The sequence below is a fragment of the Elaeis guineensis genome, unplaced genomic scaffold (genome assembly GCF_000442705.2).
Source record: "Elaeis guineensis isolate ETL-2024a unplaced genomic scaffold, EG11 Super_Scaffold_1000033, whole genome shotgun sequence".
NCBI classification, from domain to species: Eukaryota; Viridiplantae; Streptophyta; class Magnoliopsida; order Arecales; family Arecaceae; genus Elaeis; species Elaeis guineensis.
Window position 1 is genome coordinate 3,998,042 of NW_027332424.1, and position 72,089 is coordinate 4,070,130.

A 72,089-nucleotide genomic window follows, 5' to 3' on the forward strand; every position below is an offset into this window, starting at 1 on the left:
GTCGGAGTTGTGGGCAGAGTCCGGCTCCCATAGGAGTCCGGCGAGGTCCGCTTGCGGTCGGAGTTGTGGGCGGAGTCCGCTCCCGTAGGAGTCCGGGCGAGGTCTGCTTGCGGTCGGAGTTATGGGTGGAGTCCGGCTCCCGTAGGAGTCGGGCGAGGTCCGCTTGTGGTCGGAGTTGTGGGTGGAGTCCAGCTCCTGTAGGAGTCCAGGCGAGGTCTGCTTGCGGTCGGAGTTGTGGGCAGAGTCCGCTCCCGTAGGAGTCCGGGCGAGGTCTGTCTGCAGCCGGAGTCGGAGGAGACTCGCAAGGGTTAATCCCGTTGAGAACTTCGGCTGAGGGTATTTTATACCCAACACCATTTTTTCATGTGTCTTTGAATCATCTAAGAAGTTAACAAAATGATGACATATATTCTTAAGAGTTGAGAATTTGAGATATATGTCATTGATGGTTAATTTCTAAATTGCTCCTGACTAATGGATCATTACGAAAATGATAATTGATCCAATGAGATTAGTGCATAGATCACTTTTTTTAGGATAGATAAGTCTCAAGTATATAGTATGAGGATACTGAGCGAGAGTACAAATAGTTGTTAGAGAATAACGGTACTAAGCATGACCAAAATGAGAAGTCACTTGAATATCTACTCACTCGTTAGTGACTTTTCGATACTGTAGCTATATGAATAGTTCTTTGACCTATGGTATCTCGACTATTCACAGTGAGGTTGTTGTAGTTTAACTATATATTCACTTAGTCTCCTAGTCATGTGGATCTTTGTGGTGTATGTTGGCCATAGTAGGTTTGCTATAGGAATAGGATGTGCACCTAGATGGAATCTATCGATCTTAATAGTTAAGGAGTAATCCTATATGATTTATGAAGCTGAGTTCTTAAGACTGTGGCCATGACAATGTGATTAATGGAAGGAGTTTTCATGAGAAATTATGAGTTGAACTCGAGCTAATTAAATCTTATATATGACAGACGATGGGGTTTGACGAGTGTTCTATGACCTTCATCCTGTCGGAGCTGACGATAGAAGAACTAAATCACATGTTAACTATACCTAAAGGTTCAGACTCTTCCATTCTTCTAGATTGTCACTACATACTGCTAGGCGTCACTAGTGAATTGTGAGATCCACAAAAATTAATTGATGGTCAATATTTCTCATTGGATGAGTTAGAATTGTTTCAATCTATTGAAAAAAGTTTTAATGATATTCATGATGAAGATCATAATGTATCTCACTACCAAACATAATAGAACTTATGGGATCATACACAAAAAAAATTTTGACTTGATCAAATAATTAAATTATGAATTTGATTCATAGATGAACTTAATTATCAATTTGATTGATGATTGGATCAATTTGTAAAAGTTACAAAAGAGATTTGCAAAAGGATTAGTGAGTTAGAGGAAGAACATAAAGCATTTGTTGCTGCATTAATCATTAATTATTTGATTTGATCATTTAATTAATGATTGGGCTTTATACAAATTAAATTGAATTTAATTTGGTTCCATTTAGGGCTATTCCTAGTCAAAATAGGATTTGGCTGAACCTAATCTAAATTGGTTTAAAACCAATTCAAAAGGATTAGGAGAGGAGTTTCCAGCTAGACTGGGACTCTCTTTCCTTTTGCATGCCACAAAGGAAGGAGCACCAACCACATGGAAGCAAGGGCCGATGCCCCCCCATGGACATGTGTGTAATAAAAGAAGGGAGAGAGGGCACGGCCAAGGTGTTGACGTGCCCCCTCTAGGCTTCTCTCTCCTCCCTCTCTTTCTTATCTCCTTATCCAGATAGGATTCAAGATTTGAATTTGATTCAAATCCTTGAAATATGAATTTGATTTAGGTTGATCTCATGGAAGGATAAGGAATTGAGGTCTATAAACAGGATTCATTGGAGAGGATGCCCTAACTTTTGAAGAGATCCCTCTAGGCCCCTCTCTTTCTTGCCGCCCACCCTTCTCTTCTTCTTGGTGCAGCCCAACAAGAGGAGGGTGTTCTTCCACCTTTCCTTTCTTCTAGTTCATCATCCTCTTGATCAATATATGAAATAGGATATTAGAAGTATTAAATTTTGTGTTATTTAATTTATATTAGTTTGAATTTGATGCTTCTTAATCACTTTTGCAGGTAATTGGTAGATGGGTCCATTCAAGTTAATTCAAAGTGATTTTGACCCAAGTATGATGGCAAAAAGCAACCACATCAAGGGGAGGAAGATCATGTAAGGGTTTAGAAGCAACATCTCCAATCCAAGGGCTACAATTCATGATGTAATCCTCAAAAACAAGAAACCCTAGGCGCTATATCAAATCAAGGGCCAAGAATCAATCAATTGAAGATTAATGGCCACATTTCAATGTGCCCTAATTAATTGATTAGAAGAAGAATTTGAGCCATCATCCAATCCAATCAAAAGAAGAAGATTATCAATGCAAAAGAGGGAATGCTTTTTTTGGCTGAAGCATGGCGTGCCGCTTTGTGCACTAGCTGCTGTGCATGGGAGCTGACGAGGATGCATGTGCGATGCAAAAAGAAGGAAAAGATGTGCTGTCACCCACGAAGTGTTGCATGTGCAGCACAAAATGTGGACTCATAGGGTGGCTGTACACAAAAGACCAAAAAAAGAAAGAAAGAAGGGCATGCATGGCAATAAGGAAAATGAAGAAAATTTTTTAGGGAGAAGAAACATGGGCATGCGGAAAGGAAAATAAGTTACAGAAAGCTAAAGGATATACACAGGATTTTAGAAAAGAAATTGTTTCTTTTGGGAAATTTGTTTATAGAGGGAATGAGAGGCGTGGGTAGCTTTGTTTTGGGGAGATTTTTGGAGCTTTATTTAAAGGAGGCCGTGGCCTTAAAGAGAGGACATACATCTCCTTTTGGGGGATCATCTCCCAAGCCCCCACAAGCTACCGTCCCCCTCTTTTCCTCTCTCTTCTTCATGCCCAAAAAGTCTAGGGGAGGTCTTAATCCTAGCAACCCCTTCTCCTCTTCCTTGCCACCATCATACTCCTCCATAGATCCCTTCTCCACATCTTAAAAAGATTAGAGGAGGTACTAACCCTAGTATTCTTTTCACTAAATCTAGGAGAGGTCCTAATTCTAGTGCTGCTATCCTTCTTCTCTATTATCGTCATACTTTCATCTACCTTTCTTCTTTAGAGTTTACTAGATCAAGCTTTCTAGCCATCCTACCATTGTCTGCATGGAGGAAGATGAAGGATTCAAGGAAGCACACCTACCATTAGGTGCAGTTAGAAGATTCAACTTGGAGTTAATTATCTTGTATCATACTTTTATTTTTTCTTTTATATATGCTTTATTAGATTAATAAAAAAAATTTTATTACAATTTTTTTTATCTCGTTATTAGTTTCTCTCAATCTATTTTTTTTTTATTTTTGAAACAATCGAACTTAGATCTCTAAGGATACAATCCTGACTCATCCTATCTACATAGTAGTAAGTAAGATTAATTTTGGTGTACTATGATACGTATCAAATTTTGGCACTATTGTCAGAGATCTTGGTGCTACTGTTTTGAAAAAAAAAATAGAAAAAAAATTTTCTTCTTATTTACTACTTTATTTTATTGCATGGTTATCTTATATGCTTGACTGCTTTACTACTTTATATTTCTAGTTGATTATTTCTTTCTTTTGCACTCTTACTTTTCATACTTTATTTTATTGATTAGTAATTTATCTTTTATTATTATTTAATTTATTTTAATTGCTTAATCACCTTCTATTTACTCTTTTTAAAATTTTTACCTTATATTACTTTTTATATATGGTAAATTTACTACTTTCTAGCTAAATTACTTTATTTGCATGCATAAAAATTTTTTTTGCTTCCTATAGCCTAGTGAATTACTGCTTTTTATAGTTTAGAATAATTTACTACTCTTAAAGTAGATTTGATTCCTTGCTTTATTTGTAGGTTACCTAGTTATCTTTTAATCTTAGCATAATTTATATTTTATTTAGTTAGATCCTATAAATCTCCTCAAATCTAATTAACTTAATGAAAACTTACCTCTTATTCCTTCTTACTTAAAAATAACTAATATAAAAAAAAACAAAGACACCACATAACACTTAACTAAAATTGAAAAACTAATTAAACCTTAAAAGCTTCTTACTTGTATTGGACATCCTTTCTTTTTGCATTGTATATCTTTCATAAAATACTTTAAGAGCACTTAACCCAATTAAATAAAATAAGATGGAGATTTGATCACCCTTCCTTAGCCCAAAAATTACTATCCTTCATATTATATTAATCTAAATATTTAATTTAAAATAATTTAGATGTTGATCCCTAAGGATTTCGAGCTCAATAAGACAAGTGACCTTGAGAGTTGGACTAGGTTAGACTTGGTTAGCTAGCTGGTATCTAGGCAAGTGGTTTGTAGGACAATTGGGCCCAGAGGAAGGTGGTTTATAATTGGTTCCATTCATTGATCTGGCTAATTTAATTGGTGTCTAAAAAAAGCAACGGGGGGACTTCCACCAACCTTATACTTACCTAGCTAGTTGGTTGGTCAAGCTCCGACTTAGAGGGCTTGAAAGCTAACTTGGAACATTTAGGAGCTATCTAGAATTAGGCTAACCCTAGGATAGAGTTGAATTGATTGCATTATTTGTTTGGAAAAACAACAAAAATAGTTAAAAACAACCTTCTCATTTATCGTCTCTAGGACTAGGACTCTTTTAGGGTTCTCATATTTAGAACTTCTCTCTTTTTTCCTCTTCTCTTCTTTCCTCTCTCTTCCCATTCTTCAGAAAAAAATTAATAATCAAAAGAAGATTGTTCTGATCTAGACCCTTGACTGCATATCAGAACAATCCGATAAATTAGATCTATGCTGGGAATATGGATCTCTATAGTAGAGTGGATTAGCAATCCTATAAATTGGATTACCTACTAGATATCAGACACTCTCCCTCTCCATCTTTTCTTCCTGTATAACAAGTTGAATGCTCAGTCGTGTACCAATTTTCTGAGTTTATGTATGAGCAAGTTCATCAAGATCAAACTCAAATATTCTACAAATTAGGAAATAACCCATATTTTAATGCTTACTATCCAAGCTGGGGGGTTCAACCAAATTTTTCGTGAGAACCACAACCAGTGGTTATCCCAGTACTATAAAGATCTACGTTCATAGATGGGCCTTATTACGATATGCCCTATTCACAATATCAATTTTCTTCAACTATCTATAGCCCATCATTTGAAGAGAAGGTTCTACAAGCATTAGACAGGATAGAAAGTATCAATAATCAGATCCTTCACTCTTCTATACAATCCATAACCGAACTAGAGATTCACATTGATCAACCAGCAATCGTATTCAGTAGGAAGGAAAGAGAGCTGTCTAGTCAGTCTGAGAGTAATCCAGAGGGACAATGTCTGGCTAAAAGTTTTAATATCCCTGTAACTTTTTTTGAATAATTGATTATGACTCTGGAGAATGAAATAATCATAGAATAATCCTGCACAACCAAAAAAACTAACACAGATAATTTGACTAAGGCAGAAACATATAAAGAAGAATTAGAATGGTGGGATGAATCAATACCATCATCACCTTACCTTCCCCCATTCCCAAGTTCTCTAGAATCACCCATTCCTTTTAATAGGAAGAAAAAAAAATTGATGAAATGATGGAATTAATTGAAACTTCTCAAAGATGATAAATGAATAACACAATAGAGGAAGCTACACCCATAATTCTTCATCAGGATTCGTTAAATCTCTATTTGGCTCAATTTGGGGTGGAAGATTTTAGTGTAGATGGATATATCATAGAAATAAATGGCCTAGTAGATACGTCCTATCCCAAAACTACCTCACTTTGGATCGAAAAATATAAGCCATCACTTAGCCCCCTAATAGCTCTCTTGTTAGAATTACCACCTGCTTTAGAGCTGAAGCCACTTCCTAATGTACCTATTAACATTCTACCAGTGATCCCTAATTAGGAAACCTAACTTGTAGGTATTCTAAAAGCACATAAAAAAGCTGTCGGATGGGATATTGTTGATATGAGGGATAATGATTTTAAGATTTTTATGATTGATTTCTCTGTATTTGGCACTACTTTTGAGAACTGTCTCTAAAATCTATCTAAGTACTAAAATGATGTATGAAGATAGATTTAATGTTAATTTAAAAAAAATATCAGATATTAAATCAGAAAGGGATTATGCCGAGACATATCATACCTGAGACAGAGATTGGGATAGATCATGCTATAGTTGAAGTAATTTCTAAACCACCACCTTCGATCTCAGCCCAGCAAATACCATCCCTTCTTGACTTTAATATTTCTAGATTCTATTGCAATGTGCTTGCTCAATATACTCTATTGATCCGGGCTAATCGTTGTAGAACATTTTATGGATGTTTTACTGCTATGATGATAAGGTCTCCTGATTGATCTTATCCTTTTGAAACCTTGAGGGATATACCCAACTTAGTTCTAAGTGAGACTCCCTCATAGTGTCCAACTGAAGATGTTAAACTTAGCACTTGTTGGAAGGTAACTTATTTTTTTAGGAGTAGTCTTAATAAAAATTTGATCGAAGACTTAAAACTTAACACTCCTGGGAAGCAACCCAGATCCTTACATTTTATATTCTTTTTTTTTCAGTTTATTTAGGAACCTGACTCCAAGAAGGACTATCAGTTAAGTTAGGTGGGAGACTACATCTGCTATCCTCAAGGACCAGGTTGAGCCAGGAACAAATAAAGCTTAAGTGAACTCCTTCCTTTTCTTTTTTTTTTATCTATTACACTCTATTTCTCTCCTCCATTAAAGATAATGTCATTTAAGTTGGAGGGAGAATAATAAAAAAAATAAAAAGTCTTCGAATAAGTTAGTATTTAGACACTTAATTACGCTTAAGAATTAAGCTGAACCAAGTATTTTTTTTAAAAAAATAAATTGATATACAGATCAGAGAGTTTGTGAGATACTAAGGGATCAAGTATTAAGAAAATCCAATAAAAAGCTAATCTAGAATATAAATATTTTTTCTGTGAGTATTTTTAATTTTTTCTACCAGCATCAAAGAAGAGTTTACTTTTTATAAACTAACATAAGGTAACTATATATTTCTTCATAAAATAAAAATTATTTTTCAAATAAAATAATTTTTAAGTACTTCACATTAAGTAATCAGGCCTCTTTACCTAAGCAAGCATTGAGTTTTGCATCAAACTGTATGAAAGATAAAGAAGTTCTGTTGTAAAGCTAGTCTTAATTCATAGCCTGTTTGATTTGAGCTAGTAAACTCGAGGGATATTTTATATCTAGTGCCCTAAAGCTATCTGATTCGGAAGTCAATAGCTAAAAATTTGCTATATGGGTCAGATAGAAAGCTAAAGGGGTTAAGACACTCATTAACGGTACAATATTCAAAAAAAATCAATAAATGAAGGACAGAAGTAACACTACACTTATCCAAATAAAAGTTAGACGATTTAGAGATAAAGATAGGGGCAATTGAAGAAAGTCCGACTTTCGGGATATGCATGTAGAAATCAAATTGCAGCAAAAACTGAAGCTGACCTAGATTTAAAATTATTTTAAATTGAACATGCATAAAACATATAGATCTAATCTATATGTACTAGGATTGTTCACATGCTGAAATTAAGATGCTAAAAATAAAATCAAACTTAGAGTTAGACCTTTACCTTTGCATGAATCGATGATCTCCGCAGCTGATGATCGTCGAATACTCAAAGATTCCTCGAATAGCCACACATGCATCCAACCTCTACAGATATTCACATAAATTCTCAATCCGATAAGAGGCCTGCAGCTTCACCGGGGTGCTAGCTTCCTTATAGAAGACACCTCCTGATGGCTGATGTTACTGATCTCCATCATTACTCTCAAGCCTCTCTCAAAGAAGATGAAGTAGAGGAGGAAGAAGAGGATGAAGAATAAGGAGACTTTCTCCTTTTCTTCCTAGAACCCATGCATGAGATCTCTATGCTAGAGATTTATCATCCTAAGAAAGAACCCCTTCTTTCTTTCACGCCGAAGAGAAATCCTTTCTCTTCCTTTTTCATGCTTGAGAGAAACCCTTTCTCTCTTTCGAATTTTTAGGTTGAAAACCTCTCAAAGCCCCTTCCAAAACTCATGGCAAGAGAAACTATTCCTCTTTTTTTCTCACACCAAGAAAGAGCCTAACTTCTCAATTTTTGTCACGCTCAAACCTATTGTTTTCCCACGCCAAAAAACCCTTTTATAGGCATTGGATAGGGTTTAAAAAAGTGTTTGGGGGGCATCCAACTCTTGGATGCCTCCCTTCTTTTAGCATGGATGAGGGCGTGCAATACCTCATGAAAATAATCCTTGGGGCATGATTTATTTTATGCAAAAACAAGAGGGCATGGGAGTTATGGATAAGAGTCTTGGGGGCGTCCAACTCTTAGGTGCCTCCCTTATTGTTTCCTACTTTTATGGCATGAAGGAGGACTTTAGCGCATGGAGTTCTTTCATGCTAAAACCAGGAAATAGCATGGAATAATTGGCGCAAATCATAAGGGTGGTGTGGGGTTCCCATATGGCATTAGGAGAGGAAGAATCCCAATCCAATTGGGAAATCCGTTTGTACCTTGTTTAAACCAAATCAAATCCTAATCTAATTAGGAATTGATTGGACCCAAAGAGATTAAAATCCTAGTCCAACTAGGAACCCAATCTCTCTTGATTAGATCCTAATCTAATTAGTAATTAGATAGCACCCAAATCCTAATCTAATTAAGAATTGGACTCCCTTGCAGTTAGATTATCTCATAATCCAATTAGGCTTGATCTAATCAAATTCAAACCAATCTAAATTAAATCTAATTCAATTAAACTTGATTTTAGCCTCATTGTCTAATCAAATTGAGTCAATTAGTAATTCAATTGCTAATTAATCCTCATACAACTTACTAAATCTTAGTAAGTTAGACAATTACAACAATTGTATTGGATCAATCATCAATCTTATTGACAATTAGATCCCTCTGTGATTCATAATCATAGATCAACCATCTGATCGGACAAAGATCTCTTTTGTGTGTGACCCCATAGGTTCTATTCTGTCTAGTAGTGAGATATACTGTGATCTCTATCATAATTGTTGGATTTTCTATAGGTGCTAGTGCATTTAGATTTTAAAATTTTTCTAAATCCAAAATACAGCGAAAAAATTAGATTAAAATATTTTTAATCTAAACATATATTCATCATATGAAAGCATGTATAGATCTGGTTCATATACTGAAATTAACATAAATTGATTTTAAAAATGAATAAATGAAAGCTTGTAATCAAATCACATATCTGAATCACTTTTTCTTTGCTTCAAACCTGTAACTAGGGTTGAATCTAATTCAATCTCTGGATCTAGGGTTGATCAAGCTCTGAATCAGTAGCACAAATATCTTGCCTCTATGGGTATCCATAGGATCGATTTCAATTATTTTCTATTGGATCCTGCTTGCCTGAACCAAAAGCCTGAATAGGCTTGAACCAAGCCTGGATAGGCTTGAAATAGTGAACCCTTTTGATCTTTTTTTCTTAATTCTTGAAGAAACCAAGAACTATTTTTGATCTCTCAACTAATCAAGAAGAACAACAACCAAGAAGTGGTTGTAACCAACTCCCAACAATTTGAGAGGAAGAGGATGAAACTACCTAGAACTTGGCTACAACCAATTGACACCAAGTAGAAGGATGCCACCCACTTCTCCCTAGCTTGTTGGAACACCTGGAGAGAGAGAGGGCATGGGCTAGAGAGAAAAAAAAAAAAGAGGCAGCGTGGGCACAATAAGGGTGGCGACAAAGATGGGAGGAAGTGAGATGATCAGAGAAGTAAGGCTAGGGTCCTTTATATAGACAACATAAAGGTGTCCTAATCAAATTAGGATCCCTCCTCCTAATCATATTAGAAGTCCTAGCATAAATATACTTGGACTAAATAAATGGGGTGCCACCCAAAACTCACCCATACTCATACCCAATGCTAGACGTCTCATCATATGGGACCCAATAAAAAATCTCAAATCAGCCCACATGATTTCATAAATTCACTTCAAGGGTTCTTAATGAATAAAATCAAGAAACTCTTTCTTGATTTAATCTAAGACACAAATTAAGCATCCAATCATTGGAGGCCATTGAATTATATTCAATTAGGTTCAAATCAAGTATAGAAATTGGTTAATGCTTATGATATAAGCAAACCAACTATAAGATAAATTGGATTCACCTAGGTGCTAGCAAGATTAACACGAACCCAATAGGATTTCTCTAAATCTATATTAATTGATACTTCATAAGCCCAATTATAATTAATTAAGGTCTTCTCTCTTTATGTGTGATACCATAGGTTCAATTCTATCTGGTAGTAAGACATATCATGATCTCTATTATAGGCATTACTGAAATTTTTTTCAGTGGGTCGGAATAGTTTCACTCTAACTCGACAAAGATCGTTAATCCAAAATGATCCTATTGAGCTCTTACAATCTATCAGCGATATCTAACAATATATAGTGACAACCCAGCAAAATCAAAATAGAACCTCTAGGTGTAGTTAATGTATGATACAATCTAACCGACTAGATGGCAAGTCATGGATAAATCATCAAACCTCATCACCAGTCATATGATAGATCCAATCAGCTCAAGTCCAATAGTGATTTCAAATGAAAATTCTTTTTCATCAATCACACTGCTATGGCTATAGACTTGTAGACTTAGCTTCTCAAATCTCATAGGACTACTCTTCTCTATCAAGATCGATAGATCCCATATAGATGCACATGTTGCTCGCACAGCTTAACCAACTGAAGCCAACATCCACTATAAAAATTTTTGATCGAGTTAATATTTATGTGTAATCAAACTATAGCAGCCTTACTGTGAGCAACTGTGACACCGTAGGTCAAAAGATCAATCACACAAATATAGCATCAAGATAATCATTGAGGATCAAATAGAAATCCATATGATCTCTTATATGGTCACGCTCAGTACAAATTATTCTCTAATAATTATCCACACTTTCGCTCGATGTCTCTATACTGTAGATTAAAGACTTATCTATTTTGAAGGAAGCGAACCATGTGTCGGTTTATTTGGATGAATCATCATCTCCATAACTATTCTATGATCGAGAACAATTTACGAATCGATAATACATACCTCTAATTCTCAATACTTGAGAATATATATCGTAACATCAATTCTAAGGACTATTTAAAGATACATAATACTTGAATGGAAAATAAAAACTTACCCTTTATTGATTAAATAAATAGTTTAAGTATAAATATGTGTCATAGAATAAAAAATATATCCGTCAACAATTAGCTTCTAGGACATACATTTAGCAATCTCTCACTTGAACTAAAGTCAATTGGCCATTAATGTAAGCCCCATCTTCTCAAGGTGGGCTTCTATTTTGGACTGGCTCAACTACTTTGTTAGTGGGTCTGCCATGTTATCCATGGAGTTTATTCTTCGTACCTCGACATATTTCTTCTCAAGATGGTCGCATATGATATGGAACCACCATTCAATGTGTTTTGATTTTTGATAAAATTAGGACTCTTTAGCAAGTGCTATGGCTCCATTGTTATCACAGTACAATGGTATGGCATTCGATGTCATTACACCAAGTTTCACAATAAATTTTTTGAACCAGAAGCCTTCTTTTGTAGCATCTGAAGCGGTGACATACTCAGCCTCTGTGGTCGAATCTGTGATGATGCTCTGTTTGAAATACTTCTAGTTGACTGCACCATCATTGTATACGAACACATATCCCGATGTAGACTTTCTATCATCAGGATCTGACATGAAGTCCGAATCTATATAACTCTCAATCCGCAATTCAGATGCTCCTCCAAAGTTCAAGAACAAATCTTTAATTTTTTATAAGTACTTAAGAATATTTTTCACAGCTATCTAGTGCTCCTCGTCTGGATTCGACTGATACCTACTCATGACACTCACAGTAAGAACAATATCAGATCGAGTATATAGCATGGTGTACATGAGGCTCTCAATCATCGAAGCATAAGGGATCCTACTCATGCACTCGATCTCCTCAGAAGTGTTAAAACACATCATCTTAGAGAGTCAAATACCATGCCTAAGGGGTAGCAAATCTCTTTTAGAGTTTTTCATGCTAAACCGCTTCAACACCTTTTCTAATACAACTTTTGTGACAGACCAAATATCCTTCTAGATCTATCTCTATAAACCTTTATTCCAAATATATAGGATGCTTCTCCAAGGTCTTTCATGGAGAATTTCTTAGACAACCAAGCCTTGACCTAAGTCAGCATGGGAATATCATTCCTAATAAGGAGGATGTCATCGACGTACGGTACGAGGAAGATAAGTATGCTCCCACTGACCCTTTTATAAACACAAGATTCTTCTTTATTTTTGATAAAATCAAACAATTGATCGCATCATCAAAATAAAGATTCTAGCTCCAAGAAGCTTGCTTTAGTCCATAAATAGACCTTTGCAGCTTGCAGACTCAGTGATCACTATCACCAAACATAAAATCCAGAGGCTGCTTTATATAGATATCTTTCTCAAGATATTCATTTAGAAAAGTAGTTTTCACATCCATCTATCAAATTTCATAATCATAGTAAGCTGCAACAGCAAGAATGTGCGGATGAATTTCAGTATGGCTATGGTGAAAAAATATCATGATAGTTGTTGGGTATAAAATACCCACAGCCGAAGTCCTCAGCAGAATCAGCTCCAAGAGGGCTCCGCCCGGACTCCTACGGGAGTCGGACTCCACCCACGACTCCAACCTCAAGGGAGACTCCGCCCGGACTCCTACGGGAGCTGGGCTTCGTCGCCAACGTCAACCGTCGGTAAGATCCGTCCGGGCTCCTACGGGAGCCGGACTCCGCACCTGACTTTAATTGCAGGAGGACTCCGCCCGGACTCCTACGGGAATCGGGCTTCGATCGTAACATCAACTCCAGGAGGACTCCGACCGAACTCCTACGGGAGCCGGGCTCCGCCCACGACTCCAACCTCAAGGGGGACTCCGCCCGGACTCCTACGGGAGCCGGGCTTCATCGCCAACGTCAACCACCGGTAAGATCCGTCCGGGCTCCTACGGGAGCCGGACTCCGCACCTAACTTTAATTGCAGGAGGACTCCGCCCGGACTCCTACGAAAATCGGGCTCCGATCGCAACATCAACTCCAGGAGGGCTCCGCCCGGACTCCTACGGGAGCCGGGCTCCGCCCATGACTCCAACCCCAAGGGGGACCCCGCCCAGACTCCTACGGGAGCCGGGCTTCGTCGCCAACGTCAACCATCGGTAAGATCCGTCCGGGCTCCTACGGGAGCCGGACTTCGCACCTGACTTTAATTGCAGGAGGACTCTGCTCGGACTCCTACGGAAACCGGGCTCCGATCGCAACATCAACTCTAGGAGGGCTCCGCCCGGACTCCTACGGGAGCCGGGCTCCGCCCACGACTCCAACCCCAAGGGGGACCCCGCTCGGACTCCTACGGGAGCCGGGCTTCGTCGCCAACGTCAACCGCCGGTAAGATCCGTCTGGGCTCCTACGGGAACCGGACTCCGCACCTGACTTTAATTGCAGGAGGACTCCGCCCGGACTCCTACGGGAACCGGGCTCCGATCGCAACATCAACTCCAGGAGGACTCCGATCGGACTCCTACGGGAGCCGGACTCCACCCAAGACTCCAACCTCAAGGGGGACTCCGCCCGGACTCCTACGAGAGTCGGGCTTCGTCGCCAACATCAACCACCGGTAAGATCCGTCCGGGCTCCTACGGGAGCCAGACTCCGCACCTGACTTTAATTGCAGGAGGACTCCGCCCGGACTCCTACGGGAACCGGGCTCCGACCGCAACATCAACCCCAGGAGGGCTCCGCCCGGACTCCTACGGGAGCCGGACTCCATCGTCGGCTCCGACCGATGCCGAACTTCGGCCGACGGATCCGCATTCACAAGCGCGACGCCGCAACCGCCACGATCCCACTCCACTTCCTGCGGCAGATTCTGCGCAGCTCCATCACTCCCTGACAAGCCACAGTAACGATCACAACACTGCTCCACTTCCTGCGGTAGATTCCGCGCAGCTCCATCACTCCCTGGCAAGCCACGATAACGGCCACAACCCCGCTCCACTTCCTGAGATGGTTACCGCATGATTCTTCTATCCACTGACGAGTCACGACAACGAACGCCGCTCCACTTCCCACGGCAGGCCCCACGTGGCACACCCCGATGATAGCCACGGGTCCACCCCACTACTCTCTGCAACAAACTCCGCCTGACCCTGGGCAGCCCACTGCCAGACGGTTACAGATGTCGCTATCAGGCTACCGCCCCCTCTGCTTATAAAGGAAAAATCCCAGATACGTTATTCCATAAGCTCTCATCTTTCATCTAAAAACTCTGCTAAATTCTCCGTTCGAGCACTCCATTCTTGTTGAGGCAGAGAACTGACTTGAGCGTCGGAGGGTCTTGTCGGAGCAACCCCACCTCCGGTTTAGACTTTCTTTGCAGGTCCCGGTGGCGACCGCGACTTCCTCGACTCCAGCTTCTCCGGCGCAAGCGGATTTTTGCACCAACAGGATTGGCGCTAGAGGAAGGGGCCTGTGTCTTCGTAGTACCCTTGTTCTTGAAGGAGCGTTCGACGGAGCCACCCCCGATCGTCTCCTCTGACACCCACTCCTTGTTTCCCCCCACGGGATCCATACTTGATGCCTCCTCGCAAGGCGTCCACGCGACGGTCCACGACCTCCGTGGCCAGATCTCAGGCTCCGGCCTCCCCTCCTGTTTCTCAACCTCCTCCTCCTCCTCCGGCGACGGCGGTCGGTGCGGAGCAGTTTGACCTGCTGGCGCAGCAGGTCAGAGGCCTCACCGAGGCTGTGCAAGCTATGCAGCAGCAGCAGCCGCAGGCATCGGTACGCCCGAAAAGGGCATCCCCGGAACACCAGAATCCGGTGGCGGGGGCGGGCCACCTGGGCCAGCCGCCCCGTCCTTCCTGGGAAAATGATCCTGAGGGTAGAGAGCCCTCAATCGGACCACGACTCCACCCCTGGAAGATCCCTGCCCCCGTTCTGCCAGAGGACCCTCGAGACTCGAAGTCGAGAGGATTTCCTGGACCGGAGGCTCCAAGAGATGAACCGGCGGATCGAAGAACTCCGCCATGCACCCCCCGCTTATGGTGAGGATATTTGTATTGACCCTCCCTTCTCCCAAATGATCATGCAGGAATCGATCCCGCCAAACTTCAAGCTTCCCCAGTTCGAAAGCTACGACGGGACTTCGGACCCGATTGATCATCTGGAGGCCTTCCGGATGATGATGCTGCTTCATGGTGCTCCTGATGCCATTTTATGCCGGGCCTTCCCGTCCACCTTGAAGGGAGCGACGAGGAACTGGTACTCAACTTTGAAACCAGGTACCATCTTTTCCTTCGATCAAATGAGCCACCAATTTGTGGCCCATTTTATCATCAGCCGGCGCCCCCGGAAGGGTTCGGAGTCCCTCATCAACATCAAGCAAAGGGAAGGGGAGTCCATTCGGGCCTACATCAACCGCTTCAACATCACGGTGCTGGAGGTCCGGAACTTGGACCAATCAGTCGCAATGGCCGCCCTGAAGGGTGGCCTTCAGAAGAATGATCTTTTGTTCTCCCTGGAGAAGAAGTATCCTAGGGATTTTGCTGATTTGCTGGCCCGGGCCGAAGGATACGCCCGAGCGGAAGAAGCCTTCAAAATGAAGGATGAAGAGACGGCGAGGGAGCGGCAAGCGGGAGACTCGAGTAAGCCCGCAATTGAAAAAAGGCCAAAGGAAGCCCGGCTGCGTTCTCGATCCCCTCCTGGGCATAAGCGCGCCCATACTCCACCCCGGGCGTGCAGACAGAGAAGCCCGGATCGCGGGGTTCGGCGGGGTTCCCCACCAGGGAGATTCCACAACTACGCCCCCCTCAACGCCTCGAAGGCCCAGGTATTGATGGAGGTTAGGGAGCAGCTCCCTAGGCCGGAGAGGATGCGCACACATCCCGGGAAGCGCAACCCCAACAAGTTCTGCCTCTACCACCGCGACCACGGCCACGACACAGAGGAATGCATCCAGCTCCAGGACGAGATCGAGGAGCTCATTCGGCGAGGTCGACTCGACAGGTTCATCTGACGCAGGCCTGAGGGTAGAGGAGATCGGCCAAGGGCCCTTCCACAGCCTGAACCGCCAAGAAGGGAGGAGCAACCCGGGGACCGACCGCCCATCGGGACCATCGACTCCATCACCGGAGGGCCTCAAGGAGGAGCGGACCACCCGCGACCGTGGAACTCAAAAATCTGTAAATGTATCACTTACGATTTCACCTTGAATCTAAATTTTTTCTACTTGATGTACTCTTCCCATCCGGCATGGATTTATTACGACTGGATATGACCCCTCAAATGCTTGAAACAATGTTATGTTAGGAACGGGGGAGAACCCCATCCTAACATACCTAAAATGAAAGTCCGACTATCTCGAAATCAGATTGGGGGAGAGGCCTTACAACGCCCTAATGTGCCCCCACAGCCATGTCAGGAACAGGAGGAGAACCTCGTCCTGACATGAGCAAAGTCGAAGGCCCGGTTCTTTTAGACCGGATGGGGGGAGAGGCCTTATAGCGCCCTAATGTGCCCCCACAGCCATGTCAGGAACAGGAGGAGAACCTCGTCCTGACATGAGCAAAGTCAAAGGCCCGGTTCTTTTAGACCGGATGGGGGAGAGGCCTTACAGCGCCCTAATGTGCCCCCACAGTCATGTCAGGAACAGGAGGAGAACCTCATCCTGATATGAGCAAAGTCAAAGGTCCGGTTCTTTTAGACCGGATGGGGGGAGAGGCCTTACAGCGTCCTAATGTCCCCCACAGCCATGTCAGGAACAGGAGGAGAACCTCGTCCTGACATGAGCAAAGTCAAAGGCCCGGTTCTTTTAGATCGGATGGGGGGAGAGGCCTTACAGCACCCTAACGCGCCCCCACAGCCAAGCCAGGAACGGGAGGAGAACCTCGCCATGGCTCGAGCAAAGTGGAAGGCCCGGACTCCTACGGGAGCCGGACTCCATCCACGACGCTAAGGAAGACTCCACCCGGACTCCTACGGGAGCCGAGCTCCATCCACGACGCTAAGAAAGACTCCACCCGGACTCCTATGGGAGCCGGGCTCCGTACACGACGCCAAGGAAAACCCCACCCGGACTCCTACAGGAGCCGGGCTCCACCCGCGACTTCTGCAGCAAGGGCTGATGGTGGCGAAACCCGACCGCCCAACAAGATCGGATGAAAGGAAAAAGCCCCTCAGCGGTACCTCCTCGCTTCTATGCAACCCCGTGAAAAGCGGGGGGAGGGCCCTCACTCTGAGAAGAGGAGGAAAATTAAAAAGGAAGGATGACGAACTACACGGAACAGATGAAGGATGAACGCACCAAAAGACCTAAAGGACTTCGTCCCAACTGAAATGGGGAGTTCCTACCGAACACCCCCGGCCTCTAAAAAGACTTTCGACATCGGTTAGGAAGACAACGACATCTCGAAGTAATGCGGAGCCCGGACGGCCAAGCTCGGGCTTGCGGCCATGTACGACGAGAAAGGCGAGCTAACGCATCGACGACCGGGCACCCCCCAACGACGTCTACATCAGACAGGTCAAACGATAAGAAAAGTTCGGCGGACGGCAATTTAGTGCAACGCACGGACGAGGTAACACAGAACACCCTTTTCATTCCATTTTCGATATACATGCTACAAAGCCCGGAAGGCCAAGGAAAGAAAGGCAAAATGACAAAAAGGGAAGTAAATACATGAAAAGACAGAAAGACGAAAAGAGCTCTAAGGAGCCCTGCTCCCTCCGACCTAGAATTATCTACTCCATCCCTTAACCAGGACTGCCTTAGATTCTCAATTTCTTCTTCTAGCTCTTCCCTTTTCTGCAGCGCATCCTGGAGCACCCGACGAAGTCGCTGGCTCTCGACCTCCGCCTCTCGATGCCTCTTCCTCAAGACCTCGGATTCCGCCTCCGCATCTGCGACGGCCCGCTGCTCGTATGCCAGTTGGATCTTCAGTTGTTGGAGCTCAGCTGTCTTTTCCCGAGGGAGACAGAAATCCCCTCAATGGTGCCTCTTAGGGCTTGGAGCTCATCAGAATCTCGGGCGGAAGTAAGCTGTGCCCTACTAGCCAGCTGCCTCTGGAGACGGACGACTTCGTCGGCCGTCGCCCTGAATCTCCCTTTATATTCTTCCACCTGCCTGCGCCAGCTAGCCCGATGCACGTCGTGGCTCACCTCGGCATCCTGAAGCTGCTGCTGAAGGTCGGAGACCTTCTTCGACCACTCTGGTCACTGTCGACCCGGGCCAAGAGCCGGGATGAATTTCCTTCCAGCTGGCCGATCTTCCCCTTCGCAGCTGACAGTTCCACCTTGAGGGCGCTGATCCTGGCGGCCTGGGCCAAATTCGATCGCTGGCGCTCTTCTTGCATTCCTCGAGTTCCTTCGTGAAGTCCGCCTTCCTCCGGCTATACTCCATGATCCCCTTCACGTGGAGATTCCGAAAGTGGGTGGCCTCACGGTGGCTTCAGAATGACCTTCTCTCAATCTGCGGAGCTCGCCTTCCATCTTCTTTAACTTCTTTGTCAGGTGAAGGACTTCCTTCTTCAGCCGCTGGATCGTCGATTTCAGGGGACCCCAGGGGCAGGGGGAGTGCTTCTGCAGGACACTGCCATCGGAAGGCAAAAGCGTCAAAGCACGACTCATTGCAGGAAGAAGAACAGAGAGAAGGAGGGGGAAGGAGAAGCCGTCCGCAACAAGAAATTCAACTTTATTGATTGGATGATTTTTGAAGACAAACAGAAAAGAAAAATTACGATGAAATAAAGGTACAAGATCGGAGGTCTCAGACCTCGGGGGCGGGGGTTGGAGAACTCGACGTCCCCGGCAAGGGGGCTGCGACAGCAGTGGCGGCTGGCGAGGGACCGGTCTCGTCTTCAGACTCCTCGCCTAGGAAGCTGAGGTCGAGCTCTGGAAATTTTCTGGCCACCTTCTCTTGACAGAGCTCGAACCCCCTTATGAACGCTTCCTGGCCAAATTGGACCTTCAGGTCCCTCATCTCCGCGGAGGCCTTGAATTCCTCTACCGAAGGACTCTGGCCTCCGAGACCAGGACGAAATTTGCTCGGCCAGGTTGGCGACCTCGGCCTCCGCCTTTCTCGTCGATTCCTCCAAGGTCTGCCTCTCCTCCTCCCGGCTCGTTTCTCTCTTTTCAGGGCCTCCTGGAGGGCGACTACTTCGGCCGTCTTTGCTTGGAGGCGAGCAACCTCGGCCTGACAGCGTTCCTCCACCTGGAGGATGTCCCTCCTCGCACGGTTCACCGCCTCGATATAGGTGAGGAGCTGGTGCCCAATCTGCAAGGGCGGCTAGAGAATTAGAACAAAGGCCGAATAGCCATGTAAATGAAGATTCGCTTACCTCAAGGAAGGACCCCAAAGAGTCCCAGGCCCGCTGCTCAGGATCGGTGCGGTCGATCCTCTCAACGACGTCAGGCAGAATGCAACCGTCGATCAACCGCCTGATCAAGTCCCTATCATTGAAGGGATTCTCCGACCCCTCTTCGGAGCAGAGGGACTCGTCCGCAGCAGTTCGGCGGCTACTCGCCTGCGGGCCACCGATTTCCTTCTTTTCCTCTCGGCTATGGGCGCCTCCGTGGAGCGGACCCCCGAAATGGGGGCCCCAGTCGGCGGACTCCTCGAGGAGGCTCGGGGAGCCGTTGGCTCGGCATCCGAGGAATGTCGATGGTCGGGGCCACCTGGACGGGTGCAGCTAAGCTCGACTCCTCCGCCCTGGCCCTCTTCGTCGATCCGGAGGTCGCAGCACCCTTTCTCTTGTGGGCCCTAAGGCCCCTGACAAGCATCCGCGCTGCTTCGGCGTCCATTCCTAAAAAAAAAAAAAAAAAAAAAAAAGAGAAAAAAGAGAGAGAAAAGGAAAGAAGAAAAAGAAGCAAACCAATCAATCAAGAGTCAAAAAAAAAAAAAAGAAGAGAAGAAAGGGGAAGAAAGAAAGAAAGAAACAGAGGGAAAAAGAGAGAGAAGGAAGAAGAGGTAAAAAGAGAAAGGAAAAGGAGAAAGGCATGAAAAGAGAAGATAAGGTAAAAGATGAATACTCCTGGATCCTGGGGACTCAGGCTGATGTTGAAAAGAAATTGCTCCCTCAGAAGATTGGGAAGGGAAGGAGCGGAGTAAGCTAGAAGCTTCCGGGCAGCCTGGAGGTCATCCTCCCCAGGCTGGGGGCCCGACGGATAGAATCCCTCAGAGAGCCCCAAGGGGCAAGCCCAGTCTCAAGGTTGGGCAGTGGACGAAGAGATATTTCTCCTTCCAATTATGGATTGAAGAAGGGGCGCCTTTCAGCAACCCCTTCTTGCCGAACTGGGGGGAGAAGTACCACCAGTCCTTCGCCGAAGGATGGTGCTTGAAAGTATAGAAGTGCCTAAACAGGGAGAGGGATGGTTGGACCTCGACTACGTGGCAAAGGAGAGAAATCCTATCAAAAACCTAAAAGAATTTGGGGCCACGGAAGCCAAGGAGATGTCTAAGAAGCGGAAGAGGGCAACAACAAAGGAAGGAAGCGGAAGCCGGAGTCCGGCACGGAACGCTTCCTGGTACAGACAAAAATGACTAGATGGGGAGTGCTGGCCCGGTCAGAAGGGCCAGGCAGCTCCAGGTCGTACTCTGGAGGAACTCCATACTGAACCCTTATCAGAAGGAGTTCCTCCGAGGTCAGGGAACATGGAATGGCGCCCGGTGCAAAAATCGGGCGGAGCCCAGCCCCAGATGCAGGTTCGTCTATGGAGCAGGGGACCTGGGGGTTTGAGGCGGAAGAGCTCCCGAACTGCAGGGAGCGAAGAGCCGGACGACATTTCGGGTAGTTTCAAGGAGGGCTCTAAAGGTCCCTAAGAAGACGGACAGGATGGGGGACGAGAGGCCACAGGAAACTAACTCGGAGGGATGCAAAAAATAATGACAGAGAAGAAGTCCCTAGGCGGTGGGAAGAAGGTTGAAGGTGCTGGAACTAACCTATATCGCTCTGAGGGACCAGAGGGATGAAGACAGGGATGATTTGGAAGACACCTACGACTCGAGAAGATGCCCACTGAAACAGGGCTCTTGAAGAGAAGGCAGACACTGATAGAAACTCTGGAATGGAATAGGGCACCTAAAGGTGGGAGGACGGGTTTAAATAGACCCTGGGATCCGACGCCATAATGATCACGAATCCCCCCAAGCCAGTCCACACCCGGCACGTGTCCCACTCCCCCCGACGGGTGGCTAAAAGCGGCTGATGGATCAGCAGAGCCATTATGGCACCGTACCTGGGCCAGTGTACCGGCGAGAATTTCGAAGGGTCCCTTCGTATCGCCCCGATCCGAAAAGACTCCAGCACGCGCACATTTAATGCCAAAATATCTGGGGGCGGTAGTGCGCAGGATTCGAGGGGACGGTTTCGGCTGTGCCCATCTCTCTGTACTTCCTTCATTTGAAATTCAAACTCGAAAGTAGGGGGACTGGTGTTGGGTATAAAATACCCACAGCCGAAGTCCTCACAGAATCAGCTCCAGCAGGGCTCCGTCCGGACTCCTACGGGAACCGGGCTCCGCCCACGACTCCAACCTCAAGGGGGACTACGCCCGACTCCTACGGGAGCCGGGCTTCATCGCCAACGTCAACCGCCGGTAAGATCCGTCCGGGCTCCTACGGGAGCCGGACTCCGCACCTGACTTTAATTGCAGGAGGACTCCGCCCGGACTCCTACGGGAACCGGGCTCCGATCGCAACATCAACTCCAGGAGGACTCCGATCGGACTCTTACGGGAGTCGGACTCCGCCCATGACTCCAACCTCAAGGGGACTCCGCCCGGACTCCTACGGGAGCCGGGCTTCGTCGCCAACGTCAACCGCCGGTAAGATCCGTCCGGGCTCCTACGGGAGCCAGACTCCGCACCTGACTTTAATTGCAGGAGGACTCCGCTCGGACTCCTACGGGAACCGGGCTCCGATCGCAACATCAACTCTAGGAGGGCTCCGCCCGGACTCCTACGGGAGCCGGGCTCCGCCCATGACTCCAACCCCAAGGGGGACCCCGCCCAGACTCCTACGGGAGCCGGGCTTCGTCGCCAACATCAACCGCCGGTAAGATCCGTCCGGGCTCCTACGGGAGCCGGACTCCGCACCTGACTTTAATTGCAGGAGGACTCCGCCCGGACTCCTACGGGAATCGGGCTCCGATCGCAACATCAACTCCAGGAGGACTCCGACCGGACTCCTACAGGAGCCGGGCTCCGCCCACGACTCCAACCTCAAGGGGGACTCCGCCCGGACTCCTACGGGAGCCGGGCTTCATCTTCAACGTCAACTGCCGGTAAGATCTGTCTGGGCTCCTACGGGAGCCGGACTCCGCACCTGACTTTAATTGCAGGAGGACTCCGCCCGAACTCCTATGGGAATCGGGCTCCGACCGCAACATCAACCCCAGGAGGGCTCCGCCCGGACTCCTACAGGAGCCGGACTCCATCGTCGGCTCCGACTGGTGCCGAACTTCGGCCGACGGATCTGCATTCACAAGCGCGACGCCGCAACCGCCACGATCCCGCTCCACTTCCTGCGGCAGATTCTGCGTAGCTCCATCACTCCCTGACAAGCCGCAGTAACGATCATAGCACTGCTCCACTTCCTGCGGCAGATTTCGCGCAGCTCCATCACTCCCTGACAAGCCGTAGTAACGATCACAGCACTGCTCCACTTCCTGCGGCAGATTCCGCGCTGCTCCATCACTCCCTGGCAAGCCACGATAACGATCACAACCCCGCTCCACTTCCTGAGACGGTTACCGCGCGATTCTTCCATCCACTGGCGAGTCGCGACAACGGACGCCGCTCCACTTCCCGCGGCAGGCCCCACGTGGTACACCCCATGATAGCCACGGGTCCACCCCACTACTCTCTGCAACAAACTCCACCTGACCCTGGGCAGCCGCTGCAGACGGTTACAGATGTCGCTATCAGGCTACCGCCCCCTCCGCCTATAAAGGGAAAACCCCAGATACGTTATTCCATAAGCTCTCATCTTTCATCTAAAAACTCTGCTAAATTCTCCGTTCGAGCACTCCATTCTTGTTGAGGCAGAGAACTGACTTGAGCGTCGGAGGGTCTTGCCGGAGCAACCCCACCTCCGATTTAGACTTCCTTTGCAGGTCCCGGCGGCGACCGCGACTTCCTCGACTCCAGCTTCTCCGGCGCAAGCGGATTTTTGCACCAACAATAGTTAATGTCTTCGTGCTTACTATAACTCTTCGCCACCAGTCTTGCCTTATAGGTCTCTACCTTACCATCAGTATCTATTTTTCTTTTATAGATCCATTTACATCCAATAAAAATAATTTTCTCCAATGGTCCACTAAGAACCATACCTGATTGAGTGTATTGAGTCAATATCTGACTTCATTGCATCTAACTATTTCTCAAAATTGATGTCAGACATCATCTCGTCAAAAGTACTAGGATCATCATCATGACCCCCATCTCTCACAAGGAATGCTTTCTCTACATCCTCTTTCAATATACCCATGTATCTTTCAGGAGGATGGAAGATTCTACCTGTTATACAGATGGAAGTGGAATATTAACTACTAGCTCATCATTGATGAATTTCTGAGGATCTATAGCTCATCGCTCTTTAAAGATATTCTCATCAAGCTCAATTAACCTTCCACTACCACCATTCTAGATAAACTATTTTTTTAAGAATGTGGCATTAAGACTCACAATACGTTGTGGTCATATGGAAAGTAAAAATAGTATCCGATAGATTCTTTGGGATACCCTATAAATGAGCTACAACTGATCTATCCTCTAACTTGTCAGGTTCTATTTTTTAACATAGGCTGGAATTCTCAAGTCTTAAGGCAACTCAGACTCGGCTTCTTACCATACCATATCTTATATGGTGTAGTAGGAACAAACTTAGAAGGAACCCTATTTAAAATATGTATTGCGGTAAGGCATGTCCCTAAAGATATATGGATATTAGTGAAGCTCATCATGGATCGGACCATATTTAATAGAGTCCTATTTCTCTTTCGGATATCCCATTGAGTTGAGGCATACCGAAAGAAGTCTATTGAGAGACTATGCCATTCTTCTTAAGATATTTCAAAAATTCAGTACTTAGATATTTTTTTCCTCAATCAGATTGTAGGACTTTGATGAGTTTATCTATTTGCTTCTCTACCTCTTGCCTGAATTCTCTAAACCTTTTAAAGACTTCAGATTTGTGTTTCATAAGAAACACATACCCATACTGTGACAAATCATCAATAAAGATAATGAAGTAGCTATAACCACCCCTGACTTGCACATCAAATGACCACACACATCGGTGTGTACCAGGCTAGTAACTCAGTAGCCCTTTCTCCTTGTTCCACAAAGGGTAACCTAGCCATTTTTCCTCGAAGACATGATTACAAATCAAAATCGACTCAGATTTAACTAAATCAAGGATCCCATCCTTTTTCAGTTTGTTTATCATGTTCTCTCCAATATGGCTAAGCCTATGGTGCCACAAGTACTTATGGCTAAACTCATCTCTGGGTCTTTTTTGGCCTACGACACTCACTACTTATTCATTTAAGTTTATATTAGCATTAACATACAAGTGATAAAGACTATCAATCAAAAGATCAGATGCAACTAATATATTTATAAATAAATGAAACAAAAATCTTTATTGAATTGAAAAATAAATCCATCTTGTGCTAGTATAAAGACCGAAATCAAATTTCGGCTAGCTACAGGAACAAAATAATAGTCTTTTAAATCTAATCTAAAGTTTGATGATAATCGAAGAGGATAGGTTCTAACAACTTCTGTAGTAATTTTTGCTCCATTGTCGATCCAAAGGGTCATGTCATCTTCCCTCAACCTTTTACTTTCTATTAGATCCTGCATTGAAGTATATATATGAGCACTAGAATCAGAGTCTAAAATCTAACTAGAAGTAGAAGAAACCATTACGTTAGATTCTATTATGAGTATACCTTCAGAAGGTTGATCATCCTTTTTTATCTTCAAGCTCTCCAGGTAAGACGGACAATTTCTCCTCCAGTGGCCGTCGAGTTGCAGTGAAAATACTTTTTTTTCTCCATAGCTTTCTTCGGAGTATCCTTTTTAGAATTGCTCTCCTTCTTCTACTTCTTTGCAGGCTTATTCTTTTTCTTTCCTTGAGACTTTCTTTTGGAAGGTGCCCGTTCAACAGTAAGAATAGAGTCTCTTGAATTTTTAAGGTACCCTCAGCAGTGACCAGCATATTGACCAACTCGGATAAGTTATAGTCCAATTTGTTCATATGGTAGTTTACAGTAAACTGTTCAAACGAACTAATTAAGGATTGGAGGACCAAATCGACTTTTAATTCCCTCTGCATATTAAGCTCGAGCTTCTCAAGCTTTTCTAGATCCCTGATCATTATCATACAATGATCATGGATTGACTGCCTGTCGACATCTTCATATTGAACAATCGCTTGGATAATTTGAAATGCACGGTCCAACTCTGCTCACCGTACAATTCTTGTAGATGAGTGATCATGGTATGGACAGTGGGCATATGCTCATATTGGCTCTACAACTCATTTGACATGGAAGCCAGAACATAGCACTTCACTTTAAGGTCATCATTCGTCTACTTGTCTAGAGCAGCTCTTTGCTCTATCATAAGATAGGCTGGTAAGGTTGGGGCATCCTGGTTGAGTATAAAACTAATCTTTTCAGATGTCAGGACTATCCGAAGATTTCTAAGCCAGTTCTTATAATTTGTACCGATCAATCGGTTGGTTTCAAGGATGCGGGCTAGTGGATTAGAGGCTGACATTGTTTATCTGTGAGAGTAGAAATTTTAGTTAGATATTTATACTTAAAATTTATATTTGTTCTAAAAATTTTTAGATGCAAATGGACTCCCACTATTTTTTTTCAGATTCCAACACTCTCCAGATGGAAAGCAAAAATTTGACGTGATCAATGCAAGTTTCTAGTGGGTATTGTGGTCCCACCAATACTGTGCACTTCACCTAATATTATTGGTGATACGCGCACCGATGCATAGGTAACTCTTTGCCTAGATGCTTCTTTAAGCATATGCAGTGACTTGGTCTCTAAGTCAAAAAAGCTCAGATAACACATATTGCTCCACTCTTTAGTTAAGCCTGACCTACCGTTCATAAGTAGGTATGAAGTCATCATTGAGTCCCTCAGATAACACATATTAGGTCCAACCCCATCTTCACCTTGGAGCAACTCTTTGCTCGTAGAATGGTTGCATATCTTCAATGCAATTGAATCACTGTAACCAGTTGAGAACAGTCAACGCCAGTACCATGCCCGTACTTCTACAATGATGAAAGACCATAAGGCTTAATATTAATTAGAAAAGTTTAGGTTAGGCTCATCTAATCAGTCATCATATGACCGATGTAATTGATATGGGCTAAACCAAAATGCCTTAGCAACTAATGAACCCAATCATCTAATTGGTCAGATAAGTGAGACCGACGGGAGGATACGTCATTAACTTATCGTAGATAAAATTATCTAAGTAAGTAGCCTCTCAATTAAAAATCACTGATCGAGACTTGCCTTAGACACTAAATGACTTATTGATTTCAATTAGTCAGCTTAGGTGAATCGAATTCAAGCCATAAAATCGGATTAGGTCCTTAGGTTGGGGTTTAATCAATTCAATCTACAATACCTATAAAATTATAAGCCCAATTGATCTAATCCAAATCAATACTTGACTTAGTTTGATCAATAGCTACATCGATTTCAACCCAATATGATCCAATTTTAACTTAAGATGTAATTCATTGTCCTAATGCAAAGCTACCCATACCCAACAATTTATACACTCACTAATTTCAGATCATTGAAATAAATTTCAAATCTAAATTCATTGCATAAAAAGTAATTTTTTGATTCTCAAAATACTTTCAGAATATGCATGCAATCATATATCATGTATATAAAAAATTTTATATTTTCATAAATCAATTTTAGATCTAAACATACCATGTATATCATATATACAAAAAATTCAGATCACAAAGATTTAATTTCTAACCTATGTATGCTTTCATATATCATATATATAAATAAAATTTAAATCTAAAATACTTTTTAGAACTGAACATAAATATATACATCTCATATATAAATTAAAATCAAAATTTTAAAAATAATTTTTAAAATTTTCATGCTATTTTCATACAGATGAAATGTGGCTCTGATACAACTGTTTGATTTTCTACAGATGCTAGTGTATGTGGATTTCAAAATTTTTTTAAATTTAAAATATAGTAAAAAAATTTGATTGAAATATTTTTAATCTAAGCATGTATTCATCATATGAAAGTATCTATAGATCTAGTTCATATACTAAAATTAATATAAATTGATTTTAGGATAAATAAATGAAAGTCTATAATCAAATCACATACCTGAATCGCTTTTCCTTTACTTCAAACCTGTAACTGGGGTTGAATCCAATTCAATCTCTGGATCTTAGATTGATCAGGCTCTGAATCGGTAGCACAAGCATCCTGCCTCTATGAGTATTCACAGGGCTGACCTCAATTATTTTTTCTTGGATCCTGCTTGCCTGAACCAAAAGCCTGAATAGGCTTGAACCAAGCCTGAATAGGCTTGAAATTATGAACCTTTTTTATCTTTCTTTCTTGATTCTTGAAAAAATCAAGAACCTTTCTTGATCCCTCAATTAATCAAGAAGAATAACAACTAAGAAGTGGTTGTAACTAACTCTCAACAACTTGAGAGGAAGAGATGAAACTACCTAAAACTTGGCGCCAACCAATTTACACCAAGTAGAAGGATGCCGCCCACTTCTCCCTAGTTCCAACAAGGGGAGCTTGGGAGAGAGGGCATGGGCTAGAGAGAGAAAAAGAGGAGGGGGCGTGGGCACATAAGGGTGGTAGCAAAGATGGGAGGAAGTGAGATGATCAGAGAAGTAAAGTTAGGATCCTTTATATAGACAATATAAGGATGTCCTAATCAAATTAGGATCCCTCCTCCTAATCATATTAGAAGTCCTAGCTTCAATATACTGGGACCAAATAAATGGGGCACCACCCAAAACTCACCCATACTCACACCCAATGCTAGGTGTCCCATCATATGAGACCCAATAAAAAGTCTCTAATCAGTCCATATGATTTCATAAATTCACTTCAAGGATTCTTAATGAATAAAATCAAGAAACTCCTTCTTGATTTAATCCAAGCCATAAATTAAACATCCAACTATTGCAGGCCATTAAATCATATTCAATTAGGTTCAAATCAAGTGTAGGAATTAGTTAATCCTTATCATATAAGCAAATTAACTACAAGAAAATTGGGTTCATCTAGGTGCTAGTAAAGTTAACATGAACCCAATAGGATTTCTCTAAATCCATATTAATTGATGCTTCATAAGATCAATTATAATTAATTAAGATATTTTTTTTTATGTGGGATCCCATAGGTTTGATTCTATCTGGTAGTGAGATATACCATGATCTCTATCATAGGCATCACTGAAACTACTTTTAGTGGGTAGGAACACTCGACAAAAATTATTGATCCAAAACGATCCTATTGAGCTCTCACAATCCACTAGTGACATCTAGCAATATGTAGTGGCAATCCAGCAAAATCGAAATAGAATCTCTAGGTGTAGTTAATGTATGACATAGTCCCTCTATCATGAGTCCCAACTAGATGGCAGGTCATGGATAAATCGTCAAACCTCATCATCAGTCATATGATAGATCCGATCAGCTCAAGTCCAATAGTGATTTTAAATAAAAAATTTTTCTATCAATCACACTACTATGGTCATAGACTTGTGACTCAGCTTCTTAAATCTCATAGGCTACTCCTCTCCATCAAGGTCGATAGATCCCATATAGATGCACACGTTGCTCGCACAGCTTAACCAACTGAAGCCAACATTCACTATAAAAATTTATGATCGAGTTAATATTTATGTGTAGTCAAACTACAGCAGTCTTACTATGAGCAACTGTGACACCGTAGATCAAAAGATCAATCATACAACTACAGCATCGAGATAATCACTGAAAATTAAATAGAAATCTATATGATCTCTCATATGGTCACGCTCAGTACAAGTTATTTTCTAACAATTATCAATATTTTTCATTCAGTGTCTTTACATTATAGATTAGAGACTCATCCATCTCGAAGGAAGCGAATCATGTACTGATTTTTCTGAATGAATCATCGTCCCCATGACTATTCTATGACTGAGAGCAATTTACGAATTGATCATATATGCCTCTAATTCTTGATACTTAAGAATATGTATTGTAACATCAATTCTAAGGATATTTCAAGGACACATAATATTTGAATAGAAAATAAAAATTTGTCCTTTATTGATTGAATCAATAGTTTAAGTACCAAGATGTGTTATAGATCAAAAAATATGTCAGCCAATAATTGACTTTTAGGACATACATCTAACAATAATATCATCAAAACTCTTTTTGATGGATTGGAATGACTCTAATTCTGTCCATCAAGGATCATCAATCATCAAGATGATGCTCGACGAGTCTCACAATCCATCAATAACATCTAGCAATATATAGTGACAATCTAGCAGAATAAAATATTAAATATTTAAATATAGTTACCGTATGATTCGATCTTTCTATCATGAGTCCCGACAAGACGAAGGTCATGGATGACTCGTGAACCTCATCGCTTCTCATATATAATATTTAATCGACTCGAGTTCATATATGAAATCTTTTGCAAACTTTTTTCATCATTTACTCTACCATGATTATAGTCTTCTAAACTCAGTCATATAAATAATATAGAACTACTCATTTTCTATCAAGGTTGATAGATCCCATCTAGGTGCATACCCTACTCCTATAGTGAACCTACTGAAGCCAACATCCACTACAAGGACCCACATAGTTAGAAACTATATTTTTATATAGTCAAACTGCAGCAATTTCATTGTGAGCAGATGAGGCACCACAGATTTGAGAACTACTCACATCTCTACAGTATCAAGTATGTCATTGATGAGTGGATAGACATCCATATGACTACTTATATAGATCACACTTGGTACTATTATTCTCTAACAATCACCTACACTCTCATTCTAGTATCCCCACACTATAGATTCGAGACTCATCTATCCAGAGAAAAGTAATCCATGCACCAATCTAAGCAGATCAATCACCATCTTCATAATGATCCATCGATCAGAAGTATTTAAAAATTAATCACTAATAACACATGTCTCAAATTTTTAATTTTTGAGAATATGTATCATCATCCTATTAATTCTTTGGATGATTCATAGACATGACTCTACAAGAATAAAAATAATCTTATTTATTTTATTCAATTATAAAATTATGCCACTAGAAAGGTTACACATGTCTGCTAACTTGATTTCTAGGGCATACATCTAATAGCAATTTAGAAAAAAGTTTAGAAAAGATTTAGTGTTCTTGGCTTAACTTCTACATTGATTAGTACTAATACCCCAATGCAATATCTCACTCACGCTCTACTGAATATCAATGATCTTTTTAAAAATTATCTTATGAAATTCGAAACTCTAAGCTAAACAGTACTGAGCTCTAAATCCTTTCTTTACTCGAGGATGAGCAAAGTTCAAGTTGGAGGGTGTGATCAATACATGAAATAGGATATTAGAAGTATTAAATTTTATGTTATTTAATTTATATTAGTTTGAATTTGATGCTTCATAATCACTTTTGCAGGTAATTAGTAGATTGGGTCCATTCAAGTTAATTCAAAATGATTTTGACCCAAGCATGATGGCTAAAAGAAACCACATCAAGGGGAGGAAGATCATCTAAGAGTTTAGAAGCAACATCTCCAATCCAAGGGCTATAATTCATGATGTAATCCTCAAGAACAAGAAATCCTAGGTGCTACATCAAATCAAGGGCCAAGAATCAATCAATTGAAGATCCAATGGCCACATTTCAAGGCATCCTAATCAATTGATTAGAAGAAGAATTTGAGCCATCATCCAATCTAATAAAAAAAGGAACATTATCAAGGCAAAAAGGGAATGTTTTTTTTAGTTGAAGCATGGCGTGCGGGTTTGTGCCCTCGCTGCTATGCATGGAAGCTAACGAGGATGCATATGCGACGCAGAAAGAAGGAAAAGGCATGGTGTGGACCCACAAAGTGCTACATGTGTGGCACGAAATATGGACTCACAGGGTGGCTGTATGCAGAAGATCAAAAAGAAAGAAAGAAGGACGGGCATGGCAATAAGGAAAATGAAGAAAGTCTTTTAGGGAGAAGAAATGCGGGCGTGCGAAAAGGAAAAGAAGTCATGCTTGCTGGTTGCAGAAAGCTAAAGGATATACATGAGATTTAGTAAAAGAAATTATTTCTTTTGGAAAATTTGTTTATAGAGAGAATGAGAGGCATGGGTAGCTTGGTTTTGGGGGGATTTTTGGAGCTTTATTTAAAGGAGGCCATGGCCCTAAAGAGAGGACATACACCCCCTTTTGGGGGATCATCTCCTAAGCCCCCACAAGATGCCTTCCCCCTCTTTTTCTCTCTCTTCTTCATGCCCAAAAAATCTAGGAGAGGTCCTAACCTTAGCAACCCCTCCTCTTCTTCCTTGTCACCACCATACTCCTCCATAGATCCCTTCTTCACATTCCAAAAAAATTATGGGAGATACTAACCGTAACATTTTTTTCACCAAATCTAAGAGATGTCCTAATCCTAGTACTGCAATCCTTCTTCTCCATTATCTCCATACTTCATCTCTCTTTCTTCCTTGGAGTCCTTAGACCAAGCCTTCCAGCCATCTTGCCACTGTCTGCATGGAAGAAGATGAAGGATTCAAGGAAGCACACCTACCATCGGGCATAGTTAGAATATACAACTTGGAGTTAATTATCTTGTATCACACTTTTATCTTTTTTTTATATATGCTTTATTAGATTAATAAAAAAAAAATTTATTACAATTCCCTTATCTCGTTATTAGTTTCTCTCAATCTATTTTTTTCTTTTTCATTTTTGAAGCAATCAGACTTAGATCTCTGAGGATACAATCCTGACTCACCCTATTTACATAGTAGTAAGTAGGTTAATTTTGGTGCACTATGACATGTATCACTCTTCCTCTTTCTTGAGAAGAAAAGAAGAAGAAATTAGATTTGATTTGAATGGAGAAAGATCTACAAGAGAGCTAGCACCTTAGTGATCTTTAGAGTCTCCTGATCAAGATCAACCCTGTGTGGATACCTTTAGATGCCGAATGCTTGTGTGGCTCTAAGAAACCTCAAGAGATATCTAAAATTTTCAGATCATGATGAAGATCTACCCACGCAAAGATAAAATTTTAGATTTTAATTAAATAGATCTAAATCTTGTGTATGTAATGATTTCTAGATATGAGATATGATCTCTATGCATGCTAATTAGATTGGATCTAATTAGATTTAAATTATTTAATTAAATTTGAAATCATTTATTTCACTGTGCATATAAATAAAATTTTTAAATTCAGCATGCATACAAATCGCCATGAGATGGCATTCCCTTTAGAAACTTGATGACTTTTTCAAAGAGAGTGGAGTCATGATGATCTAAATTATAAAAATACATTTCTTTATCTACTACAGAGGACGAATATATTATAATTATAAAAATTTACAAAAAATTTTATGAATGAAATTTTTTTATAGGAGTTGAGCCTAGAACAAGAGAAGTATATACTTTATTGTTATAGTCAAAGCATTATCCATCTTTCAAAGAATACAATATTTTATTCAAGATCTAAGCATATTGATGTGAGATATCATTGAGTTCTGGATGCTTTGGAGATGAAGTTGTTTTATCTTGAAAAAATCCATACCGATGATAATGGATCAAATATGATAACTAAAATCTTGTTTATGAAAAAATTAATTACTTGTAAAGAAAAAATGGGCTTCGTGGAACCTCCCACATGAGTTGGAAGGGGGAAATTTTTGGGTGGTCCTTCCTCATGTGGAACTACACCTCTTTCAAATAAAAAAAGGGAGAGTCCAATTAGGACTCTATTCATTGGGCCTATTTAATTGGGGCAACGAAGTGGTTATGTAGTGCATGAAAGCTAGGAGAGATGCAGAAATCAGTGCGGAAGAAACTAGTGCAGCATGGAAAAGAAAGAGGCCGCGGCAATAGGGAAAGAAGAAAAATAAAGAAAAAAGAGTGTTGCTTTGTCAGATGATCGGATGGCTGATCGTATTTTTATTATGATAAAATTTTAGCATGTTGTTTCTAACATCGAATACTATAAGTTAAATGATTTTAATCTTTGAAAAGGCTTATCCATTAGTTGTTTTGAGTATCTATATTTTTGGTGAGATCTGTCCTATTTATTATTGAAATCCACTTTATTGGCGATGATTGTTTTTATTGTGAAAATTAAGATTTATTCTTGATGATCATATATTTGTGTAATCTCTAGTTGATCTAAAGAAGATCTAAAATAATCCCATGATTCTAAATAGTAGAAGATTCATGTCAAAATTATAGTGTCTCATTTTATTGATTACTTATTTATTTTTATTTATTAATTGCCTGAATAGATTGTAGAGATTATTGTTGCTCTACGATATCCTATTTAATTTGTACAAAGGGGAAAAAGAAGTTTGGATATTATTATCCGTGATTGTAGTTTTTCCAAATACATATATAGTAGAGAAATGTGGCAAAACAAAGATCGATTTGACTTGGTATTTGATGATGTGAGTTAGCAAAGACCTATGTGTGGATTATAGATGAGATCACTTGTCACCAAGAATAAGTTTTCATGGATGGTGTTGCTTCTTGAATTGATTTTGATGATTACAAAGTATTTGAGGGGGTTACTAATGATTTTGGCTTAGAAAAAGATTTATTGTATTTTAAGGGCAAAATCATAATTTTATCAAGTTCTGATTCAGAAGCCTCAAGAGCAAGAGCAGAAGATTTATAATCTATTGGAGGCAATTTTAATATTTTTGGATATGTATTTTGAAAAAAAATCATATTTACATATTTGAGTCAACCCCATGAGTCGACTCATGGCAAAAGGAGCTGAACGGCACGTTATTTTTAGCTGGCACACCCAATTGAGTCGATCTCATGAGTCGACCCCTGTGCATGAGTCGACCCTATGAGTCGACCTCTGTTGCTGTGCAAGCCAAAGATACAGAACTGTCAATTTCTGTTCTGTGCCATATGAGCTGACCCCATAAGTCGACCTCTGTGCATGAGTCGACCCCATGAGTCGATCCCTGTATATGAGTCGACCCTATGAGTTGACCCCTGTGATGGAAAAATCTGCAATGGCTAATTTTTAGTTATTTTGGCTGCATTTAATATTCATTTAATGTGCTCTAACGGCTCTATTTCAGTCTAGATTACTCTTCACCATCATTTAAAGTTATAAAAGGTACTTAAAGGAGGGAATCAACAAAATTTTTAAAAGATTCTTCAAGTATTCATTTCAACCTTAAGCAAGAGCCCTCTTAAAGTTAAAGAAGCTTTTATTTCAAGTTCACCAACCCCTCAAGAGCTCATTCAAATCTTCAACCACCTTGAGAGAAATTAGAAAAGCTTGCTTCTCTTTGTGTAAAGTATATTTAAAGCTTTATTTGCTCATTAAAGGAGCTATATCTGTATTTCCATGTGATTAACTGTAATACTCTATTTTTGAGTTGATTTTTTATTTTGGAAGATTTCAAAACGTGAAAAGATTGATCCGAACCTTGAATCGGATTGTATTGGGTTAGCTTGTACCCAAGAAATAAGTGTTCTAGCTTGAAATAGCTAGAGTCGGAGGTTCCGACGTTGTATTCAGTTTGAATACGATTTAGTAGATTTAGATTCTCAAGTAGAAGCTTGGGGAGTGAACGTAGGTGCAAGGTTGGCCGAACCACTATAAATCTTTTTGTTTGTATTGTGCTTACTTGCTCTCCTTTTAAATTTTTTATCTTCTTGCATTCTTGCATCCAACTTCTATACATTGCATAAATTTTACTCTCCACATTTATTCTGCTCATTGTTAAATAATCCTCATAGTTGTAAGTTAATTTTAGATTTTTAAAAAATCTAATTCACCCCCCCTCTTGTGTTGCATAGCTGGGCAACAAGTGGTATTAGAGCTCGATGCTCTAGCTCTACTTTGATTTAACCATCAAAGAGCTAAAGATCTATGGCAACTCATGTTGGTGCTTCACTAGCTGAGGGGCAGTCCACCAACCGACCTCCACTCTTCAATAGGTCAAACTATACCTATTAGAAAGTTCGGATGAAAATTTTTATTCAAGTACTTGACTATGATATGTAGAGTATCATAGTAAATAGACCACACAACCCACTAGAATAATTGATGGTGTGGAATCAATCAAATTCGAAAAAGAATGGGATGAGGTTGATAAGAAAATGACTCAACTAAATGCTAAAGCCATGAAGGTTTGTATTGTTCTCTAGATGCTAATGAATTCAATCGTATTTCAACATGCATGTCAGCTAAGAAAATATGGAATAGATTAGAAGTAACTCATGAAAGAACTAATCAAGTGAAGGAATCTAAAATCAACATGCTTATGCATAAATATGAACTTTTTAAAATGGAATATGATGAATCAATAACTGAGATATTTACTCATTTTACTGATATTATTAATGATCTAAAAAGTCTTGATAAGTCTTATTCTAACAGTGATCTCGTAAGAAAGATTCTTAGATCTTTACCAAGGACTTGGGAGGCCAAAGTGACCACAATCTAAGAAGCCAAAGATCTGAATATCTTATCCTTAGAGGAGCTTCTAGGATCACTGATGACTCACGAGATAAGCATGAAATAATACCAAGAAGAAGATGTCAAAAAGAAGAGGATAATTATCCTCAAATCTACTGCTCAACTTGATAAGAATTCGATGATACAAAAAATGAAGAGCAGGATGAAGAAATGACCCTCATTACTAGAAGGTTTAAAAAGTTTTTGAAGAAAAAAAAATAAGAAATGAGGAAGAGGCCACCTACAAAAGGAGAATATAGCAAAGAGAAGGATAAGGAGCAACCCTTATTTGTTATGAATGCAAAAATTGGGATACTTTAAGTCTGAATGCTCATAACTGAAGAAGGATCCGAAGAAGTACAAGAAGAAGACCATAATGGCTACATAGAGCAGAAGTGATGAGTCAAGTTTCGAAGAAGAAGACTCAAATGAACAAGCCAACTTGTCCTTATGGCACATAAAAATGAGGTAAATACTGAAACTCCTATTGACTTTACCTTTGAAGAACTTCATAAAGCATTTTATGACCTAATTGATAACTAAAGAAGCTAGGGGTAAAGAACAAAGAATTAAAATTAAAGAATCAATTTTTATTAAAAGAAAATGAGAATATTTCAAATGAAAAATTAATCCTATCTCAAAAAAATCTGAACTTAAAAATTGAGATTGCCAAGTTAAAACTAATGGTTGAGAAGTTCACTTTAAGTTCAAATAAGCTTTATATGATACTTGATAATCAAAAGCCATTTATGATAAAGTCAGTCTTGGATATAATCCTTTAAAGAAATAAAAATTTTTGAAAAATATCTTTGTAAACTCATCATACAATAATTTTCAAATATAACTTACTTTAAATGTGGTAAAGTAGGACACAAATCCTATTCATATTTTTCCAACAAATCTGAAAATTCCAATGTAAAGAAAATATGGGTTTTAAAAGAAACCATTATGACTAACCAAAAAAGATCCAAAAAAATTTAAATACCTAAAGTCAAAACTTGATTCTTGTGTATAGGTGTGTCTTGCATCCCCAGAAGCAAACCAGAGATGGTATCTTGATAGTGGGTGCTCAAGACACATGACTGATGATGAATCCCAATTCATCACACTTGATGCTAAAAATGGAGGGATGGTCACCTTTGGAGACAATGGCAAAGGAAAGATCATCGGTATAGGTAACATTGGTATCACTCCCTCCAAGTATATTGAAAATATTTTATTAGTAGATGGTTTAAAACATAATTTATTAAGCATTAGTCAATTTTGTGATAAAAGATATAAAGTCATTTTTGAATCTTCAGTTTACATAATAACTAGTCCTATTAATAAAGGCATTAAATTTGTTGGGCATAGACATGGTAATGTTTATATGGTAGATTTGAATGATCTTTTCAAAATAAACATGCAATGCCTAGTAGCCTTGAATATCAAGATTAATGAGACTAGTTGGCTTTGGCATCGTAGGCTTGCACATATTAGCATGCATTCACTTTCAAAACTTATTAAAAAGGAATTGGTTATCGGCTTACCCAAATTGAATTTCGAAAAGGATAGAATTTGTGATGCATGCCAAATGGGTAAACAAACACGAGTCTCATTCAAATCTAAAAATATTGTTTCAACTTCTAGCCATTAGAACTATTGCACATGGATTTATTTGGATCCACTAGAACTACTAGTCTAGGTGGAAAACGATATGATTTTATAATTATTGATAATTTTTCTCGTTTTACATGGGTCTTCTTTTTGGCACATAAGGATAAAACTTTTCATGTTTTCTCAAAATTTTATTGAAAAGTTACAAATGAAAAAGATTTTTTAATTTAAAATATTCGAAGTGATCATGGAACCGAATTTGAAAATCAAAATTTTGAAAAGTTTTGTGATGAAAAAGGTATTGACCATAACTTTTCAGCTCCTAGGACACCCCAACAAAATGAGATAGTAGAAAGAAAAAATAGAACTCTTGAAGAAATGGCCTGTACCATGCTATGTAAAAACAACCTTCCAAGATATTTTTGGATGGAAGCAATTAACACGGCATGTTACATATTAAACCATGCTTTAATTAGACCAATTTTAAAGAAAACTCCTTATGAGCTTTGGAAAGAAAGAAAATCAAACATTGCATATTTTCATGTTTTTGGTTGCCGATGTTTTGTTTTAAACAATGGTAAAGAAAGACTATGAAAATTTGATGCAAAATTCGATGATGTGATTTTTCTTGGTTACTCCTCTTCTAGCGAAGCTTTTAGAGTTTTCAACAAAAGAATTTTAGTAGTAGAGGAGTCAATACATGTGATTTTTGATGAAACTAACGATCTTCCTTCAAAAAAGAATGAAGGTATTGATGATGCAGATCCTCTTATAGAAGGGATGAAGGAGATCACTCTAAAAGACTCAACCATTCAAGATGATGAAGAACATGAAGATAAAAGGATGAGGAAGGTAAAGAACAACAAGAACAACCTTAAGGTACAAATGATCTACCTAAAGAATGGAGGTATGATCAAAATCACCCCAAGGAACTAATCATTGATGATCTTACACATGGTGTAAGAACTCGCTCTTCACTTAGAGATGCATTCAATCATTTTACTTTTATCTCTCATGTTGAACCTAAAACCATAGATGAAGCTGAAAAAGATTATAATTGGATAAATGCAATGCAAGAAGAACTTAATCAATTTGAAAGAAATAATGTATGAACTTTAGTTTCAAGACCTAAAAATTATTCAATAATTGGCACAAAATGGGTATATAGGAATAAATTGGATGAACATGAAAATATGATAAAAAATAAAGCGAGATTAGTTGCAAAAGGTTATAATCAAGAAGAGGAATTGATTTTGATGAGACCTTTGCATCTATTGCTAGATTAGAAGCAATTAGACTTCTACTTGCATATGCTTGCTTTATAATTTTAAGTTATTCCAAATGGATGTCAAAAGTGCTTTTCTAAATGAATATATTACTGAAGAATTTATGTAGAACAACTTCTAGATTTTGAAAATCATACTTTTTCTAATCATATTTTTAAATTAAACAAAGCATTATATGGTTTGAAACAAGAACCTAGGGCCTGTATGAAAGGCTAAGCAAATTTTTGCTTAATAATATTTTTCAAGAGAAAATATAGACACAACCCTTTTCATTAAAAGAAATCAAAATGATATATTAGTTATACAAATATATATTGATGATATTATTTTTGGGTCTACTAATGAAACTCTTTGTCAAGATTTTGCTAAGCTCATGCAGGGGAGTCGAGATGAGCATGATGGGAGAACTTACATTCTTCTCGGACTCCAAATCAAACAAATAAAGGAAGAAATCTCCATCATCCAAAGCAAGTACACAAGAGAACTACTCAAAAGATTTGGAATAGAGAACTCCAAAGTAATTGGTACACCCATGAGCCTATCATGTAAGCTTGACAAGGATGAAGGAGGTAAAAATGTAGATTTAAAATTTTATAGAGACATGATTGGTTCTCTATTGTATTTAACTGCTAGTAAATCAGATATTATATTTAGTGTTTGTATTTGTGCTCGCTTTCAATCAAATCTGAAAGAATCTCACTTGAATGCAGTTAAAAGAATTCTTAGATATTTAAATGGTACACAAACTCTAGGACTATGGTATTCTAAGGACTCATTAATTGACTTGATAGGATATTCAGATGTCGATTTTGCTGGATGTAGATTAGATAGAAAAAATACTAGCGGGACTTGCCAATTCTTTGGAGTTAACTTAATCTCTTGATTTAGAAGAAGCAAAACTCGAGCACTGTCTACGGTCGAGGTCAAATACATTGCAGTCAAAAGTTATTGTGCTCAAATCTTGTGGATTAAGCAATAACTTGAAAATTTGGCATCAAACTCAATGAAACTCCTATAAGATGAGATAACACTAGTGCTATAAATCTAACTAAAAATACAATTTAACATTCTAGATCAAAACATATTGAAATTAGGTATCATTTCATAAGAGAAATATCCAAAATAAAGATATAATTCTTGATTATTTTGTACTAAAAAATAATTGGTTGATATCTTTACCAAGGCCTTAAGTGAAGATAGATTTTGTGAAATTAGGAGAGAACTAGGAATCTTTGATCCATCAGCTTATGTATCTCTCTGATTCCAAATTTTAATGCCAAAAACTCATTAACCAAATCTATTGAGCTCAATTCTCATTTTTCTTAAGAGCTCAAAAGTTCAAAACTATCATTCACATGATCAATATTTGGGTAAACATCCTTCTCTCAGAGTTTCAAATTTTTTCGAAATTATTCCATCATTCTTTTAAATTTTTCTGTGCCACGAGTCGACCCAGGTCGACCCTAGGATAAACTTACAATTTTGTCAAAACCCTTTGGACGCTCTCTTCTTATTGAGAATTTTTTCTTGAGCCGACTCAGCCCTTCGTCTTCTTCCTCCCACCGAACCAAAAGCTCTCTATCTCTTCTCTCTCAAACCAAAGATTTCTCTCAAATATCTCCTCCCACCAATTTTCACTCTTCAAATCGCCCGTTTAGGAACCAAGTTCCTCTCCTCTTCCTTCTTCATTTGGGGCGGTTCGAGCTTGCCCTAGAATCATCTCCTCTTCTCCAAACCAATGATTTAACTCCTCAAATTTTTGCCTTTTTCCTTCCAAAATCCTTTCCTCTCTGCCTCACATTTAGTCTCCTAAGCTCCTTTCAAGTATCTCTTGACCTAATGGCTCCCAAAATGAAGCTACCGAGAGGAAAAAATCTATTCGCGGGTTGGAAGAGAGTGTGCGCAGAAAGAGATTAGTAGTCGAGCCCTCTCCTACTCCAATCTCTGCTCCAGATCCTACTTTAGCTTCCACTCAGTCCCCAATCAGCCCAAGTAAGGTACCTCTCTTTGACCGAAAAGTGGAACCCAAGAAAAATATTGATTTCAAATTTTTTGAAAAAGAAGGGTTCACTATTGGATTGAAGATTAAGTATCAAAGATGAAAATTTTACTTCTCTTTAAAGAAAAATACTTATGTTGATCTAGTCAGAAATTTTACTTAAATTTGAGCTATAGCAATGGAACAGTAAAATCTACAGTAAAAGGTATTGATGTTATTCTTGATCCAGTACATTTGGGACAGATACTACATTTGCCTTGTGAAGGCTATACCAATATGGAGCTCCCTATTAAAGAAGAAGAATTAATGTTATCTTAGAGAGAACCTATATTGGAAGTCTAAATAAATTGGAAGCAAAAATTCTTTCTGTTGACATGAGGCTGTTACATCACTTGATAACCAAACTGTTTGTCCCTAGGAGTAGTAGATACGACCTTCTATCTGGTAGGGATATTTGTATTATGTACCATGTGATCACCCAAATCCCCCTGAACCTTCTAGCATTGATGTTTGAGGCCATGAGAGAGACCCTGAACAGGTCCAAGGCTCACTTGCCTTTTGGTATGGCACACACCTTAGTTTTTAGAAGGTTCGGAATCAGTTTTGAGGGGAGGTAGTTGCTAGACTATCTCATTCTAATACCATCAACCGCCACACACTGCATCGCATGGGTTTCTCTAAGATTGATGGCGGTTGGATAAAGGATGTTGAGGAGAGAGCAGAGGATAGAGCAGAGGAGGAAGGACCATCTTCACCTCTTCGAGATCATAGAGCATCCCAGATATTCAGTTCATATCTGATCACGAGACTGGTCCTTCAGAGTCTGTGAGGAGGCATGCTTCAGTTCCATAGTCAGAGAGTAGGCACATCCTTCAGAGTTCAGACTAGCAGATGATCAGATTGAGATGATATCCCACGTGTTACCTCCATTCTATCTTAGCAGTTTGCCACTTCAGTCTTTGCTCAGAGATCGACATCCCAAGGTGACTCAGACCAAACTCTGATCCCTCATATTTCTACTATTTTTCAGATGCTTACTGATCAGTCAGTACGCATTGAGCAGCTTGAGGGATGTATTTTGAGATTGACAGGCAGAGTATTAGACTTGCAGGGGCAAGTATTAGCTTTAGCCCATCCCCAGCCGCATGAGGATATCACAGAGGTCTCAGACCTATTTGCAGAGGCGGCTAGACTTCGAGGAGTTTTAGAGAGTGGCTTTGACTTCTTGAGGAGAGAGATCAGGGGCTCTAGTGAGAATACTTCTACTCAATTCAGTGTCCTGATGCAGTCTATATCGAGAGCTTTGGATCTTTTGGACACCATCAAACTTTCTCTTATAGCACAGTCTGTAGCTTTTCAGGCTCAAGATCCTCTCACCCCTCTACTCGTGCTGGTACCTCTACCCATAGTCGAGGCAGATGTGGTCGAGATCGTGCCCGTGGACTTGATCCTACATCTCCTCACCCTATCTCTGATTCTTCAGATTCTGATCCCTCTAGCCATGACATCTATTAGATCTAGATTAGTTTGTCTCTTATGTCTAGGATCTATTTTATGGGCCTTGTATTTGTTGGCTTATTAACTCTTGGATAGTTTCTATCCATGACTTTTGTATTTTGAGTTGACTCATGTGTATTGGGACACCTTTTGTATTCAGTCACTTTTGAATATATATATATATATATGTACTTTGACTTTCAATGAATGTCTATGAATGTGATCAAATTAAATTATTTTAATTATGAGATATGAAAAATAACTCATATTAGTGCTGAGAAATACTATGAATTGCAATATCTTCTAGATGAGTAAGTTGATATATCCTTTGTGTTTGCTATGTTGAGGGGGAGTAGAGAAATAAGCAATCAAAGAAGGGGGCTAAAGAAGTAAAATATGGTATCAAAAAGGGGGAGTAAAGAAAATATATCCTTTTTGTCATCTTTTTTTTCTTTTCTCTATCTTAAAATCTCTTAAGATCTTAATTGATGCTATCAAAAAGGAGAGTAAAGAAAATATCCTTTTTATCATCTTTTTTTTTTTTCTCTATCCTTAAAATCTCTTAAGATCTTAATTGATGCTATCAAAAAGGGGAGTAAAAAAAATTTGTCCTTTCAAGATCCCTTAAAAGGAGGAGTAGAGAATCTTAATTGATACTGTCAAAAAGGAGGAGTAGAGAATCAAAATCGAATTTGAGCAATAAGCAATAAAGAAATGAGCAATAAGCAATAAAAGAATTAGTAATAAGCAAAATTGTTAAGCAAATGTATCAAAGAACCAAAATCGTCAGCTCCTTTTTTATCTAATTTTCAAAGCAAATGAACTTATAAGCAAATTTCAAATTGTTCTTCAAACTGCTTATGATACATTTCGTTCAAATACTTGGCTATGATATTGAAGTGATGCATCTTCATAAATTTGAAATTCATGTTCAATGCTTTATATATGCTTTTGCTCAAGTATTTTATCATCATCAAAAAGGGAGAGATTGTTGCTCCTTGAATTGATTTTGATGATTACAAATATTTGAGAGGGTTATTAATAATTTTGATTTAGAAAAAATTTATTGTATTTCAGGAATAAAATCATAATTTTATCAAATTTTGATTCGGAAGCCTCAAGAGCAAGAGCAGAAGATTTGTAATCTATTGGAGGTAATTTTAATATTTTTGGATGTATATTTTGAAAGAAAATCATGTTTATATATTTGAGTCGACCCCATGAGTTGACTCATGGCAAAAGAGACTGAACGACATGTTATTTTTAGCTGGCACACCCAATTGAGTTGACCCCATGAGTTGATCCCTGTGCATGAGTCGACCTCTGTTGCTGTATAAGTCAAAGATACAGAACTGTCAATTTCTGTTCTGCGCCATATGAGTCGACCCCATGAGTCGATCCCTGTGCATGAGTCGACCCCTACGATGGAAAAACTCCATAATGACTAGTTTTTAGCTTATTTTGGCTGTATTTAATGCCCATTTAATGTGCTCTAACGGCTCTATTTCAGTCCAGATTATTCTCCACCATCATTTAAAGTTATAAAAGCACTTAAAGGAGGAAATCAATAAGATTTTTAAAAAGGTTCTTCAAGCATTCATTTCAACCCTAAACAAGAGTCCTCTTGAAGTTAAAGAAGCTTTTATTTCAAGTTCATCAATCCCTCAAGAGCTCATTCAAATCTTCAATCACCTTGAGAAAAATCAGAAAAGCTTGCTTCTCTTTGTGTAAAGTGTATTTAAAGCTTTATTTACTCATTAAAGGAGCTGCATCTGTATTTTTGTGTGATAAACTATTATACTCTATTTTTGAGTTGATTTTTTATTTTGAAAGGATTTCAAAATGTAGAAAGATTGATCCGAGCCTTGAATCGGATTGTATTGGATTGGCTTGTACCCAAAAATAAGTGTTCTAGCTTGGAATAGCTAGAGTCGGAGGTTCTGACGTTGTATGCAGTTTGAATACAGTTTAGTAGATTTAAATTTCAAGTAGGAGCTTGGAGAGTGGACGTAGGTGCAAGGTTGGCACCGAACTACTATAAATCTTTTTGTTTGTGTTGTGCTTACTTGCTCTCCTTTTAAATTTTCTTATCTTCTTGCATTCTTGCATCCAACTTTCACACCTTGCATAAATTTTACTCTTCACATTTATCCTGCTCATTGTTAAATAATCCTCATAGTTGTAAGTTAATTTTAGATTTTTAAAAAATCCAATAACCCCCCCCCCCCCCCTCTTAGGTTGCATAGCTGGGCAACAGATGGTTTATTCGATCTAATAGTGAAAATTACAAATATTAGTGGTAGTATAACAAAGTTCACAAGATGGTCACAACTTTACATTAAGAGATATGTAAGAAAATGCAAAAACTAAAGAGGTCTTGCTACTTTATTACTTTTAGCTAATACAACTACATGTACAAGTCGAATGCTATTACTTTTGACTAATATAATTACAAGGCTAAATGGATTAATACTCTCGAGGTGCTCACTTCACTACTGACCTAAGCTAACGAAGCCCTTTATTGTTGTTAGCTTGCATGATAGTTTATTCTCCGCATATTAGCATCAATTGCAGTAGAGTATTGTGAGCTAAAAGCTAAGGCATAAACCTAGTTGATAGAAATGGAAATAGGGAAAGATCCACCTAAACCAACTAGAACAAGGTGAGGGGATGAGATTAGCTAAAGATTCGTGAAAAGATGTTGACTTACTAATTTTGAAGCCATTAACCAAACAAGCAGCATTGGTGATGGCATTCCAATTTGGAAACACAACTCATTCGTGATGATATCCCAATTTGGCAAACTAGTCAGAAGTTGGTGAATTAAAATTAATAGTTTGCTCTAGTTAATACTCAGTGTTGCTCACCTTGATAAATAAAAGGAGATCAGGAGGAGGCATAAGTAGTCAGGAGGAAGGATGAGCATCGAATAAGAAAGATGCTTGACTGGTTTATAGGGAAGAAGTGTATCTCGCTAGAAGACCAAGCTACATCCACATTTATGTGAAAGATAATGCTAGATCCCTATAGATATGGAAGATGTTGGGAAATGTGTCCTAAAGCCTATCATCTAAGTGGTAGATGATTGGAATTAGTATATGAATTATCTAATAATAATAGTTATTTGGTAAGTTTATCATAAAAATTCTATCTTCCTTAAATGAACTCCTATTATGATGAAGTCCTTAGAACCACAATCAATCGATAAAGGAGGATTTATCGGATGGTTCTTAAACTGTTCATGATCAAATGATAAGTTATTAATAAGGACGATAACTTATTAAGTGTAGGTCACTGTATGCCATATGCGTTGATTGTCCTCGTGATCAAATGGTGTGGAGATACTGGTATGGCATCCAGGTGAGATGTAGGAGTACATCTGCATTGAATATGACCAATGTAATACTCTACTGTCAAGAGTAGTTAACTAAGATCAATGGGTATAAGTGTCCCTCCGACCTGAGATCATCACGGTGACTTGCAAGCAACTCACTATACTTTGGTACCGGACTGCCTATATTTTTAATATAGGTTCGAAAGGTTTTTGGATACAGTTAAGTACTTATGAAGTCGGTGTGTGAGTCAAGATGGGATTGACCACTCCTGATTAACTTCAAGAAAAGAATGTCTCACTGTGTTTCAATTTAGCAAAACCTAGGCCTGCGTAATCCTCGTGAGGAGTCACGGGATTTGCAAAATTTTGAGACACAATAGAGATGACTTACATGAGTGTTGACCGTATACTCAAAGTCATTTTGAGCATTATTGATCAAAAAGATGAATTATATGGTAACCATGGATCAGGGTTCTTATAATGTTGCTTTGCATACATTTGACCTATCTGAACGTCGGAAACCATTGCTAGATGGTTCTTCGACTGGTATAAAAATTAGTTTCTGTACTACCAGCTTAAGTTCGAACCTATAGAGTTATACACATAAGAGATTGTAACCTAATCAGATGATGAATCAACGATTGAGAATCGTTCTAAGGTTAAACAATCAATATGATTGATGTTTGACCTAATGCAAGTGTTGCAGGAGGACCATTAGCAATTGGATTGCTAATTGGCTTAATCCGATTGAGCAATTAGACTGAGATTAAGTTTAATTAAATATGATTCAATTAAAATTAATTTGGATTTACTTGGATTAAGTCTAATTAGTTTATTGGATAAGCCAGTTGCAAGGAAGAACAAGTCCCTGTTTGACTAGGACTTGTACGCACCTAATTCCTAATTAAGTAAAGATTTAAATCAAAATTAAATATGATTTAATATAATTTAATTAGACTTTTAGTTGACTAGGATCACCATTAATTAGGTTGTAATTAATTTGAATTGGGTTCAAAGTGTTTGACCTAATCTAAGTAAGAATCCTAGTTAAACTAGGATTCCATCTTCTCTTGCACCACCTATGAAAATCAAAGCCCACACCCACTAATTAATTTCAGATAATTTTTCTATGATTTCCATATCTAAAAGAAGTAATCTCACAACACTTATTCTAGAGAATTGAATCAGATTTGATCTGGTTCAATATAAAAATTAATTTGGTTCATTGTGGAAAGTGGTTTAGCCTATTTCTCTTTTTGAAAGAGTCCCTCTTCACAAGGACTCTTCCCTCCCTCTCTTGCACCAACTTCCCCCATGTTTATCCTCTTTTTTGTCACCCCTTTTGTGGTTATTTTTGTGCTATCCATGAAATAAATGAGATAGGGGGCGTCCAAGGTGGACCCAACTCCTTGTTAGACTAGGTCTTATGACCTAGTCTGCCATATAAAAGGAGGCTGCCCCATATGCCATGATATAGGAGTCAAAAATTCATGGAAAATTGATGAAAATACTAGAGGAGAACGAGGAAGACTGGGAGGTTTGAGATGCCAAAATCCATGGAGGAGAGTCCTTCATCAAGAGATCAAAAGTTGATGTCTTGTAGAGAGAAAGGTAAGAGAGAAGATTGTCTTCTCTTATTGGTTTTCTTTTCATATTTTTTCTCTCTCTGTTTTTTGTATTTTTATGTGATAAAAATTTGAGAGAGAAAGAAGGATTATATGGGTGGTTTGAGGTACCAAAATCTGGGAGAAAAGTCTTCAATCAAGAGATCAAAGGTTGATGTCTTGTAGAGAGAAAGGTAAGAGAAAGATTATCTTCTCTTATTATTTTTTCCTTTCATATTAATATCTCTTTGTTTTATTTTTTTTATATGATAAAAAATATGAAAGAGAAAGAGATATGACATGGTGAATTATGCTCCAAAGAGTTGGAGCATGGTGATCTTATTTTGGACATGATATGATCATGTTCTAATGAAAGAAGAAAAAGAAAAGAAAGTCTTTTCTTAAGGTTTCTTTTAGAACCCTTCTTCTCTAAAATCATGAGATTTTTCTATGAGAAAAATCAGACATCATAAGATCTGAAAATGTAGAAAATATCAAGAGAAGAAGGTCTTCTCATATCCTATCATAGAGATGTATTCAGTACATCAATCGTTGATGTATTGAAGGAGAAGATCTGTCTTCTGTTAGGACCCTTTTATATTACATATTATTTTTGATTTTAGGGAGATCAAAAGGTTTGACTTCTCCTTATTCCTTCTCATATTCTTCATCAATTGAAATATCCAAGAGATCCGAAGAATATTTTTAGATTAACCATCCAGAGGGATCTGCAAGAAGCTAGCACTTCGAGTAGATCTTCGTTCGACGAACCTCCAATTTTATTACAGCCTTGTATGGATCACCCGTAGAGACCAGACATGTGTGCGGCTCCAAAGGCAACAAAGAAAATCAACCATGGAGTTCTCGACCTGCATGAAGATAAAAGATCTGATCTCTTCTTTTATCCAGATATGATCTAGGTTTTAGATCTGAAACTGTTTCAGATCTAGGGTATTGATTTGATCAATACCAAATCTTTTATTTTTTGATTTATAAATACAATATGACATGTTATATATTTTAATTATAGGATTTAGTAATTTGATTACATGCATTTGTAGATTCAATTGTTTAATTTACATGTTCCGCTGCGTTATATTTCAAAAAAAAATTTAAAATTCATTCATGAAACCCTGCACCTTTTCCAACAGTGGTATCAAAGCATCTAGGTTCTTTTATAACATATTCATAATTATATTAAAATAAATTTAAAAAATAAAATAATGATCGCACTGACTGTAGGTTATCCTGCTGTAAGGTTTACCCCTTATAGTGCAAAGGTTGTCCTGGTATGTTGCGACCTAAAAAATTTAAAAGGTTTAAATAAATCTTATCATGAATGTTTTAGATTAGATCTATTTTATTTTATAAAGTTTTATGTAATATACATAGATTAAAATCAGCCAAGAACATGATCTTGTGAAGATTCTGTTTGCTGATCTAATCAGGCCAGCTCGACCAGCAATCTAGCTTGACTGAAAAGTTGGCTTAATTATTTTTTTGACTGATTTTAATTGTTAGTGTTTGTTAGTGAAATAAGCCGACCCATTTTTGAAATGAGTTGACCTATTTAGTGAAACAACACTAAATTGTATTAAATCTTTCAAAAGTTGAAAATGATTTTCAAAATACCAAACCCCAACCTTCAGCCATGAACTTAATTAAAAGAATTAAGTGATTGTTTGGATCTAGGTTTGTGATTTAAAGATCCTAAGACAATTTCATAAAATATGGGTTAAAGGATAATAGGTTAGCTTTGATCAGATCATTAACTGGGTTAGACCTACGGTTAGATTAAATATGGACTAACTTAAGAAATTGATCAAACTTAATTAAAAGTTAATTAAGATTAGGTCATTTCTATAGATCACTTCAACAGTTGTAGTTGATCAAAGTCCATATATCTAACAAATGGACACTGATCGTGGCTCAGCGGCTGAGCCCGAGTCTTTAGGCAGACCAAATCAAAATTGATAAACCAGTTGGTGTCTAAGGTAAACTTGACCGGTGGTTTTTAATTGGGAGCATGCTTACCTGGCCATTTCTTATGGTGTCTAAGGCAAGCATTGGCAGACCCTCCCATCGATCATACTTACCTGGCCAATGTGGTTAATCAGGTCTTGATTAGGTTGCTCATTGATTCGTGCTAACCCATTTCACATAGAAAATCAGAGAGTCTGATCTCATTCAGTGAGACTGATCTAGGTGCCCATGGACCAAATTTGATCCTTGTCCTTGTTAATGACTTGAGAAGTCAGTGGGAGGACTTGACTTGATGAAATCAGTGGGAGCGAATTGATCCATATCTTTTCTATCATTAAATCACTGATAATTTTAAATCCTCTAAAATTATTAGATCCTTAAAATGATAAAGTTATGGAGATAACTGATCATAGCCTCCCATTAAGGTATTTGATAATGAGTCCATTAACTCAATAATCATTGCAGACCCAAAGGCCTGGTGCTTGTTGACTAATGAAATTATCACTCATCGTATGACGACTTTGAAGTATCTCTCTAATGGTGGTTAGGTGAGCCAACCAAAGTTGGACTTAATCATTCGTTGGTTAGATGCACCAAGTATGGTCATGTTAATGGTTGGACCTAACCGAATCCTTACAGTGGAGGCCAAAGCCTACTGATTAGGTTTTTGGGACAAAATTAAATTACTAGAAGTTGTTTGGAGAAATAATTGGTTAATGAACCTACCTGTAGATGCACATGGGTTGGCCGATCAAAGTCGGACTTGTGTGTAGTCTATGTGGGTTCTAGTACCTACTAGAAATTAAAGTAATTTTTCGAATTGGAGGTAGAGGCTACCATTTGAATAAAATAGTGGGAGAACCTTGAGACTAAAGTCCAAGTCTCTAGGCTTAAAATAATTCATATATATTAGGATATTTTTCTCTTTTCTCAAAATAAGGCTAAATCTTAATTGCTCCAATCGCTGTTAGACAGTGATGTCTTATGGGACCCAACTTCGTTAATTAGTATCGAAAGTTGAATTTGGTTTAGCAATACGAATGGATTCGTATTGGGGCTTCTTAGTCCAGTCAAAACAATTAGTCCAAAATTGATCCAAATCAAGCATAAGCATAGGGTCATAGGAAGAAGAATTGTCTTGCTTCCCTTGACCATAATAGGCTGAATAAGAGAAAGGAGCAAGGATTGCTCATCAAGGATGTTATATGATAACACCTTAAAATTTCTCTATGTAATTGCACTTCCTAGGTATTAGATACTGTTGGGTATAAAATACCCCCCGGCCGAAGTTTGTAAAAGACTGACCCTTCCAGGGCTCTTCCGGCTTCCGACCTTGTGTGTGGCGTCTCTCTGAACCCCCTCGACCTTCGGACTTCTCCGATAATGAACTTCTGCATTCATCTATCGGGCCACCCCAAAAGCTCTCTGGGCTTACTGCCAGCCGACCTTCTACAGTAATCAACTATTCTCTGAATCCCTACTCTGAACTTCTTCCAGACTTCGTCAGCATCTGAGCTTCTAGACAACAAGATTTCTATAGTAACCAGACTCCATCCAAGTTTCTACAGTGGTCGACCACCTTTCGAATCCCAACCGAGCTCCTGCGAGAGCCGAACTTCTACTACGAGCGGTCTACTCCAAATTCCTACAGCGGGCTATCTACCCTAGATATCTACTGTAAGCTAATTCCATTCGAGCCTCTACTGTAAACAAATTTCTTCCAACTTCTATTACAGGTAGACTTCAGTCGAGTTTCTTCATAGCCGGATCCAGACGAGCTTCTACCATGGGCAGGATCCACCGGCCAGGTCGTTACTCCGAGCTCCCACGACAATCGATCTTTGATCGAGCTCATACAATAAGCGACCTCCTTTCGCCTCCTATAAGAATCAGACTCCGTCCGAACTTCCACAGCGGATGGATTCTGGACGAGCTTCTGCAAGAATCGAACTCCGTCCGAACTTCCACAGCAGATGGATTTTGGACGAGCTTCTACAAGAATCGAACTCCGTCCGAACTTCCACAGCGGATGGATTTCGGATGAGCTTCTGCAAGAACCGGACTCCGTCCAACTTCCATAGGGATGGATTCCAGACGAGCTTCTGCAAGAACCGGACTCCATCCGAACTTCCACAGTGGATGGATTTCGGATGAGCTTTTGCAACGGACGGGCTCCAACAGCTAGATTTCTAAATGGCCGATCGCCTCCAGATCCCTCAGACTCCTCCAGCAGACGAGCCTCCCCAACGCCATCCAAAGTCCACCACCAGCCGACCTTCCGCCAGATCCCTCATGAAATCATACTCCTCCGGTGGATAATCTTCAGACGAGCTTCCGCATCAGGCAAATCCCAGACGGACTTCCCTAGCAATTGGACTCCTATCGGACTTCGCCAATAGAAAGTCTTCATCCGAGTCTCTACAATAGATGGTTCTCACCTGTAGCTTCAGCGCCCAAGGCCTCCGACAATAGTAGACTCGTAAGCAACCTCGAAAACATCTGAGCTTCTCCTAGATCGATGAGATAGAGAGCCACTCCGCTCCATCAGACATCCCAGTCGAGCTTCAGCTGATAGATCCGAACTCTTTGGCAAGTCACGATGCGGGCCTCTACCCTGCTCCACTCTCTGCAACGGATTCCATGTGGCTCCACCACTCTTTGGCAAGCCATGACGAGGGCCGCTACCCTGCTCCACTCTCTGCAACGGATTCCACGTGGCTCCACCACTCTCTGGTAAGCCACAACGAGGGCTGCTACCCTGCTTCACTCTCTGGCAAGTCACGATAATAGACACCACTCTCTGTAACAAACTCTACGTGGCCCTGAATGGCCTCCGACGCCATTACTCTCCGTAACAAACTCTGCACGGCTCTGAACGGCCCACTACCAGACAGTTACAGACGTCGCTGTCAATCAGTTACGCTCTTCATCTATAAATAAGGATCCTCAGATACGTTCTTCTCTAAGCTCAAAACTCTATCTCGAAATTCTGCTAAAATTTCTACTCGAGCACTCCATTTCTGTTGAAACAAAGTACTGACTTGAGCATCAGAGGATCTTATCGGAGCACCCCCTACTCCGATTTAGACTTCTCTTGCAGGTCCCGACGGCGGCGCGGTCATCTCGACTCCAGCAACTCTGGCTTCAGTGGAATTCTGCACCAACAGAATTGGTGCTAGAGGAAGGGGACGTGTCTTCGCAGTACCCTTGTTCTTGAAGGAGTGCTCAACGAGACTGCCTCCAGTCATCTTCTCCGACGTCCTTCTCTCCTTCCCCTACTAGATCTCCACCTAATGCCTCCCCGAAAGGCATCCACCAGGTGATCCACGACCTCCGCGGCCAAATCTCAGGCTCCGGCCTCGCCTCCAGTTTCCCAGGTTCCTCCTCCTCCTCCACAATGGTGGTCGGTATGGAGCAGTTTGACTGTTGGTTCAGCAGGTCAGAGGCCTCATCGAAGCAGTGCAGGCCATGCAGCTGCAGCAGCAACAGCCGCAGGTGTCAGTGCAGTTGGAAAGGGCATCATCGGAGTTCCAAGATCCGACAGTAGGGCGGGCCACTTGGGCCAGTCATCCTATCTTTCCGAAAAAGGAAATCCAAGGGTGGAGAGCCCTCAGTCTGATCACGATTTCACTCCCGGAGGATCCCTACCTCCACTCTATCAGAAGACCCTTGAGACTCGCAGTCGAGAGGACCTCCTGGATCGAAGGCTCCAGGAGATGAATCGGCGGATCGAAGAGCTCCACCACACTCCCCCAGCTTATGGTGAGACATCTGTACTAATCCTCCTTCTCTCAAATGATCATGCAGGAACCGATCCCGTAAACTTCAAGCTCCCCCAATTTGAAAGCCACGACGGGACCTCGGATCTGGTTGACCACCTGGAGGCCTTCCGGACAATGATACTGCTCCATGGCATGCCAGACACCATCCTGTGCTGAGCTTTCCATCCACTCTAAAGGAGTAGCAAGGAACTGGTACTCGACGTTGAAGCTGGGTACCATCTTCTCCTTTAACCAGATGAGCCATCAGTTTGTAGCTCATTTTGTTAGCAGCCGACATCCTCGGAGAGGTTCAGATTCCCTCATCAACATCAAGCAAAGGGAGGGAGAATCCATCCGAGCTTACGTCAACCGTTTCAACGTCACCGCGTTAGAGGTCTGGAACTTGGACCAATCAATTGTGACGGTTGCCCTGAAGGGCGGTCTTCAAAAGAATGATCTTTTGTTTTCCCTGAAAAAGAAGTATCCCAGGGACTTTACTGATTTGCTAGCTCAGGCCGAAGGATATGCCCGAGCAGAAGAAGCCTTCAAGATGAAGGACGAGGAGATCACGAAGGAGCGCAGGTGGGAGACTTAACAAGCCCACAGTTGAAAAAGGGCTGAGTGAAGCTCGACCGCATTCTCGAACTCCTCCCGGACACAGACGTATTCAGACTCCTCTCCGAGCTCGTAAGCAGAGAAGCCCAGACCACAGAGTTCGGTGGAGCTCTCCCCCCAGAAGATTCCACAGTTACTCCCCTCTCAATGCATCAAAACTCAAGTGCTGATGGAGGTTAGAGAGCAGCTGCCAAGGCCAGAAGGATGCGCTCGCACCTCGGGAAGCGCAACCCAAATAAATTCTACCTCTATCATCGTGACCACGGCCACGACACGAAGGAGTGTATTCAGCTCCGAGATGAGATCGAGGAGCTCATCAAACGAGATCAGCTCGACAGATTCATTTGACGCCGACTCGAAGGTAGGGAAGATCGACCTAGAGCCCTACCGCAGTCGGAGCCGCCAAGGAGGGAGGAGCAGCCTGAAGATCGGCTTTCGATTGGGATTATCAACTCCATCTCAGGAGGACCCCGATGGGGAGCAGACCTTCTGCGGCTATAGGATTCAAAAAATCTACGAATGTATTACCAACAACTTTGTCCTAAATAAAAATTTCTTTCATATTTGTGTATTTTTTCTTTTGGCATCAGCTTATAACGACAGGAAGTAACTCTCCCATACAAACAAAATTAAGCATGTTAGGAACAGGAGGAGAACCTCACCCTAACATGAGCAAAGATGAAGGCCCGATTTCTTAAAGACGGATGGGGGAGAGGCCCTTGCAACGGCCCTTATGTGCCCCCACAGCCTTGTTAGGAACAGGAGGAGAACCTCGTCCTAACATGAGCAAAGACGAAGGTCTGATTTCTTAAAGATCGGATGGAGGGAGAGACCCTTGCAACGGCCCTTATGTGCCCCCACAGCCTTGTTAGGAACATAAGGAGAACCTCATCCTAACATGAGCAAAGACGAAGGCCGATTTCTTAAAGATCGGATGGGGAGAGAGACCTTGCAACGGCCCTTATATGCCCCCACAGTCTTGTTAGGAACAAGAGGAGAACCTCATCCTAATATGAGCAAAGACGAAGGCCCGATTTTTTAAAGATCGGATGGGGGGAGAGGCCTTGCAACGGCCCTTATGTGCCCCCATAGCCTTGTTAGGAACAGGAGGAGAACCTCGTCCTAACATGAGCAAAGTCGAAGGTCTGGTTACTTAGAGACCAGATGGGGGGAGAGGCCCTTGCAGTGATCCTTACGTGCCCCCACAGTCCTGTTAGAAACAGAAGGAGAACCTCGTCCTAACATGAGCTGAAACTGACTGTCGGAAATAAGAGGAGAACCTCATCCTGACGCAAACAAAGGCTCGATTGATCAGGATCGGACAAGGAGGAAAGCCTCCTCAATGGCTCCTCTACACTCTCACGATCCCATCAAGAGCAGAGGGAAGACCCTCACTCGAACATAGAAGAAAAGGGGAGACGAAAAGAGAAAGCGATGAACTACATCAAAGGCACAAGGGACCTCATCTCAATGAGGAAGAAAATCTTTGTCGAAAATCTCCAGTCCTTAAGGGCGAATCAACACAGTGACGATCAGGAACCTTCAAACAATGTCGACGTCGAACAAGACGAAAGATAAAAGAAATTCGGTAAACGACAACTCAATACCAAAATGGACAAGGTAATGGAAAATTTTCTTTTCATTTCATTAGTGAAGTATATATTACAAAGCCTTGAAGGCCAAAAAGAGAGATGACAAGAGAAAAAAAAAAGAAAGAAAGGAGCTCTAAGGAAGCCCAGCTTCTTCCGACTTCGAGCTCTCGATTTTGGTCCTTATTAGGGATTGCTTTAAGTTTTCAACTTCTTCCTCTAGTTCCATCTTTCTTAGCAGCATATCTCGATACTTCTAGTGGAACCACCGGCTCTCACCCTCCGACTCTCGAAGCCTCTTCCTCAAGACCTCAGACTCTGCCTCAGCATCTTTGACCGCCTGCTGCTCGTGGACCAGCTGAATCTTTAGCCGCCATAGTTGGCCTCCTCCTGCCCAAGGGCCGCAGACAGTTCTACCATGGTCTCCCTCAAAGAGCGAAGCTCGTCGGAGCCTTGTGCAGAGGCAGTTGGACTCTCTCAAAAACTACCTCCGAAGGCGGGCAACTTCGTCGGTCGTCGTCTGGAGCTTCCTTCGGTGGTCCTCTACTTGCCCTCTCCAACCGACTCGATAGGCATTGTAGTTTGCCTCAGTGTCCTGCAGCTACTTTTGAAGGTCGGAGAACTTCTTCGACTAGTCTCGATCGCGGTCGGCTTGGACTGTGAGCCAGGACGAGCTCCCTTCCAACTGGCCGATCTTCTCCCGTGCGGCCGCCAGCTCGACTTCAAGAGAGTGGATCTTGGAAGCCTGAATCCAAGATCGATCACTGGTATGTTTTCGAAGTTCCTCAAGCTCCATCATGAAGTCGGCCTTCTTTCGGGTGAATTCCATGAGACCCTTTCTGTGGAGGTCCTGAAGGCGAACAGCCTCCGTAGTGAATTCCGAATGGCTCTTCCTTAGTCGGTGAAGTTCATCTTCCAGCTTCTTGGATTTCTTCATCAATTGATGAACTTTCCTTTTGAGGTCTCGGATCATCAACTTCAGAGGAATCCCCTGTGGCAGGGGGAGAGCTTCGGCAGGACACTATCGTTGGGAGACAAAAGCGCCACGACTCAGATTAGTACAAGAAGACAAAAGATAAGAAAAAGAATACAGAAAAAAAAAAAAGAAGGGACCCTTGTAAAGAAGGATCTGATTTCATTGATTAAATAATTTTCAAGTACAAGAGAATGAAAAAAAATTACCACAAAGGAAAAATACAAAGCTAGAGGTTTCGGACCTCTGGGGCAGAAGTAGAGGGGCTCGACGTCCTCGGAAGATTGTCAGCGGTGGCCGCGGTGGTCGACGAGGTCCCAACTGGAGGAGGACCAGCAGTAGCTTCGGATGGTCCGGCTTCATCATCGGACACCTCGTTCAGGAAGCCGAGATCCAATTCGGAAAATCTCCCAGCCACCTTCTCATGGCAGAGTTCGAAACCCTTGATGAAGGCATCCTGGCTGAACTGGACCTTTAGATCCTCCATCTCAGAGGAGGCTTTGAACTCCTCCACCGCTCGGACCCTTGCCTCCGAGACCAGGAATGGGATCCACGCTTTCAGCTTGAAAACCTGCACCTTCAACTCGAAAACCTGCCCTTTAATGCGGAGACCTCGACCTCAGCCTTCCCTCTCTCCTTCTCCAAGACGGTCCTCAGATCGGACGAGGTTTGTCCCTCTTTTCCAGCACCTCCTGGAGACTTAGGACCTCGGCGATCTTCTCCTCGAGGCAGACAGCCCCAGCAGGCGACCTTCCTCTGCCCGAGCTGCCTCCCTCTTGGCAATCTTCACCGCCTCGACGTTGGCAACAAGCTGGTGCCCATTCTGCAAGAAAGGTCGGGGAGTCAATATAAAGGCTGAAGAATAAATTAAGTAAAGAAGCAAGAAGGAAAAAAAGGTGAGTTAACTTACTTCGAGGAAAGATCCCAAAAAATCTCAGACCCACAGCTCGAGATCAGCAAGGACGATCCTCTCGACGACCTAGACAGAATGCACCCTTCGATCAGCCTCTTTATTAAGTCCCTGTTGTTGAAGGATTTTCCCCCAGGTCTTCCTCAGAGCCGCCGGCCCTCTCACGGCAGCCTTGCGACTGTGGCTCCTCTGGGCCAGGGTCTTCTTTCTCCTCCTTCCTTCGGCCCCAGGTGCTCCCTCGAGATGAGCCTCTGAAGCGGGATCCTCGACTGGGGGGCTCCTTGAAAGGGCTCAGGGGACTTCGGGTTCGGCGTCGGAAGGGGCTTCGACGGTGACGGCCACCGGAGCAGGCGCGGTCGAGCTTGTCCCTTCTGTCCTGATTTCTTCATCGACCCCGAAGTCGAGGCATCTTTTCTTTGTGGGTCTTGAGAACCTGGGCTAACTTTCGAGCCACACTTGCGTCCATGTCTGCGATAAAAGAAAATCAACACGGCTTAGAGATGGAATAAGAGAAAGGGGAAGCAAAAAAAAAAAATGGTACCGGCAGGGTTAAGGGGACTCAAGCCGACGTTGAACAAAAGTTATTCCTTCAGAAGTTCGGGGAGGAGGGGTGCTCGATAGGCCTTGAGCTTTCTGGAGGCTTCGAGGTCATCCCTTTCCAGGCTAGAAGCCGGTGGATGGAATCCCTCAGAGAGCCCCAAGGGGGTAATCCTAGCTCCAAGATCAGACATCGGACATAGAAGAACCTCTCCTTCCAGTTGTGGATAGAAGAGGGGGCCCTTTTAGCAATCCCTTTCTATCGAACTGAGAGGAGAAGTACCACCAGTCTTTTATCGAGGGATGACGCTTGAAGGTGTAGAAATTTCTAAACAAAGAAAGAGTCGGCCGAACTTCAACTAAACTACAAAGAGAAAGAAACCCTATCAAAATCTAAAGGAGTTCGGCACGACGGAAACTAGAGAAATGTTCAGAAAATGAAAGAGACGACGACAAAGGACGGTAGTGGAAGCCAAAGTCTGGCACGGAAGGCCTCCTGTACAGATAGAAGTGGCCATGAGGAGGGGCGCTAGCCCGATCAGTTGGCCCAGGAAGCTCCAGCTCGTACTCTGGAGGAACTTCATACTGAATCCTTATCAGTGAGAGTTCATCCGAAGTCAAGGAGCCGGGGATAGTGTCCGGTGCAAAGGCCAAACAAGGTTCGTCCTAGCTATGGGTTCATCTACGGTACAAAGACTTTGGGGAACTGGGGCTGACAAACTCCTAGAACTGCTAGAAGAGGAGATATTAGAAGATATTTTGGATCAAATGGAAGCCACAAAAATCTTGAAAAAATCAGGAAAAATAGCAAACAAGCCCTCGAGGAAGCTAAATGAACAGAATACGAAGAAGAAAGGACAGAAAAATGACAAGAAATTCTGAACTAACCTAGATTGGCCCCAAGAGTGCAGGAAGATGGCAAGGACGATGGAAGTCGATCCGAAGGATGCTAAGGCCGAGAAGGATGCTAGAGGAAGCTGGAGCTCTCGGGAAAGGAGGGGAACCGAGGGATTCTCTCAGGTAAAGTGAAACCCCTGAAGGAGGAGAACGTGTTTAAATAGACCCCGAGATCCGGTGCAATAATGATTGCGGATCTCCTCTGGCCGGCCTGCACTCACCGCGTGTCCCACTCACCTTGACAGACTGTTGGAAATGGCTGGCAGCTAACAAAGTCATTATTACACTGTACCTAGAGCCACGCTCCGACAAAATTCCAAAAAGAAAAATCTTTTTGAAAAGGCTCTAGTACCAGCGTGCCGAACGTTAAAATATCTGGCAACCACCGAGTGCAAAAATTGAGGGGAGCAACTTCGACCGAGAGAATTTCTCTGTACTTCCTTCATTCAAAATCCGAACTCGAAAGTAGGGAGACTGGTGTTGGGTATAAAATACCCTCCGATCGAAGTTTGTAAAAGACCGACCCTTCCAGGGCTCTTCCGGCTTCCGACCTTGTGTGTGGCGTCTCTCCGAACCCCCCCGACCGTCCGGACTTCTCCGATAATGAACTTCTACATTCATCTATCGGGCCGTCCCAAAAGCTCTCTGGGCCTCACTGCCAGTCGACCTTCTACAGTAATCAACTATTCTCCGAATCCCTACTCCAAACTTCTTCGGACTTCGTCAGCATCTGAGCTTCTCCGACAATAAGATTTCTACAGTAACCAGACTCCATCCAAGTTTCTACGGTGGTTGACCGCCTTTCGGATCCCAATCGAGCTCCTGCAAGAGCCGAACTTCTACTACGAGCGGTCTACTCCAAATTCCTACAGGGGGCTGTCTACCCCAGATATCTACTGTAAGCAAATTTCATTTGAGCCTCTACTGTAAATAAATTTCTTCTGAACTTCTATTACAGGTAGACTTCAGCCAAGCTTCTTCGTAGCCAAATCCCAGATGAGCTTCTACCATGGGGTAGGATCCACTGGCCAGGTCGTTACTCCGAGCTCCCATGACAATCGATCTTCGACCGAGCTCTTACAATAAGCGACCTCCTTTCGGCCTCCTGCAAGAATCGGACTCCATCCGAACTTCCACAGCAGATGGATTCTGCACGAGCTTCTGCAAGAACCAGACTCCGTCCGAACTTCATAGCGGATGGATTCTAGATGGATTTGGATGAGCTTCTGCAAGAATCGGACTCCCTCCGAACTTCCACAGCGGATGGATTCTAGACGAGCTTCTGCAAGAACCAGACTCCGTCCAACTTCCACAGCGGATGGATTCTGGATGAGTTTTTGCAACGGATGGGCTCCAGCAGCTGGATTTCTACAACGGTCAATCGCCTCCAGATCTCTCAGACTCCTCCAGTAGACGAGCCTCTCCAACGCCATCCGAAGTCCACCACCGACCGACCTTCCACCTGATCCCTCATGAAATCGGACTCCTCCGATGGATAATCTTCAGACAAGCTTCTGCATCAGGCAAATCCCAGACGGACTTCCCTAGCAATTGGACCCCTACCAGACTTGCCAATAGAAAGTCTTCATCCGAGTCTCTACAGCAGATGTTCTCACCTGTAGCCTCAGCGCCCAAGGCCTCCGACAAAGTAGACTCGTCAGCGACCTCGAAAATATCCGAACTTCTCCTAGATCGATGAGACAGAGAGCCATTTTGCTCCATCAGAAATTCCAACCGAGCTTCAGCTGACAGATCCGAACTCTCTGGCAAGCCACGATGAGAGCCTCTACCCTGCTCCACTCTCTGCAATGGATTCCACGTGGCTCCACCACTCTCTGGCAAGCCATGACGAGGGCGCTACCCTGCTCCACTCTCTGCAACAGATTTCATGTGGCTCCACCACTCTCTAGCAAGCCACAACGAGGGCGCTACCCTGCTCCACTCTCTGGTAAGTCACGATAACGGACACCACTCTCCGTAACAAACTCCATGTGACCCTGAACAGCCCCCGACGCCACTACTCTTGTAACAAACTTCGTGCAGCTCTAAACGGCCCACTACCAGACGGTTACAGACATCGCTGTCAATCAGTTACCTCTTTGTCTATAAATAAGGACTCTCAGATATGTTCTTCTCTAAGCTCAAAACTCTATCTCAAAACTCTACTAAAATTTTCACTCGAGCACTCCATTTCTGTTGAAGCAGAGTACTGACTTGAGCATCGGAGGTCTTGCCAGAGTACCCCCAACTCTAGTTTAGACTTCTCTTGCAGGTTCCGATGGTGGCCGCGGTCATCTCGACTTCAACAACTCCGGCTTCGATGGAATTCTACACCAACAATATCATAGTTTTATGCAATTTATTGCTAGGACTACAAGTAAGTGGAATATTTGAAAATGGTGAGAAATTCTTGAATGTTAGGGATGGAAGTCTTATTCCAATCCTAACTTTAGAAATTGCAGAGCTTATTTTCAAATATTATCATTTAGAGTAATTTTACATTGTCCATTGTTTATGATGAATGTAATCTTTGTTGGCCTTTTGGCCAAAGATGATTATCATTCATTAATAAAGGAAGATTATTATGATATTATTATGAATAATGTTACAATAATACATGAATAATAAAGAAATGATATTTGATATTTACACAGCCTATTAAGTGTAATGTACACACCCAAGTTAGATAATATCATGGATGTCTATCTTTGGCTTAGTCACCTTGACAAGAACAGGATAAACGGATTAAGTTGAGAGAGAAACTCACATCAACGATTGTGAATCATTGATAGCCTGTGAGTCTTGTCTCCTTGGAAAGATGACAAAGTCACCTTTTAATGGAAAAGGTGAAGGAGCTGATAAAGTTCTAAGTCTCATACATATCAGTATGTAGACCTGTGAACTTAAGTGCCAGAGAAAGATATTAATATTTCATTACAGACGACCTATCTGGGTATGGGTGCGTCTGGCCAAATCATTTGAAATGTTCAAATGATTCAAAAATGAAAAAGGATGACATATCTAGGAGAGAATTGGATTCTCTCTTAGTGGATTCCTTTTCGAAACACAGTGTATCTGAAAGAAGAAGTTGAACTTTGTTAGACATGGTTCAATCCATAATAGGTTCACTTCTCTGTCTGTTTCAGGATTGTGCTCTTGTGTGATTACTTGTTTTACTTTGAAAATATATTAAGTCTGTTGTACAGATTCCATATGAGATATGGATCGGGCATAGACCTAGACTCTCTCACCTTTGGGTTTGGAGTTGATCGGCCTATGTCAAAGGTTTGCATACAGATAAACTTGGTTCATGGTCAATAGTTGTTTAAGGGTTACTAATTCTATCATGCTGAAGAACATAAGATGTTCATCAGCAGTAGGGCATTCCTTTTGGAAAGGAGTTCCTTAGAGAAGGAATGATGCCTATCAAGTTGAACTTGAAAGTTTGACTGGTAGAAAATGAACCGACATAATCTAGTAAATCTACAGAACCAAATTTGATTAGATCAAACTTGGAGCCCATTAAAGTAAATGCAATGAGTGGTCTAACTTTGGGAAGTGGCTTGGAGCCATTAAATCCAAATTGAAGTCTATAGAAATCAATAGTGTATGGACACTAGATGATTCACCTGAAGGAATAAAATCCATTGGGTGTGAATGGATTTTTCAAAAGGATCAGAGTAGTACAAACGGAAAGGTGGAGACCTATAAAGCCCGTTTCGCTATTATCCCAGAGTTAGAACATACGTTTTGAACATATGTCTTTGTTATGAACAAAGATGTACCCTACATTTATAAATGGATAAAATATTCTGTAGTGTTATTCCTTGTTTGTCTGTGGATGAAATTCTCTTAATCGGAAATAGCATTCCAGCATTGCAAAGAATAAAGGTTTGGGTGTCATCTAATTTCTCCATGTTCAAGATCAGATATGGTATACTCACTAATGGTAGTGAGCAGATACCAGTCTGATCTAAGTAAGAACCACTGGAAGATTGTATGGACAATCCTTAAGTATTTGAGAAATACTAAGGTCCAGTGACTCAAATATGGAAATACTGACTTTAAACATATGGATGTTTTGATTTCAGTCAATCAAGATGACAACAAGAAAGTGTCGGATCATACCCTAATTGTAGGAGTAATTTGCTGGAAACATTCCAAGCAGGATACTTTAGCCTACTCAGTTAGTGATGTAGAGTACATCGTAGCATATGATGCTACCATGCATGCTATGTAGTTGCTAAGCTTTATTAGCAGGTTGGAGCGGCATCTTCCACTGATGGTCCAGTCTTATCGTAGCACTGGAGCCATAAATCTGGCTAAAAAATCAAAAGACCAGCATACTCTGTATTACTATCACTTTTGATTTTAGATCAAGTGACATCGATCTTTGGAAGATCGATGAAAAGAGAAAACTTGACCGACCCATTTGCTGAGGCCTCGGAACTAAAAGTTCTATGAACTCAAGTGAAAGATAGGATATTTGATATCGTTCTGATTGACTTTAGTACAAATGGGAGTTGTTGGGAAATGTGTCCTAAAGCCTATCATCTAAGTGGTAGATGATTGGAATTAGTATATGAATTATCTAATAATAATAGTTATTTGGCAAGTTCATCATAAAAGTTCTATCTTTCTTAAATGAACTCCTAAATTATGATGAAGTTCTTAGAACCACAATCAATCGATATAAAAAAATTTATCGGATGGTTCTTAAACTGTTCACGATCAAATGATAAGTTATTAACAAGGATGATAACTTATCAAGTGTAGATCGCTGTATGCCATATGCGTTGGTTGTAACTAAATGGTGTGGAGACACTGGTATGGCATCCAGGTGAGATGTAAGAGTACATTTGCATTGAAATGACCAATGTAACACTCTACTGTCAAGAGTAGTTAACTAAGACCAATGGGTATAAGTGTCCCTCCGACCTGAGATCATCACGGTGACTTGCAAGCAACTCACTGTGCTTTGATGCCGGACTGTCAGTATTTTTAATATAGGTTCGAAAAGTTTTTGAGTATAGTCAAGTACTTGTGAAGTCGGTATATGAGTCAAGATGGGATTGACCACTCCTGATTAACTTCAGGAAGAGAATGTCTCATTGTGTTTCAATTTAGCAAAACCTAGGCTTGGGTAATCTTCGTGAGGAGTCACAGGATTTGCAAAATTTTGAGACACAATAGAGATGACTTACATGAGTGTTGACAGAATACTCGAAGTCGTCTTGAGCATTATTGGTCAAAAAGATAAATTATATGGTAACTATGGGTCAGGGTTATTAGAATGTTGCTTTGCATACATTCGACCTATCTAGACATCGGAAACTATTGCTAGATGATTACTTCGACTGGTACAGAAATTAATTTCTATACTACCAGCTTAGGTTCAACCTATAAGATCACACACATAAGAGGTTGTAACCAAATTAGATGGTTAATCGACGATTGAGAATCATTCTAAGGTTAAATAATCAATGTGATTGATGTTTGACCTAATGCAAGTGTTGCAAGAGAATCATTAGCAATTGGATTGCTAATTGGCTTAATCTGATTGAGCAATTAGCTGAGATCAAGTTTAATTGAATATGATTCAATTAGAATTAGTTTGGATTTAATTGGATTAAGTCTAATTGGTTTATTGGATAAGCCAGTTGCAAGGAAGAACAAGTCCCTATTTGACTAGGACTTGTACGCACCTAATTCCTAATTAAGTAAGGATTTAAATCAAAATTAAATATGATTTAATATGATTTAATTGGACTCCTAGTTAGACTAGGATCACCATTAATTAGGTTGTAATTAATTTGAATTGGGTTCAAAGTGTTTGACCTAATCTAAGTAAGAATCCTAGTTAAACTAGGATTCCATCTTCTCTTGCGCCACCTATAAAAATCAAAGCCCACACCCACTAATTAATTCTAGATAATTTTTCTATAATTTCTATATCTAAGGAAAGTAATCTCACATTTATTCTAGAGAATTGAATCCGATTTGATCTGGTTCAATATGAAAATTAATTTGGTTCATTGTGGAAAGTGGTTTAGCCTATTTCTCTTTTTGAAAGAGTCCCTCTTCACAAGGACTCTTCCCCCCTCTCTTGCACCAACTTTCCTCATGTTTATCCTCTTTTTTGTCACCCCTTTTGTGGTTATTTTATGCTATCCACAAAATAAATGAGATAAGAGACATCCAAGAGTTGGACGCCCCAAGGACTCCTTGTTAGACTAGGTCTTATGACCTAGTCTGCCATATAAAAGGAGGATGCCCCATATGCCATGATATAGGAGTCAAAAATTTGTGGAAAATTGATGGAAATACCAGAGAAGAATGAAAAAGACCTGGGAGGTTTGAGATGCCAAAATCCATGGAGGAGAGTCCTTCATCAAGAGATCAAAAGTTGATGTCTTGTAGAGAGAAAGGTAAGAGAGAAGATTGTCTTCTCTTATTGGTTTTCTTTTCATATTTTTTCTCTCTTTATTTTTTGTGTTTTTATGTGATAAAAATCTGATAAAGAAAGAAGGATTACATGGGTGGTTTGAGGCACCAAAATCCATAGAGGAAAGTCTTCAATCAAGAGATCAAAGGTTGATGTCTTGTAAGAGAAAGGTAAGAGAAAAGATTGTCTTCTCTTATTATTTTTTCTTTCATATTAATATCTCTTTGTTTTATATTTTTTATATGATAAAAAATCTAAAAGAGAAAGAGAGATGATATGGTGAATTCATGCTCCAAAGAGTTGGAGCATGGTGATCTTATTTTGGACATGATATGATCATGTTCTGATGAAAGAAGAAGAAGAAAAGAAAGTCTTTTCTTAAGGTTTCTTTTAGAACCCTTCTTCTCCATAAATCATGAGATTTTTCTATGAAAAAAATCAGACATCGTAAGATCTAAAAATATGAAAAATATCAAGAGAAGAGGTCTTCTCATGTCCTATCATAGAGATGTATTCAGTACATCAATCGTTGATGTATTGAAGGAGAAGATCTGTCTTATGTTAGGACCCTTTTATATTACATATTATTTTTGATTTTAGGGAAGTCAAAAAGTTTGACTTCTCTCTTATTCCTCCTCATATTCTTCATCTCTTGAAATATCCAAGAGATCCAAAGAATATTTTTAGATTAACCATCCGGAGGGATCTGCAAGAAGCTAACACTTCGAGCAGATCTTCGTTCGATGAACCTCCGATTTTGTTATAACTTTGTGTGGATCACCTGTAGAGACCGGATGCATGTGCGGCTCCAAAGATAATAAAAAAATCAATCATGGAATTCTCAACCGCATGAAGGTAAGAGATCTGATCTCTTCTTTTATCCAGATATGATCTAGATTTTAGATCTGAAATGTTTCAGATCTAGGGTATTGATTTGATCAATACCAAATCTTTTATTTTTTGATTTATAAATGTAATATGACATATTATAGATTTTAATTGTAGGGTTTAGTAATTTGATTACATACATTTATAGATTAAATTGTTTAATTTACATGTTCCGCTGCGTTATATTTCAAAAAAAAGTTTTGAAATTCATGCATGAAACCCTGCACCTTTTCCAATAGTAGAATCAGAGCATCCAGATTCTTTTATAAATATTCATAATTATATTAAAATAAATCTAAAAAATAAAATAATGATCGCACGGACTGTAGGTTGTCCTGTTGTAAGGTTTACCCCTTACAGTGCAAAGGTTATCCTGGTACGTTGCGACCTAAAAAATTTAAAAGGTTTAAATAAATCTTGTCATGAATATTTTAGATTAGATCTATTTTATTTCATAAAGTTTTATGTAATGTATATAGATTAAAATCAGCCAAGAACAGGATCTTGTGAAGATTCTGATTGCTGATCTAATTAGGTCAGCTCGACCAGCAATCTAGCTTGACTGAAAAATTGGCTTAATTATTTTTCTGACTGATTTTAATTGTTAGTGTTTGTTAGTGAAATAAGCCGACCCATTTTTGAAATGAATCGACCTATTTAGTGAAACAACACTAAATCGTATTAAATCTTTCAAAAGTTGAAAATGGTTTTCAAAATACCGAACCCCAACCCTCAGCCATGAACTTAATTAAAAGAATTAAGTGATTGTTTAGGATCTAGGTTTGTGATTTAAAGATCCTAAGATAATTTCATAAAATATGGGTTAAAGGATAATGGGTTAGCTTTGATCAGATCATTAACTGGGTTAGACCTAGGGTTAGATTAAATATGGACTAAGTTAAGAAATTGATCAAACCTAATTAAAAGTTAATAGGATTAGGTCATTTCTATAGATCACTTCAACAGTTGTAGTTCATCAAAGTCCATATATCTAACAAATGGACACTGATCGTGACTCAGCGGCTGAGCCCGAGTTTTTAGGCAGACCAAATCAAAACTGATAAACCAGTTGGTGTCTAAGGTAAACTTGACTGGTGGTTTTTAATTGGGAGTATGCTTACCTGGCCATTTCTTATGGTGTCTAAGGCAAGCATTGGCAGACCCTCCCATCGATCATATTTATCTGGCCAATGTGGTTAATCAGGTCTTGATTAGGTTGCTCATTGATTCGTGCTAACCCATTTCACATAGAAAATCAGAGAGTCTGATCTCATTCAGTGAGATCGATCTAGGTGCCCATGGATCAAATTTGATCCTAGTCCTTGTTAATGACTTGAGAAGTCAGTGGGAGGACTTGACTTGATGAAGTCAGTGAGAGTGAATTGGTCCATGTCTTTTCTATCCTTAAATCACTGATAATTTTAAATCCTCTAAAATTATTAGATCCTTAAAATGACAAAGTTATGGAGATAACTGAGTCATAGCCTCCCATTAAGGTGTTTGATAATGAGTCATTAACTCAATAATCATTGCAACCCAAAGGCCTGGTACTTGTTGACTAATAAAATTATCACTCATCATATGACGACTTGGAAGTGTCTCTCTAATGGTAGTTAGGTGAGCCAACCAAAGTTGGACTTAATCATTCGTTGGTTAGATGCATCAAGTATGGTCATGTTAATGGTTGGACCTAACCGAATCCTTACAGTGGAGGCCAAAGCCTACTGATTAAATTTTTGGGGCAAAATTAAATTACGAGAAGTTGTTTGGAGAAACAATTGGTTAATGAACCTACCTGTAGATGCACATGAGTTGGCCGACCAAAGTCGGGCTTATGTGTAGTCTATGTGGATTCTAGTACCTTCTAGGAAATTAAAGTAATTTTTTGAATTAGAGATAGAGGCTATCAATTTGAATAAAATAGTAGGAGAATTTGAGACTAAAGTCCAAGTCTCTAGGCTTAAAATAATTTATATACATTAGGTCATTCTTCTCTTTTCTCAAAATAAGGCTAAATTTTAATTACTCCAATCGCTGTTAGACAGTGATGACTTATGGGATCCAACTTCGTTAATTAGTATCGAAAGTTGAATTTGGTTCAGCAGTACGAATGGGTTCGTATTGGGGCTTCTTAGTTCAGTCAAAATAATTAGTCCAAAATTGATCCAAATTAGGCATAAGCACAGGGTCATAAGAAGAAGAATTGTCTTGCTTCCCTTGACCATAATAGGCTGAATAAGAGAAAGGAGCAAGGGTTGCTCATCAAGGATGTTATATGATAATACCTTAAAATTTTCTATGTAATTGCACTTCCTAGGTATTAGATACCATGGTTTTATGAAATTTATTGCTAGGACTACAAGTAAGTGGAATATTTGAAAATGGTGAGAAATTCTTGAATGTTAGGGATGAAAGTCTTATTCCAATCCTAACTTTAGGAATTGCAGAGCTTATTTTCAAATATTGTCATTTAGAGTAATTGTTACTATTGTCCATTGTTTATAATGAATGTAATCTTTGTTGGCCTTTTGGCCAAAGATGATTATCATTCATTAATAAAGGAAATTATTGTGATATTATTATGAATAATATTAAATAATACATAGACAATAAGGAAATGAATTTGACATTTACACAGCCTATTAAGTGTAATGTACACACCCAAGTTAGATAATATCATGGATGTCTATCTTTGGCTTAGTCACCTTGACAAGAACAGGATAAACGGATTAACTTGAGAGAGAAACCTCACATCAATGATTGTGAATCATTGATAGCCTGTGAGTCTTATCTCCTTGGAAAGATGACAAAGTCACCTTTTAATGGAAAAGGTGAAGGAGCTGATAAAGTTCTAAGTCTCATACATATCAGTATGTAGACCTGTGAACTTAAGTGCCAGAGAAAGATATTAATATTTCATTACAGAGACCTATCTGGGCATGAGTGCGTCTGGCCAAATCATTTGAAATGTTCAAATAATTCAAACAATAAAAAAGGATGACATATCTAGGAGAGAATTGGATTCTCTCTTAGTGGATTCCTTTTCGGAACACAGTGTATCTGAAAGAAGAAGTTGAACTTTGTTAGACATGGTTCAATCCACAATAGGATTCATTTCTCTGTCTGTTTCAGGATTGTGCTCTTGTGTGATTACTTTTTTTACTTTGAAAATATACTGAGTAAGTCTGTTGTACAGATTCCATATGAGATATGGATCGGGCATAGACCTAGACTCTCTCACCTTTGGGTTTGGAGTTGATCGACCTATGTCAAAGGTTTGCATACAGATAAACTTGGTTCATGGTCCAATAGTTGTTTAAGGGTTACTAATTCTATCATGCTGAAGAACATAAGATGTTCATTAGCAGTACGGCATTCCTTTTAGAAAGGAGTTTTTAGAGAAGGAACTGATGCCTATCAAGTTGAACTTGAAAGTTTGATTGGTAGAAAATGAACCGACATAATCTAGTAAATCTACATAACCGAATTTGATTAGATCAAACTCGGAGCCCATTAAAGTAAACGCAATGAGTGGTCTAACTCTGAAAAGTGGCTTGGAGCCATTAAATCCAAATTGAAGTCCATGAAATCAATAGTGTGTGGACACTAGATGATTCACCTGAAGAAATAAAACCCATTGGGTGTGAATAGATTTTTTAAAAGAATCAGAGTAGCACAAACAGAAAGGTGGAGACTTATAAAGCCCATTTCACTATTATCCTAGAGTTAGAACATACGTTTTGAACATATGTCTTTGTTATGAACAAAAAGGTACCCTGCATTTATAAATGGACAAAATATTCTGTAGTGTTATTCCTTGTTTGTCTGTGGATGAAATTCTCTTAATCGGAAATGGCATTCCAGCATTGCAAAGAATAAATGTTTGGGTGTCATCTAATTTCTCCATGTTCAAGACCAATATGGTATACTCACTAATGGTAGTGAGCAGATACCAGTCTGATCTAAGTAAGAACTACTGGAAGATTGTATGGGCAATCCTTAAGTATTTGAGAAATACTAAGGTCTAGTGACTCAAATATGGAAATACTGACTTTAAACATATGGATGTTTCGATTTCAGTCAAATCAAGATGATAACAAGAAAGTGTCGGATCATATCCTAATTGTAGGAGTAATTTTTGGAAATATTTCAAGCAGATACTTTAGCCTACTCAGTTAGTAATGTAGAGTACATCGTAGCATATGATGCTACCATGCATGCTGTGTGGTTGCTGAGCTTTATTAGCAGTTGGGAGCGGCACCCTCCACCGATGGTCCAGTCCTATCATAGCACTGGAGCCATAAATCTGGCTAAAAAATCGAAAGACCAGCATACTCTGTATTACTATCACTTTTGATTTTAGATCAGGTGACATCGATCTTTGTAAGATCAATGAAAAGGGAGAACTTGACCGACCCATTTGCTGAGGCCTCGAAACTAGAAAGTTCTATGAACTCAAGTGGAAGATAGGATATTTGATATCATTCTGATTGGCTTTAGTACAAATGGGAGTTATTGGAAAATGTATCCTAAAGCCTATCATCTAAGTGGTAGATGATTGGAATTAGTATATGAATTATCTAATAATAATAGTTATTTGGCAAGTTCATCATAAAAGTTCTATCTTTCTTAAATGAACTCCTAAATTATGATGAAATTTTAGAACCACAATCAATCGATAAAAAAAATTTATCGGATGGTTCTTAAACTGTTAACGACCAAATGATAAGTTATTAAAAAGGAGATAACTTATCAAGTGTAGGTCGCTGTATGCCATATGCGTTGGTTGTCCTCGTAACCAAATGGTGTAGAGACACTGGTATGGCATCCAGATGAGATATAAAAGTACATCTATATTGAACTGACCAATGTAATACTCTACTGTCAAAAGTAGTTAACTAAGACCAATGGGTATAAGTGTCCCTCCGACCTGAGATCATCACGTGACTTGCATGCAACTCACTGTGCTTTGGTACCGGACTGCTTGTATTTTTAATATAGGTTTGAAAAGTTTTTGGGTACAGTCAAGTACTTGTGAAGTCGGTATGTGAGTCAAGATGGGATTGACCACTCCTGATTAACTTCAGGAAGAGAATGTCTCGCTGTGTTTCAATTTAGCAAAACCTAGGCCTAGGTAATCCTCTTGAGGAGACACGGGATTTGCAAAATTTTGAGACACAATAGAGATGACTTACATGAGTGTTGATAGAATACTCGAAGTCATCTTGAGCATTATTGATCAAAAAGATGAATTATACGGTAACCATGGGTCAGGGTTCTTAGAATGTTGCTTTGCATACATTCGACCTATCTGGACGTCGGAAACCATTGCTAGATGGTTACTTTGACTGGTAAGAAACTAATTTTTATACTATCAACTTAGGTTTGAACCTATAAGATCACACACATAAGAGGTTGTAATCTAATCAGATGATTAATCGACGATTGAGAATCATTCTAAGGTTAAACAATCAATGTGATTGATGTTTGACCTAATACAAGTGTTGCAAGAGGATCATTAGCAATTGGATTGCTAATTGACTCAATCTGATTGAGCAATTAGGCTGAGATTAAGTCTAATTGAATATGATTCAATTAGAATTAGTTTGGATTTAATTGAATTAAGTCTAATTGATTTATTGGATAAGCCAGTTGCAAGGAAGAACAAGTCCCTGTTTGACTAGGACTTGTACGCACCTAATTCCTAATTAAGTTAGAATTTAAATTAGAATTAAATATAATTTAATATATTTAATTAGACTCTTAGTTAGACTAGAATCACCATTAATTAGGTTGTAATTAATTTGAATTGGGTTCAAAGTGTTTGACCTAATCTAAGTAAGAATCCTAGTTAAACTAGGATTCCATCTTCTCTTGCGCCACCTATGAAAATCAAAGCCCACACCCACTAATTAATTTTAGATAATTTTTTTTTGATTTCTACATCTAAGGGAAGTAATCTCACACCACTTATTCTAGAGAATTGAATCAGATTTGATCTGGTTCAATATAAAAATTAATTTGGTTTATTGTGGAAAGTAGTTTAGCCTATTTCTCTTTTTGAAAGAGTCCCTCTTCACAAGGACTCTTCCCTCCTCTCTTGCACCAACTTCCCCCATGTTTATCCTCCTTTTTGTCACCTCTTTT